General features: G+C 42.5%; 5 non-coding genes across 5 annotated transcripts; 1 reads left to right on the forward strand and 4 right to left on the reverse strand.

Annotated features, from left to right (window-relative positions):
- Positions 1 to 23,614: 23,614 nt before the first annotated feature.
- On the reverse strand, positions 23,615 to 23,686 carry trnag-ucc (transfer RNA glycine (anticodon UCC)). Its single transcript has one exon. It is a non-coding gene; the product is annotated as a tRNA-Gly (tRNA).
- Positions 23,687 to 31,700: 8,014 nt separating this feature from the next.
- On the forward strand, positions 31,701 to 31,773 carry trnak-cuu (transfer RNA lysine (anticodon CUU)). Its single transcript has one exon. It is a non-coding gene; the product is annotated as a tRNA-Lys (tRNA).
- A 2,660-nt stretch (positions 31,774 to 34,433) lies between these two features.
- On the reverse strand, positions 34,434 to 34,506 carry trnav-aac (transfer RNA valine (anticodon AAC)). The gene has a single exon. It is a non-coding gene; the product is annotated as a tRNA-Val (tRNA).
- A 441-nt stretch (positions 34,507 to 34,947) lies between these two features.
- On the reverse strand, positions 34,948 to 35,021 carry trnan-guu (transfer RNA asparagine (anticodon GUU)). Its single transcript has one exon. It is a non-coding gene; the product is annotated as a tRNA-Asn (tRNA).
- A 6,412-nt stretch (positions 35,022 to 41,433) lies between these two features.
- Positions 41,434 to 41,506, reverse strand: trnav-cac (transfer RNA valine (anticodon CAC)). The gene has a single exon. It is a non-coding gene; the product is annotated as a tRNA-Val (tRNA).
- Between the last annotated feature and the right edge of the window lie 30,583 nt (positions 41,507 to 72,089).

Raw genomic sequence — 72,089 nt, forward strand, 5'->3', positions numbered from 1 at the left:
GATATCAATGTAACATTTGAAGGGCGCCAGGTAATGAAGAGTGAAACCCCTTCAGATTATCTCAGCCCACTCGTTCTATCCAGTGCCTAATAGTGCCTGCTCTTCAGAGGGAGACAGATTCACACTACACTAGAGCTTGTTTTAGACTTTAACTGCCAAACAAATTGATGAAACAATAAGAGAACAAACAAAATAGTAGCAGTAAGACAACAGTTTTACTGTAAAGCTCAACCAGATCCTTAATGGAAAAGAAAATAATAAATAATTCACAAATACTATACGAAACTGTGACCGAACTTTCGAACATCCTGGTTCTTTGTTGTCTTTTTATCACAAACTAAGGAAGCTGTCGACTTGATTAACATTCTCAGAGATTCCAAACAGACTCACCAGTTTGAAAAAGACAAGGTGAAAAATGGCTTCAAAACAGTGACTGGGAGCCAGTCATTTTAAGCAATGGTTTGTTTAATTCAAAAGAAGCTGCCAATCAAAACTGTACGAGAGGAAATGACCCCGGAGGTTTGAATCTGAATCAAATGTTTGACTTTGTGAGATCCAGCCTGACTTTAATCGGTGCAACCTGCCTTTAAGAGGTGCAGCCTGCCTTTCAGAGTTTCAGCCTGCCTTTAAGAGGTGTAGCCTGCCTTTCAGATGTTCAGCCTGCCTTTGAGAGGTCTGGGCTGTCTTTGAGAGGTGCGGGCTGCCTTTCAGAGGTTCAGTCTGCCTTTAAGAGGTACGGGCTGCCTTTCAGAGGTTCAACCTGCCTTTAAGAGGTGCAGCCTGACTTTAATCGGTGCAGCCTGCCTTTAATCGGTGCAGCCTGCCTTTAAGAGGTGCAACCTGCCTTTATGAGGTGCAGCCTGCCTTTCAGAGGTGCGGGCTGCCTTTAAGAGGTGCAGCCTGCCTTTCAGAGGTGCGGCCTGCCTTTCAGAGGTGCGGCCTGCCTTGAAGAGGTGCGGGCTGCCTTTTCGAGGCGCTCACCACTCACGCAATATCAGGGCCCCCCTGCTGGTGAGAAGCCGCTCAACAGCACAGCCAGGCCTGACTGCTCGCAGGAATCAGGTAAATCACCAGGCAGCACCAATCTCACGGACTGTCTGCATCTCAACGACCGGGTGCAGGTTAATCACTCGGGGGTTAATCGCCCCCCGCGCCCGGATTCGGGGGTTATCGAATTTAACCCCGTACATTTCTTTATATATATTTTACATAGAATACAGCACGGCACAGAAACAGGCCATTCAGCCCATCTGGGTAAAGAAATTCCCCTGAATTTCTTATTTGACAACAACAACAAATTGTTGAATATATGGTATAATATAATATATAATAGAATTATACAGTTACATATATTTTACATTGAATGTACAGTACAACAGAGTATAGTACAGAGGCCATTCAGCCCGATTTCTATTTCTATTTTACAACATTTGCTTGTATATATAAAATATTTATCTTTTGAGATATATATATATATATATATAGCATTGAATACTGCACGGCACAGAAAGAGGCCATTCGGCCCATCTGTGTAAGGAAGTCTCTCCGGGATTCCCTGTTTTCCCACAACATCATAACAACATTATCTATATTTGTATACTGCATAGAATTACATCGAATGTACAGCAGAGAAACAGAGGTCATTCGGCCCAACTGGGTAAATAAATATCCCATAGAGTCCCCACAGTGATTATTGATCCCACAGTGCACCCAGTGATAGTGCCCCATTGATCCACAGTGTCACAGTGATCCACAGTGCACCCAGTGATCGCAGAGTGACCCAGTGACCCCCACAGTGCACCCAGTGTTACTGCCCCAGTCTTGCACAGCGTCCCAGTGATCCACATTGTCCCAGTAATCCGCAGAGAACCCAGTGATCGCAGAGTGACCCAGTGATCCCACAGTACACCCAGTGATAGTGCCCCATTGATCCACAGTGTCCCAGTGATCCACAGTGCACCCAGTGATCGCACAGTGATCGCAGAGTGACCCAGTGACCCCCACAGTACACCCAGTGTTATGCCACAGTCATGCACAGTATCCCAGTGATCCACATTGTCCCAGTGATCCACATTGAACCCAGTGATCCCACAGTGATCGCAGAGTGACCCAGTGATCCTCCTGCACACCCAGTGATAATGTCACAGTGCTCCCAAAGTGATCCCAGTGATCCCACAGTGCACCCAGAGGTCCCAGTATCCAAACTTAATTTGTGTAAATGTTTGAGAGACTTTCATGTGTATATAAAATAAGATATATATATATGTATATATATATATATATATATGTATATAATATTTCTATATTACATAGAATGGGTAAAGTAGTTTCTCCTGTCACCCCATGAAGCTGAAACAAAATGGCCGCCAGTGCCCCAGTGAACCTGCAGTATCCCAGTGATCCCACAGCAACCCGTGATCCCACAGTGCTCCCACCGATCCCACAGTGACCCAGGCAAAACTCACGTGAGCCACATTGAGTGCAGCCTGGGATGAAGGCCTCGGTCAGTTCCCTGTGGAGAGAAAGCTTCTTGTCCAAAGAATCCTCCTCCTCCCAAAAATTCTCTTTCCACATCTTCATGTTACAGCATTTCCACACAAAAAAATCCTCTGTAGGGAGAGAGAGGTGCTGAAAAGGAATTGATTAAAAACAAAGCAAGTGATTGAAAGGGCACAGCAAGAGCCCAGAGCTCCCTCACACTCACTCACTCACACACATTCACACTCACTCACTCACTCACTCGCTCCATTACATAGGCAGGCAATCTCTCACCAAACACCACTGACAAAGAAACTCCCCAGTTACAAATCAGAGAATCTAAAGAAAAGAGATAAAAGTTGGGAGAGAGAGAGAGACAGAAAGACACTCAGGGCAGGCTGAAGAGCACAAGTTGCTTCTCTCTCTCTCTCTAATACAAGTTTGCAGGGTTTTCTCTACTGCTTTGAAATTCACTCCCTCACTCACCCACTCCCTCTCACCTCTCCCCTAAAAGGTTCTGGTCTGTCTGTCTGCCCTGGTTAGTGTTTTCTGCATGGTCCACATTACCCCTGTGCTCATTTTCTCTTCTGTTCCTGGAGCAGGCGACAAAACCCTGGTCATTTTTTGCTAATTCACACTTTATGTTGCAGTTTGCAAAGGTGAACGAACTTTACCTTTGTTCTTTTCTCTTGTTTTAATTAGCAATAGACGAAAAGCCTGTAGTTTGTGGTCAACTTACAGTTAGTGGCTTTTTCCAATCTGCCAAAGAGTTCAAACAAATTCATGACGTATAAAAGAGCCAAAGCAAAAAAGTGTTTTTAAAAAAAACTAATACAGCATGATCCCTCACTCAGTTACAGGGACAATCTCTCAGCAACATTCATGTACGCACAAGCAAAGCCCAGTTTATAAAGGAGAAGAATCTAAAGAGTAAAAGATTGAGAGACAATCATTTGCAACTAAATTTGCACATACACATATATATGTATTTCCATTATACACCTACTATTACAAAGCCTCCAAAAGGGCTGTGGGGGAAAAGCAGAGCGGGAAATGGGACTAATTGGATAGCGCTTTCAAAGAGCTGGCACAAGCATGGTGGGCTGAATGGACTCCCTCTTGCATTGTACCCATAATGAAACCATGAATCGATGAACAATAATTTCAACGCCGTGAACGTGAAACAAAATGGACATGATTAAGGCGGCAATCTTACTGAGGGGTAAGGCGGCCAACTTACTGGGGGTGCAAGATGGTCATATTGAACAAATTCGCCGCCATGAAGCTTAAAGAAAATGGCCGCGCTGATCCTGAAACTGAATGGCCATCAATAAGGCAGCCATCTGACTGAGGGGCAAGGCGGCGATGAATTTTAATCAAAATGGCCGTTCTAAACCTGAAGCTAAATGGCCACCAGTAAGGCATCCATCTTACTGAGGGGCAAGGTGGAGCTTGTTCTGGTGAGAGATACGGAAAGGGTTTATTTCGTGTTCTTGTTAAATCACAGTTGCACTATAGTTAAAGATACAAACTGAGTGAGACTGGTACTAGCTGGTGTTTAACACAAAGATAGCGTGCAGTGAGGGAATTAAACACAAAAATGTGAACTTCTGCAAAAAAGTGGATTAACATTTGGTTATTTGGACGTAATGGTGACAGAGAAGGAGAGGCCAGACATATGGAGGAAAGGACCAATTAGCCATTTCGTGTAGAGAATGTAATTCTAGCTTCTGTTAAATAATTCAGAGTAAAATTGGACTAAATCTGAATGTGGTTCTCATCTGGGATTTAATTCATTTCTCCATTCTTCATATTTTTCTTTAATCTGAAACAATAACAGTATTTGTAACAGTAACAGAACAGGAGAGTGCTGAGGGACCCTGTCTAGTTTAGTAACACAGCAGAAGGGGTAAGAGTACATTGTGATTTATTACAGAATCCAGCAGCTCACTGGGAAAGTTACACATGGTCCAGATGGAGGAGCAAAAAGGTGCAAAGTGATTTTACACTTTAATTTGGGGCAATGACTTTTTGTCTCCACGATGTTTAATTTTATTTGAAATAATGGGCTCTTTATCCTAAAGAAACTTTAGGCACAAACCATGGCTTTATGAACAAGACAATCATTTATTATTATTATTAATTTACAAGAAAAATTGAGATTACAATTTAATCAACATCTTTGGTTTACGCCAGATTTAGAATTGCTTCAACAACAATAAAACAACACACTCTGAATTCCCAAAATACGTAACTGTTTGGAAATCAAATATCTATCTTAGACTGATCCCATAACAACAGTTATATCCTCATGGTTGGTTCAATCTTGCCGGGAAAATTCCAGGTATTTTGATGGATACCGTTGTAGTGTAGTGTGACTTTCTCTTGTATCCAGGTCATCTGCTTCACAGGCAATCTGTAAACCTGCATCGAGGCATCAAGCTGGGAGTTAGCGAGCAGTCATGAAGATTCCAGGTGAGGTGGTGCTGCCAGGAAGTGAAAGGTGAGGTTGGAGCAGTCGTGGTGGATCTGTGTCTCTCTCCAATCAACGTCTGCCCAGATTTTAAAGACCTTTTTAACAAAGAATCACACCTCTGGGACGGTGGGTTATCAACAATTGGTTCAGACAAATATAACCCACGATTGATTGACACTTCACTTGTTGTCTCTCAGTGTCCACAACGTAACCAAGTTAAGTCGGCAGGTGTTCAAACGACCTCGAGCCCTCCTTGAATCGTTCTTGTTGCTATGGTGATCTATCCTCTGCTGTGTGATCTTTTACAATGTGTCATTAACAATCCTTTTAACAGTCCTTCCTCCTTTTAATCGTCCTTTTCCTTCAGACATGCTGAAGCTGATTTAATTTCAGCCTTTCGTTTATCAGATGATTTTTTACTGCACAGAGCAGCTGGGAAACTCCTGCAGTAAGTAATGGTCAGGGTCAGGTACACAAGGCTGAGTGACTTTATTGTGGGGCATCCCGGCATCACCTCTTTCTTTGTTTATCTCTGTGGATCTACTTTTCCCTTTTCACCTGTCTTTGTTCTATTCTGTTTGTTTTTCACTCTCTCCAGCTCTACTTCTGTCTCCTTCTTTCTCTCCGGTTCCATTTGACTTCTCGATCTCTTCTTTCCATCTGTTTCAGTATTTCATTCCATCTCTCTCAGTCTCCATTTTAATCTTTGTATTTCTCCCATCTCTCCTGTTTTCTATTATTCTCCTTGCTTTCTGTTCCTATTTCTCTCTTTCTCTTACTGTCTTTTTATGTCTGACACTCTCCTGCTCTGCCTCACTCTCAGTCTCTAGTTATTTTGAATTGCTTTCTTCCATCTAATTACCTCTCCGCTCCGATCACTTTATAATCATTTGTCAGTGTTTCACTCTCGTTCCATCCATATTTGTGTTGTCTCTCTCTCATTATAATATATGCTTTTTTTCTCTCTTTATTTTTATCTCCAATCTAAATAACCTACTCCTTGTTTCTCTTCGTCTCCGAGTAACTCTATCTCTGCCCCTCTTTGTTTCTGCACTTTTGTAATTGGTATATTTATTTTGTCCTTGTGTTCTCTCTCCCTCCGTCTCCCTCTCTCTGTCTCTCTCTCTCTCTGCCCTCCCTGTCTCTCCCTCTCTCTTTCTCTCTGTCTCTCTCTCTCTGCCCTCCCTCTCTCTTTCTCTCTGTCTCTCTCTCCCTGCCTCTCTCTTTGTGTCTCTCTCTGTCACATTCTCTGTCTCTCTCTCCCTCTGTCTCTCTTTCTCTGTTTTCCTCTCTCTGTCTCTCTCTAATTGCCTATCCCTCTCTTTCCCTCTTTCGAGCACCCTCTCTCCATCTTTCACTCTTTCTCTCTCTCCCTCTCTCTGTCCCTCTCTAATTGCCTCTCCCTTTCTCTCCCTCCTTCTAGCTCCTTCTCTCTTTCTTTCACTCTCTCTCTCTCTCTCCCGCTCTCCCCCTCCACACTATCTCTGTCCCTCTTTCTCTGTCTCTCACGCTCTCTCTCTCTGTCTCCCGTCTCTCTCTCCGTCTCTCCCTCTCTCACACAATTTATGTGAAGTACACACATTCTGAACAGGGCCACAGAAGTGACTTTGATTTCCAGCTTTGCCCATTTTGCCTTGCGGTCAGTTAATTAAAGTCCAGCTGAGCTCTTTGGTGCCGCTATTTTGAGCAACAATTCACGTGTTGTCTGCAAAGCAAATGCTGCCTCAATAGGTCAGATTATCAATAAAATATAATCTTCGAATCAGATTTAAGATCATTTAATGGCTCTGTGCTGCTAATATAAAATGTACTTTCCATCCCCTGGGAAGTGTAGGGGATGGAGAATGAAATGGAATTTAGTTCTAGTGCTTGAAACCCTTCAGTTCTTTCTATGATTTCACTAATTTAATAATTAGATTGAGTGGGTATTTCACCGCGTTCTTCAGCTCCTCTCTGAATTTAGTCTGGGTCAGGACATAAATACACGTGTTTGTGCAGGAACTGAGAAGCTGCAGCATCTTTGCTGTCTGTTGTGTGAGATAAACAGGGTCAGTGTAGGAGTAAAAATTCCGAATGTCTGCAATTCGCACATAAATGAAAAATACAACCCATGTCAGCCACAACAGTATAAAACTGCCCGATATACTGAAGAGTAAAATGATGGATTTCTTTCGGTTCTCCATCTCTGGATCACTCTGATTCTCTCCATTGCTGCGGCCCCGGAGTCCCATGCGGACTCGACTGGACACTAAAATACGCCTGACAGTCAGAACATTGAACAGCAAAATCAGACAGAACGGGACACAAGGGGTTAAAATGAGGTGAAACATGTCAAATGCGGACCATGCGGGGGAAGTACGGAAGCTCGGTTTAACCACACAAAACCAGGGAACATTATCAATTATATATAAAGTTTCATATATAAAGTACCAGGGGACACTCTCCAAACAGCCCAGCACACTCACTGTTCCCAGAACCACAGCCGCCGTTCTCTCGGTGCAATATTTAGTTTTCAGCTTCTCACAACAAATGGCCACAAATCGATCAAAGGTGAAAGCGACTGTGAACCAGACAGAAACATTCGCGGTTACATAACACAAGAATATAACAAAACTACACACGGGAGTGATGTGCAGGAATGACCATGAGAGATACAGCTCATTAATCCATCTCAATATCGGATCAGCGATAACGACCATGAGATCGGCCACTGCCATTCCCACCAGGTAGACACTGATACATTTGGAGAGACCGCACTTTCCTCGGGACAGGATCACAATCGCCACCAAGTTAACTGGAAGAGAGAGAAAAGGAAGCAGAGAAATTACTGATCAGACCTGGAGTCAAAGCAGCAGATTGAGATGATCTGGGGTGAAATTTCCAGCTTTGTTGCTGCATCGAAGGGTGGAAAGTGATTGATTGACCTGGGCAGTGCTTTCGGGCAGAGATATGTTTTTAAACACAATGATCAATAATGAATTGGGAGATGGATACAGAAAGTGAATAAAGTGAGCACCGGATCTAGTGGAAGGGCTGTGTGAGGGCACAGTGCCTTGGGGAAGGGAGAAGGGGTTTTACACACCGGGAATACAGTGGATTAAACCGGGTTTGGGCTCCAGACGGACGAGGAAAGAGAGGGGAAAGGCCGTGAATGTGAGGGGACAGGGGGAGGTGCAGCTGCTTTGTTGTTCTGGGTTAAGTGAGCCGACAGGGGCAGGCACTAAATGGGAAAGGCAGTTGGAGACCGAGCCAGTGAGTGAGATTGGGAGGGAGGCAAGGAAAAGGATATGTAAGAGCTGGAGGGGAGTCAGGAGCAGATGGTTTGGGAAAGTGGACAAACTGAAGTAAGGGATGAGGAGACAGAGGATAAAATGCAGTGGGAGGAGAGGCTGGGATTCGGAGAGAGAGAGACTGCAGCAGAGTGCTAGAGGCAATCAAATATATAGCTCCAACTTACACAATCCAACTAATACATTCAACAGTTCATTTCTGTGGTTATTGATGTCAGAGAACCTGTGTTGGGTGTAAAATATGTTCATTAAATTTACTTTGTACCTTCAATTGAAATTAAATAGATATTTATTAATTAAATCAACCCAGTTGTTTATTGAATTCAGCCGAGCTTTAAAAACAGAGTATCCGAATAATTCATTACGATCAAGAAATTACTGATTGTGTTCTTGAAGTAAGTTTTCATTATGTTTAATTTTAAGTTGGAAAACAAGGAACATTCACAAAAACAGACTGAGGACCTGACAGGGATATAAACATGAGGAGCGAGTCCCACAATAAAAACTCACCCAATCTGACCACTTCATAATAACACCTTCAAATCACATTTTCGATGTTTAATTGTACTGGAAGTTTCAGCAGTTCATTCTGATGAATTATTCACACCACAGCCTCTCGCTTTCCCTCTCAGTCACCCTCTCTATCACTCACTCTACTCCCTATCTCAAGTCCATTTTCATATCCGATTAAATCCTATCATCCTGTGCCTGCATTCTGTTCACCAGCCCCGTGTTCCACCGATCCTATTCTCAGTGTTAGTTTGTTCAATAGTGAAGCCTTTGTGGAATAGTTTAATATTTCCACAGATCATCCAATTCTCCACCTGTTCACCAACACTGTTCACTTCATCCACAAATCATGGAATAAACAGAATCGAATCCCTCTCCCAGGCAGATCTCACAATAATTGGGATTCCTTCTCCAGTAATTATAGGGTACAGGGACAGATGGCGGGATTGTTCAATTTACAAAACACCAACATCACACTTATAACCTACAGGTACATAGAAGGGCTGCTGATTCCAACAGGGACAGTGCAAATTGAGACCACAAAACATCAAAACATTTCATTTTACAGTGCAGTCCAGTGACAGTCAGTGAATTCATCCACAGTGAAGCAGAGAAGGAGATGTGAAAGAGTCAGCAGCAAACTCAGTTCAGTAACCAGACATCTGAAGCGGCGTCAGATACACACATAATGAAATCATATTTCATAACAGTGATCACCAATAAATACATTGAAATCCCAGTTAAACTGAAGCATGTTATTGGGGAGGGAGGACATTGCGCTGCCTCCTTGTAACACTGAGACCTTGAGTTATCTCATTATCAATCACTGAAAACACATTGATGAAAACATATTCCAGAACAGGTTAGTTCCACAACAAGAAACTGTTATCAGCTCCTGATGGTCTGATACCAACTCTTAGCCCAATACATTCAGTACAGAGAATAATGCAGTACCAATGCCAGGGTTGGATAGACAAATTCATGACAGATATAATGCAGCGCCTCAATACCGAAAGAGCAGAGACTTAACACATTCCATCATTCAACCAATACAACAGAACAAGTGACTGTGTAAAATATTTAGGGACAAAAAACAATTTGCCAAGTACAGCAGCAGAGTTAACACCGATTTACACCTTTAACAGATGAGATAACGGCTTACCCGGAACTCCAAATGCTGCAAGAACTGGATAATAAATGCGTATTATCTGATGGATTACTGGATATCCCATTTCTGTGAGAAGCACTGACTTCTGTTACCCTGGAAACCACAGCTCCAGCAGGCACTCTGTGCTGATCCATTCCAACAAGCCCTGATTTATACAGGGGATAAGTCTCCACTGACACGGTTATACTCCTGATCATTGCTATTAGTTACAGTCAGTTTAACAAACACATTATATCAGCAGCTTTGACTCCGCTGTAAATAATGTGGTGAATAAAACACAAACATCTCAAAGTCCAGGTTATTACTTAATCAGACCTCTCTCAGGAATAAAGTTTAAACCTGTTCTCATTCAGGACTGATCCAACAATAATAAACGGCTTCATTTACAGCTTTTATATAACTATATTGACCATGTTCACTCCTGGTGTTTCATTTATAATTTAGACAGATGTCTCCGCAGTGTCGACTGAATCCAGGGACACAAGCAGACCCGTTTCACTCTGTTCCTGCAGTTTCCCAGTTAAAATATGAATTGTGAGTCTCTGACACGAGGACAGTTAAAGGGCAGGTTGAGGATTGCAGCCGAGAAATGACTGTGGGTGATATTAGGGGACGGACACTGAACGTATCCCATTGACATTCCTCTCTCCGCTATTTTACTGCAGATGTTTACCCGTTTATTCTACATTGGTTAACGGCTCCAGTAAAATTGGCCCCGTGTAAAACCGAGCTGAGCTCATGACCCTTTTTCACCTCCATCACAAGGCCCGGTGATTCCCTCACCGCCTCCATCCCTTCCTCAGCCCATTGCCATTGAAACCCTCATCAATGTCTCTGTCCCCTCCAGACTCCATTCCTCCAATACACTCCTGACCGGCCACCCAATCCCCACCTTCTATAAACGTGAGCTCGTCCAAAACTCTTGTCCGTGTCCAACCAGCACCAGGCACTGCTCGGACTCACTGACCCTCACTGGCTCCCAGTTACATATCCATTAAATTTAAAATTCTCATCCTTGGGTTTAAAACACTCCCCATTTCCAGACCTGCAGACAACCAACCCGTCAGCATCTCATTCATCGGACACTGGCCTCTTTTGCTGGGAGTCCCCTCACTTGGTTCCACTCACCTATCTGATCAGAGCCAGGAGAAGCTTCTCTTCCCACCCTATCACCGTTGTCTCTGATGTTTCGAAAGGTTCAATCCTTGGCTCCCTCCTCTTCCTCATCCACATGCTGCCCTTTGGTGACACAGTCTACAGACATGGACCAGCTTTCAGATGGACGCTGACAAAACCACCGCCTCTCTTGACCCTTCCAATATCTTTGTGTTGTCAGGTCCACATTCTGTTTCAGATGAGCCACCAGTTCCTCCAGTTAAAAATTGGAAGTCATGATCTTTGACCCCAAAATCTCCACATCCTGGCCAGGGATTCCATCCACACCACTGGTTTTTTGATTGGTGAGTCACTCACCAATCACTCAAGCTCTTACTGACTTGTGTTTATAATATAGATATATTACCTGTATATTTATGATGTATTTGTATATTTGGAAGTGTATTTGCACAGGGGCAGCACGGCAGCAGGTGCGGCAGCCGGGCTTGGACCTAATGGAGGCCAGCGGGGAGTCCGTCCCGGACACAATGGGGGCGAGCGCGACCAACATTTTAAAAAAAGTCGCCGCTCACGCGGCTCCCATGCCGTACAAAATGAGGCCCGCGTCGCCACCACCTTGGACAAAATGGAGGCCAGCTTGGCTTCCTCATTGGACCAAATGGAGGACAGACAGGCCAACATTTTGGAAAAATGCCGGCTGCGCCAGCCGCCATCTTGGTCAGATGGCGGCATGTAGCCAACCGAGTGTCCCCAGTGATCCCGCAGTCAACCCAGAATGATGCCAGGGTGCAGCCAGGGTTCCCAGCTTGCACCCAGTCATGCCAGAGTGATGCCAGAGTGGCGGTCTTGATGTTCAGACCACCACCACAACAATAAGAACTACCACAACAATGTCCCAGTGACCCCCCCCCCAGTGTCCCCTGAATGTCCCAGTGACCACCCCAAGTGTCCCCTGAATGTCCCAGTGACCCCCCCCCCAGTGTCCCCAGAATATCCCAGTGATTCCAGTGTGCACCCAGTGACCCCAGAGTAACCCAGACATTACTCACGTGCTCCCCATCGGGTCCAGGCTGTGGTGAAGGTCTCAGTCAGTCAGTCCCCAGCGGAGAGAACGATGCTTGGCCCAGGATTTCTCCCACTCCTCCTCCTCCTCACAAAATGTCTCTTTCTGGATCATCTCCTTGCAGCATTTCATCAAAAAGATTCCTGAGGGGAGAGAGAGGGAATTGATTAAAATACAAAAGCAAGGGATTAAAAAGGCAAAGCAAGAGGCCAGAACTCCCTCCCTCCCACTCCCTCTCTCACTCTCTCTTTTTCTCCCCCTCTCTCTCTCTCTCCCACTCCCTCTCTCACTCTCTCTCACTCTCCCTCCCTCCCACTCTCCCTCTCTCTCTCCCTCTCCCTCTCTCTACCCCTCTCCCTCTCCCTCTCTCACACTCCCCCAGTTGCACAGAATCTCTCCCTAATCCAAGTCTGCAGCTTGTTTCTCCCCTGCCTTTCCTCTGAATCCCTCTAACCGGTGCCGCACTGCCTGTCTGAGCTGCTCAGTGTTTGCTGCAGGGTCCAACCCTCCCCCTGGGTGTGTTTTCTCTTCTGTCCCTGGGCCTCGCCCACACCTGCTCTGGACATTGTTGCAACTTTAATTCTGGCAGTTGCTGTCAGCGAAAGGTCAACAGCTTTTCCCTCAACTGTTTTCTCCTGTTTGAATTAGAAACTCGCCCCTCCCTGTTCAATCTCGACCTCTACCTCACCTTGTATTGTCCAGAATGTAATATAAGATATGGACTGAGTCCACCTCACCTTGTAATATACAGAATGTAATATAAGATATTTACTGGGTCCACCCAACCTTGTAATGTGCAGAATGTAATATAAGATATGGACTGAGTCCAACCCACTGTGTAATGTGCAGAATGTAATATGAGATATGGACTGAGTACAACCTATTGTGTATTGTACAGAATGTAATATAAGATATGGACTGAGTACAACCCATCTTGTATTGTCCAGAATGTAATATAAGATATGGACTGAGTACAACCCATCTTGTATTGTCCAGAATGTAATATAAGATATGGGCTGAGTCCAACCCACTGTGTATTGTCCAGAATGTAATATAAGATATGGACTGAGTCCAACCCACTGTGTAATGTGCAGAATGTAATATAAGATATGGACTGAGTCCACCCCACTGTGTATTGTACAGAATGTAATATAAGATATGGACTGAGTCCAACCCACTGTGTAATGTGCAGAATGTAATATGAGATATGGACTGAGTGCAACCCATTGTGTATTGTACAGAATGTAATATAAGATATGGACTGAGTCCAACCCACTGTGTAATGTACAGAATGTAATATAACATATGGACTGAGTCCAACCCACTGTGTAATGTGCAGAATGTAATGTATGATATGGACTGAGTCCACCCCACTGTGTATTGCACAGAATGTAATATAAGATATGGACTGAGTCCACCCCACTGTGTATTGTACAGAATGCAATATAAGATATGTACTGAGTCGACCCCACTGTGTATTGTACAGAATGTAATATAAGATATGGACTGAGTCCACCCCACTGTGCATTGTACAGAATGTAATATAAGATATGTACTGGGTCCACCCAACCTTGTAATGTGCAGAATGTAATATAAGATATGGACTGAGTCCAACCCACTGTGTAATGTGCAGAATGTAATATGAGATATGGACTGAGTACAACCTATTGTGTAATGTGCAGAATGTAATATGAGATATGGACTGAGTACAACCTATTGTGTATTGTTCAGAATGTAATATAAGATATGGACTGAGTACAACCCATCTTGTATTGTCCAGAATGTAATATAAGATATGGACTGAGTACAACCCATCTTGTATTGTCCAGAATGTAATATAAGATATGGGCTGAGTCCAACCCACTGTGTATTGTCCAGAATGTAATATAAGATATGGACTGAGTCCAACCCACTGTGTAATGTGCAGAATGTAATATAAGATATGGACTGAGTCCACCCCACTGTGTATTGTACAGAATGTAATATAAGATATGGACTGAGTCCAACCCACTGTGTAATGTGCAGAATGTAATATGAGATATGGACTGAGTGCAACCCATTGTGTATTGTACAGAATGTAATATAAGATATGGACTGAGTCCAACCCACTGTGTAATGTACAGAATGTAATATAACATATGGACTGAGTCCAACCCACTGTGTAATGTGCAGAATGTAATGTATGATATGGACTGAGTCCACCCCACTGTGTATTGCACAGAATGTAATATAAGATATGGACTGAGTCCACCCCACTGTGTATTGTACAGAATGCAATATAAGATATGTACTGAGTCGACCCCACTGTGTATTGTACAGAATGTAATATAAGATATGGACTGAGTCCACCCCACTGTGCATTGTACAGAATGTAATATAAGATATGTACTGGGTCCACCCAACCTTGTAAGGTGCAGAATGTAATATAAGATATGGAGTGAGTCCAACCCATCTTGTATTGTACAGACTGTAATATAAGATATGGACTGAGTCCAACCCACTGTATATTGTACAGAATGTAATATAAGATATGGACTGAGTCCACCCCACCTTGTAATATACAGTATGTAATATAAAATACGTACTGGGTCCACCCAACCTTGTAAGGTGCAGAATGTAATATAAGATATGGAGTGAGTCCAACCCAGTGTGTATTGTACAGAATGTAATATAAGATATGGACTGAGTCCAACCCACTGTGTATTGTAGAGAATGTAATATAAGATATGGGCTGAGTCCAACCCACTGTGTATTGTACAGAATGTAATATAAGATATGGGCTGAGTCCACCCCACTGTGTATTGTACAGAATGTAATATAAGATATGGACTGAGTCCAACCCACTGTGCATTGTACAGAATATGACATAAGATATGGACTGAGTCCAACCCACTGTGTAATGTACAGAATGTAATATAAGATATGGGCTGAGTCCACCCCACTGTGTATTGTACAGAATGTAATATAAGATATGGACTGAGTCCAACCCACTGTGTATTGTACAGAATGTAATATAAGATATGGGCTGAGTCCACCCCACTGTGTATTGTACAGAATGTAATATAAGATATGGACTGAGTCCAACCCACTGTGCATTGTACAGAATATGACATAAGATATGGACTGAGTCCAACCCACTGTGTATTGTACAGAATGTAATATAAGATATGGACTGAGTCCACCCCACTGTGTGATGTGCAGAATGTAATATAAGATATGGACTGAGTCCAACCCACTGTGTAATGTGCAGAATGTAATATAAGATATGGACTGAGTCCAACCCCCCTTGTAATGTGCAGAATGTAATATAAGATATGGACTGAGTCCACCCCACTGTGTATTGTACAGAATGTAATATAAAATATGGACTGAGTCCAACCCACTGTGCATTGTACAGAATATGACATAAGATATGGACTGAGTCCAACCCACTGTGTATTGTACAGAATGTAATATAAGATATGGACTGAGCCCACCCCACTGTGTGATGTGCAGAATGTAATATAAGATATGGACTGAGTCCAACCCACTGTGTAATGTGCAGAATGTAATATAAGATATGGACTGAGTCCAACCCCCCTTGTAATGTGCAGAATGTAATATAAGATATGGACTGAGTCCAACTCACCTTGCAATGTGCAGAATGTAATATGAGATATGGACTGAGTCCACCTCACCTTGTAATATACAGAATGTAATATAAGATATTTACTGGGTCCACCCAACCTTGTAATGTGCAGAATGTAATATAAGATGCACGGTGCTCTCACTGTTTAAAATACAAGGTGCTCTCACCGTTTAAAATGCACGGTGCTCTCACTGTTTAAAATATAAGGTGCTCTCACTGTTTAAAATACAAGGTGCTCTCACAGTTTAAAATACAAGGTGCTCTCACAGTTTAAAATACAAGGTGCTCTCACAGTTTAAAATACAAGGTGCTCTCACTGTTTAAAATACAAGGTGCTCTCTCCCCCTATCCCTCCTCTCTCTCTCCCTCCCTCTCTCCCTCTCCCCTCTCCCCTCTCTCTCACTCTCTCCCTCACACTCCCCCAGTTGCACAGAATCTCGCCCGAATCCAAGTCTGCAGCTTGTTTCTCCCCTGCCTTTCCTCTGAATGCCTCCAACCGGTTCCGCTCTGCCTGTCTGAGCTGCTCAGTGTTTGCTGCAGGGTCCAACCCTCCCCCTGGGTGTGTTTTCTCTTCTCTCCCTGGGCTTCACACACACCTGCTCTGGACATTGTTGCAACTTTATAATGCACGGTGCACTCACTGTTTAAAATACAAGGTGCACTCACTGTTTAAAATACAAGGTGCTCTCACTGTTTCAAATACAAGGGGCTCTCACTGTTTAAAATACAAGGTGCTCTCACTGTTTAAAATGCACGGTGCACTCAATGTTTATAATGAACGGTGCTCTCACTGTTTAAAATGCACGGTGCACTTACTGAAAAAAATGCACGTTGCTCTCACTGTTTATAATGCACGGTGCTCTCAGTTTAAAATACAAGGTGCTCTCATTGTTTACAATGCATGGTGCTCTCACTGTTTAAAATGCACGGTGCTCTCACTGATCAAAATACAAGGTGCAATTGCTGTTTAAAATACAAGGTGCTCTCATTGTTTAAAATGCACGGCGCTCTCACTGTTTATCATGTACGGCGCTCTCACTGTTTATAATGCACGGTGTTCTGACAGTTTAAAATGCACGGTGCTCTCACAGTTTAAAATACAAGGCGCACTCACAGTTTAAAATGCACGGTGCACTCACTGTTTAAAATACAAGGCGCACTCACAGTTTAAAATATAAGGTGCACCCACAGTTTAAAATACAAGGTGCACTCACAGTTTAAAATGCACGGTGCACTCACTGTTTAAAATACAAGGCGCACTCACAGTTTAAAATATAAGGTGCACTCACAGTTTAAAATACAAGGCGCACTCACAGTTTAAAATGCACGGTGCACTCACTGTTTAAAATACAAGGCGCACTCACTGTTTAAAATACAAGGCGCACTCACAGTTTAAAATATAAGGTGCACTCACAGTTTAAAATACAAGGTGCACTCACAGTTTAAAATGCACGGTGCTCTCACAGTTTAAAATGCACGGTGCTCTCACAGTTTAAAATGCACGGTGCTCTCACAGTTTAAAATACAAGGTGCTCTCACTGTTTAAAATGCACGGTGCATTAATGTTTATAATGAACGGTGCTCTCACTGTTTAAAATACAAGGTGCTCTCACAGTTTAAAATGCATGGTGCTCTCACAGTTTCAAATACAAGGTGCTCTCACTGTTTAAAATGAACGGTGCACTCACAGTTTAAAATACAAGGTGCTCTCACAGTTTAAAATGCACGGTGCTCTCACAGTTTAAAATACAAGGTGCTCTCACTGTTTAAAATGTATGGTGCTCTCATTGTTTAAAATGCACGGTGCTCTCATTGTTTAAAATGCACGGTGCTCTCACTGTTTAAAATGCACGGTGCTCTCATTGTTTAAAATGCACGGTGCATTAATGTTTATAATGAACGGTGCTCTCACTGTTTAAAATACAAGGTGCTCTCACTGTTTGAAATACAAGGTGCTCTCACAGTTTGAAATACAAGGTGCTCTCACTGTTTAAAATGCACGTTGCTCTCACTGTTTAAAATGCACGGTGCTCTCACTGTTTAAAATGCACGGTGCTCTCACTGTTTAAAATGCACGGTGCGCTCATTGTTTAAAATGCACGGTGCTCTCACTGTTTAAAATGCACGGTGCTCTCACTGTTTAAAATGTATGGTGCTCTCATTGTTTAAAATGCACGGTGCATTAATGTTTATAATGAACGGTGCTCTCACTGTTTAAAATACAAGGTGCTCTCACAGTTTAAAATACAAGGTGCTCTCACTGTTTAAAATGAACGGTGCACTCACAGTTTAAAATACAAGGTGCTCTCACTGTTTAAAATGCACGGTGCACTTACTTATAAAAATGCACGTTGCTCTCACTGTTTAAAATGCACGGTGCTCTCACTGTTTAAAATGCACGGTGCTCTCACTGTTTAAAATGTATGGTGCTCTCATTGTTTAAAATGCACGGTGCTCTCATTGTTTAAAATGCACGGTGCTCTCACTGTTTAAAATGCACGGTGCTCTCACTGTTTAAAATGCACGGTGCTCTCACTGTTTAAAATGCATTGTGCTCTCACAGTTTAAAATGCACGTTGCTCTCACAGTTTAAAATACAAGGTGCACTCACAGTTTAAAATGCACGGTGCACTCACAGTTTGAAATACAAGGTGCTCTCACTGTTTAAAATACAAGGTGCTCTCACTGTTTAAAATGCACGGTGCACTTACTGATAAAAATGCACGTTGCTCTCACTGTTTAAAATGCACGGTGCTCTCACTGTTTAAAATACAAGGTGCACTCACAGTTTAAAATACAAGGTGCTCTCACTGTTTAAAATGCACGGTGCACTCAATGTTTATAATGAACGGTGCTCTCACTGTTTAAAATGCACGGTGCTCTCACTGTTTAAAATGCACGGTGCTCTCATTGTTTAAAATGCACGGTGCTCTCCTTGTTTAAAATGCACGGTGCTCTCACAGTTTAAAATAGAAGGTGCTCTCACAGTTTAAAATACAAGGTGCTCTCACTGTTTAAAATGCACGGTGCACTCAATGTTTATAATGCACGGTGCTCTCATTGTTTAAAATGCACGGTCCTCTCACTGTTAAAAATGCACGGTGCTCTCACAGTTTAAAATGCACGGTGCTCTCCAGTTTAAAATACAAGGTGCACTCACTGTTTAAAATGCACGGTGCTCTCACTGTTTAAAGTACAAGGTGCTCTCACTGTTTAAAATGCACGGTGCTCTCATTGTTTAAAATGCACGGTGCTCTCACTGTTTAAAATGCACGGTGCTCTCACTGTTTAAAATGCACGGTGCTCTCACTGTTCAAAATACAAGGTGCAATTGCTGTTTAAAATGCTCGGTGCTCTCACTGTTTTAAATGCACGGTGCTCTCACTGTTCATAATGCATGGTGCTCTCACTGTTTAAAATGCACGGTGCTCTCACTGTTTAAAATGCACGGTGCACTTCCTGATAAAAATGCACGTTGCTCTCACTGTTTAAAATACAAGGTGCTCTCACTGTTTAAAATGCACGGTGCTCTCACTGTTTTAAATGCACGGTGCTCTCACTGTTTATAATGCACGGTGCTCTCACTGTTTAAAATGCATGGTGCTCTCACTGTTTAAAATGCATGGTGCTCTCTCTGCCCATAATGCATGGTGCTCTCACTGTTTAAAATGCATGGTGCTCTCACTGTTTTAAATGCATGGTGCTCTCACGGTTTATAATGCATGGTGCTCTCACTGCTTATAAAGCATGGTGCTCCCACAGTTTGTCATGCAGTGTGCTCTCATTGTTTAAAATGCATGGTGCTCTCACTGTATATAATGCTTGGTATCTCACTGTTTACAATGCATGGTGCTCTCACTGTTTTTAATGCATGGTGCTCTCACAATTTATAATGCATGGTGCTCTCACAGTTTAAAATAAAAGGTGCACTGTTTAAAATGCACGGTGCTCTCACAGTTCAAAATACAAGGTGCACTCACAGTTTAAAATACAAGGTGCACTCACAGTTTAAAATACAAGGTGCTCTCACTGTTTAAAATGCACGGTGCTCTCACTGTTTATAATGCACGGTGCTCTCACTGTTTAAAATGCACGGTGCTCTCACTGTTTAAAATGCATGGGGCTCTCACTCTTTATAATGCATGGTGCTCACACTGTTTTAAATGCATGGTGTTCTCACTGCTTACAATGCATGGTGCTCTCAATGTTTATAATGCATGTTGCTCTCACTCTTTATAATGCATGGTGCTCCCACTGTTTCTAATGCAAGGTGCTCTCACTGTTTATAATGCATATTGGTCTCACTGTTCATAATCAATGCTCCTCTCACTGTTTGTAATGCATGGTGCTCTCACTGTTTAAAATGCATTGGTCTCTCACTGTTGATAATGCATGGTCCTCTCACTGTTTAAAATGCATGGTGCTCTCACTGCTTATAATGCATGGCGCTCTCACTGTTTATAATGCATGGCGCTCTCACTGTTTATAATGCATGGCGCTCTCACTGTTTATAATGCATGGCGCTCTCACTGTTTATAATGCATGGTGCTCTCACTGTTTTAAATGCATGGTGCTCTCACGGTTTATAATGCATGGTGCTCTCACTGCTTATAAAGCATGGTGCTCCCACAGTTTGTCATGCAGTGTGCTCTCATTGTTTAAAATGCATGGTGCTCTCACTGTATATAATGCTTGGTATCTCACTGTTTACAATGCATGGTGCTCTCACTGTTTTTAATGCATGGTGCTCTCACAATTTATAATGCATGGTGCTCTCACAGTTTAAAATAAAAGGTGCACTGTTTAAAATGCTCGGTGCTCTCACAGTTCAAAATACAAGGTGCACTCACAGTTTAAAATACAAGGTGCACTCACAGTTTAAAATACAAGGTGCTCTCACTGTTTAAAATGCACGGTGCTCTCACTGTTTATAATGCACGGTGCTCTCACTGTTTAAAATGCACGGTGCTCTCACTGTTTAAAATGCATGGGGCTCTCACTCTTTATAATGCATGGTGCTCACACTGTTTTAAATGCATGGTGTTCTCACTGCTTACAATGCATGGTGCTCTCAATGTTTATAATGCATGTTGCTCTCACTCTTTATAATGCATGGTGCTCCCACTGTTTCTAATGCAAGGTGCTCTCACTATTTATAATGCATATTGGTCTCACTGTTCATAATCAATGCTCCTCTCACTGTTTGTAATGCATGGTGCTCTCACTGTTTAAAATGCATTGGTCTCTCACTGTTGATAATGCATGGTCCTCTCACTGTTTAAAATGCATGGTGCTCTCACTGCTTATAATGCATGGCGCTCTCACTGTTTATAATGCATGGCGCTCTCACTGTTTATAATGCATGGCGCTCTCACTGTTTATAATGCATGGCGCTCTCACTGTTTATAATGCATGGTGCTCTCACTGGTTGAAATGCATGGTCCTCTCACTGTTTAAAATGCATCGTGCTCTCACTGTCTATAATGCTTGGTATCTCACTGTTTATAATGCATGGTGCTCTCACTGTTTAATGTGCATAGTGCTCTCACTGCTTATAAGGCATGGTGCACTCACTGTATATAATGCATGGTGCTCTCACTGTTTATAATGCATGGTGCTCTCACTGTTTATAATGCACGTTGCTCTCACTGTTTATAATGCATGGTGCTCTCACTGTTTATAATACACGTTGCTCTCACTGTTTATCATGCATGTTGCTCTCACAGCATTCAATGCATTGTGCTCTCACTGTTTATCATGCATGTTGCTCTCACTGCTTATAATGCATGGTGCTCTCACTGTTTATAATGCATTGTGCTCCTACTGTTTATAATGCATGGTGTTCTGACAGTTTATAATGCATGGTGCTCTCACTGTTTAATGTGCATAGTGCTCTCACTGCTTGTAATGCATGGTGCACTCACTGTATATAATGCATCGTGCTCTCACTGTTTATAATGCATGGTGCGCTCACTGTTTATCATGCATGGTGCTTTCACTGTTTATAATGCATCGTGCTCTCACTGTATATAATGCTTGGTATCTCTCTGTGTATAATGCATGGTTCTCTCACTGTTTATAATGCATGGTGCTCTTACTGTTTATAATGCATGGTGCTCTCACTGTTTATAATGCATATTGGTCTCACTGTTCATAATCAATGCTGCTCTCACTGAATATAATGCATGGTGCTCTCACTGGTTATAATGCATGGTGCTCTCACTGTTTATAATGCATGTTGCTCTCACTGTTTATAATGCATGGTGCTCTCACTGTTTATAATGCATGGTGCTCTCACTGTTTATAATGCACGTTGCTCTCATTGTTTATAATGCATGGTGCTCTCACTGCATTCAATGCATTGTGCTATCACTGTTTATAATGCTTTGTGCTCTCACTGCTTATAATGCACAGTGCTCTCACTGTTTATAATGCATGGTGCTCTCACTGTTGATAATGCATTGTGCTCCTACTGTTTATAATGCATGGTGTTCTGACAGTTTATAATGCATGGTGCTCTCACTGTTTAATGTGCATGGTGCTCTCACTGTTTATAATGCACGTTGCTCTCATTGTTTATAATGCATGGTGCTCTCACTGTTTATCGTGCACGGTGCTCTCACTGCTTATCGTGCACGGTGCTCTCACTGTTTATCATGCGTGGTGCTCTCACTGTTTAAAATGCATGGTGCTCTCACTGTTTACAATGCATGGTGCTCTCTCTGCTTATAATGCACGGTGCTCTCACTGTTTATAATGCATGGTGCTCTCACTGTTTATAATGCATTGTGCTCCTACTGTTTATAATGCATGGTGTTCTGACAGTTTATAATGCATGGTGCTCTCACTGTTTAATGTGCATAGTGCTCTCACTGCTTGTAATGCATGGTGCACTCACTGTATATAATGCATGGTGCTCTCACTGTTTATCGTGCACGGTGCTCTCACTGTTTATCGTGCACGGTGCTCTCACTGTTTATCATGCGTGGTGCTCTCACTGTTTAAAATGCATGGTGCTCTCACTGTTTACAATGCATGGTGCTCTCTCTGCTTATAATGCACGGTGCTCTCACTGTTTTAAATGCATCGTGGTCTCACTGTTCATAATCAATGCTGCTCTCACTGTTTGCACTGCATGGTTCTCTCACTGTTTATAGTGCATGGTGCTCTCACTTTTTATAATGCACGGTGCTCTCACTGTTTGTCATGCATGGTGCTCTCACTTTTATAATGCATGGTGCTCTCACTGTTTATAATGCATGGTCGTCCAACTCTTTATAATGCATGTTGCTCTCTTAAAATCTATCGATCTCAGCTTTGAATATAACTCAACGACTGAGCATCCACAGCCCTCTGGGTTGTAGAGAATTCCAAAGATTCACAATCCTTTGAGTGAAGAAATGTTTCCTCATGTCGGTCCTCAATGGCCGACCCCTTATCTTGAGACGATGAGCTCCAGTTCTTGACTCTCCAGCCAGGGGAATCAGACTCTCAGCATCTACCCTGTCAAGCCGTCTAAGAATTTTATACATTTCAATGCGATCACCTCTCATTCTTCTAAACTCCACCGAATATTGGCCAATTTTACACAATATTTCCTCATACTACAATTGCAGCAAGACCTCCTTACTCTTATATTCCAACACCCTTACAATAAAGGCGAACAGATCATTTCCCTTCCTCACTCTCATTAGACCCTTGGTCACTCAGTATTTCCAGTATGTTTTTCCTCTTTTCCTTCTGTAGGGAAAAGAAATGAAGGTTGAAAACATTTTACTATAATTACACCGATTATATTTTGGAAACAATATCCAACTGAGCTGCATCAAATTCGATTGAAAACTTAAGAGTTTCTGATGGAAATAAACTAATAAGAACACTTAATTGCGATGGCCGGGAATCGAACCCGGGTCAACTGCTTGGAAGGCAGCTATGCTCACCACTATACCACCATCGCTGAAAATAATCGATAATAAAATATTTCCCAAACATCAGATCCTGACCAGACACTGCAGGCTGTTGGATTTTGTTCTTCATTTTCACTGGTTTCTGACGGATCCTTTCTCGCTGTGTTGCAGTTCCTGTTTCCGCCCAGTAGATTTCACCAACCCCCAATCAATGGAAATTCCACACCAGCCAGTAATTCTTCACCTGATATCGGACTGAAGAGACAGTCGATACCTGCAATACTTGACCAGCTGGAAATACATTTTACCACAGCTCACATCAGCCATTGAGTAAAGTTAAATAATTACATTAAATCATTACAGAGACCGGACTACCAACTGGACAGGATTGGCAGCTTAATATTCAAGTCTATAAGATCTTGAGAAAGGACAGGGAAATAGGGAAAGGAGGAGGAGCAGCAATATTACTAAAGGACAATATTACAGCAGTTCAAAGATAGAATATCAGTGAGGGTGAGCGGGCAGTGTAAACACTCTGAGAGAGACCCATCACAAGTGCCCCCACTGTAATCCTCCAGAAGGTATAAGAAGGGCGAGTGCGGGAGGATTTCTTCATTCTTTGTGAAAGTGTTTGTGAGATTGTGGAAATGTCTGGAAGAGGAAAAACCGGCGGTAAAGCTCTGTCCAAGGCCAAGTCTCGCTCATCCCGGGGCGGACTGCAGTTCCCTGTTACCCGTGTTCACAGGCTCCTGCGAAAGGGGAACTATGCTGAACGTGTGGGTGCCGGAGCCCCGGTCTATCTGGCTGCTGTGCATCGAGTATCTGACGGCTGAAATCCTCGAGGTGACCGGCAACGCGGCCCGGGACAAACAAGAAGACCCGCCTCATCCCCAGACACCTGCAGCTGGCCATCCGCAACGACGAGGAGCTCAACAAGCTGCTGGGACGGGTGACCATCGCTCAGGGTGTTGTCTGATATCCAGGCCGTGCTGCTGCCGAAGAAAAGCAGCATTGTGAGCTCCAAGAGCAAGTAAACCGGCCAAGGCTTAATCTGATAACCCAAAGGACAGGACCAACCTGATTGAAATCTTTGAAGAAGGAACAGAAAGTGCAGACACGTTTAATGCAGTAGATGTGATATATTTGGATTTTCCGAAGGCCTTCTATAATGTACCACATTGTAGACTCATGGCTAAGTTCAGAGCACGTGGAGTCAGGATCAGGTGGCAGAATGGATAGCAAGTTGGCTACAAAACTGAAAGCCGAGAATAGAGGTTAAGGGTCGCTACTCAGACTGGCAAAAGGTGGGAAGTGGAGTTCCAGTTGCTGGGACCACTGCTCTTCACAATTTACATTAACGATTTGGATTCGGGAATCGGAAGGACAATTCCAAAATTTGTGGACGACACCAAATTGGGGGATTTAATTAATACAAAGGAAGAATGCATCAAAATGCAAGAGGGCATTAATAAACTTGCAGAATGAAGAATCAGGAGGTCACACACTGCTTGGATAATAAGAGTCTAAACGGGATAGAGGAGCAAAGGGATCTAGTGGTACAGATACACCAATTACTAAAAGTAGCGACCCAGGTTAATCAGGTCACAAAAAGACAAATCAAACACTGGGATTAATTTCTGGAGCGATACAGTTGAAAAGCAAAGAAGTTATGTTAAACTTGTATAGAACCTTGTTTAGACCAGACTTGGAATACTGCGAACAGGTCTTGTCTCCATATTATAGACATTGGGACACTGGAGAAGGTGCAGACAAGATTCACAAGGATGATACCAGAAATGAGAGGATATTCTTATCAGGAAAGACTGAACAGACTGGGTCTCGTTTCACTGGAAAAGAGAAGACTGAGGGTTGATCTGATCGAGGTTTTTAAGATAATGATAGGGTTTGTTAGGACAGATGTAGAGAAAATTTTTCCACTTGTGGGGAGTCCAAAACTTCAGGTAATAAATATAAAATAGTCGCTCATAAACCAAATAGGGAATTCAGGAGAAATTGCTTTACCCAGAGAGTGGTTAGAATGTGGAACTTGCAAATACGAGGAGTGACTGAGGCAAATAACAGAGGGACATTTAAGGGGAAGATAGATCAGCACATGAGGGAGAAAGGAATAGAAGGATATGCCGATAGGGTTAGATGAAGTAAGGAAGGAGGAGGCTCATGAGCAGCATAAACGCCGGCATAGACTAGTTGGGCCGAATGGCCTGTTTCTGTGCTGTCGTTTCAATGTAACTCGATGTAAAGGCTCTTTTCAGAGCCACCCTCTGTATCTGTGAAAGGGCTGGTTACTGTCTGAAGGGAGACCCTGATATCATGCTACCAGTGTGGCTTTGAGCTGCTTTTGTCTCGTTGTGGACGAGATGAGGAATTAATGGGACTGGAGTCGGGGCAGTGACCACAGTCCGGTACTTTAAACGGTGACTTATAGACCCCAGCCCACACATCACCAGATTTCTTGTATTTATTTAAACTACTTGCCATGCTGGGCTCGTAAAGAATCACCATAACTGCTCGACTAACCTTTCTACATCTGTGGAATTCAGCGCTTCGCTCCGTTTCTGTTCTATTTTGTTGGATTATTTACATAACGCATCAAAATCACTGGGGAATCACTGAAATGTAACTCTGTACAGAAACAAATAACAGTGAATTGCCTGGTGCCCAGGAGATCAGGAACATTACTCGCCTTTCGTCCTGTTAACGAGTAAACCGTGTTTAGAGTCCACCGACCCGCTTTGGTTCCATATGGGGGATTAAACAGAGAAATCGGGAGGGGAGGAGACAGTCAGAGTGACAGAGCGGAGAGCGGCCTCTGATCTTCCAGCTCTACCTCCAGTTCTCTCTATCCGACAGTTTCAAACCGTTTATCGATAATAGAACCGAACCTCAGCGCTCCGCACAAACCCTGACAGACCCGGGCTTCATATTCAAGGATTCCCAAAACCCGAAGCTTTCAAATAAGCCCCGTTACAATGAGAAATCGTTAATATTCCTGCCTAAATTCAGTCCATTCTATAACAATCAACTCGGCTCCTCCATTTCAGTCTGTTTCCCTGTTCTATCTCCCCACACATCCCCTCCCAGACGGGTTCAGCGTTTTACAAACACCTTATTCCAGCTTATTTGGAGAATCTCATGTGTTGGGGTTTGAGTTATGACGCGGAGTTTCTCCACCAGTGTTCCCGTCTCACAGAGACTCTCGCCCTGAATCTGTGAAAAGATTATGACCATGAACTGGGACTGGAGCCGAAACATCCCCATTTACAGTGAGGCCCGGCCCGGACATCTCATTCTCTCTATTTTATATCAGACAGTGTCCAACTTTCATGTCCAGCAATAGAGAGAGAGAGAGACAGTATCAGTCTTACACTTCCGATCTGTGTCCAAATCACGCTCAATAGCAGTATCCACCTTCATGTACAGCACCAGAGAGAGAGAGAGGGAGGCAGACACGGTGATAGAGACAGAGAGAGCGGTGAGACACAGTGACAGACAGACGTTAACAGTATTAGTTCCAGACTGACCGGGAAAGTGCCGTTTTATCCAGAAAGATCGCGTTGGAGAGACAGAAGATGCAATCTCATCTCTCACTGATATTGTACAAGGGTCAGAAACACTATTAATCCCACACTCAGGGACAGTACAGAGAGGGACAGAAACAATGGGTCACATTTAACCCTCTAATGCCTGTTGTACTATCTGCAGTTTTACAGCTCAGGGCTGTTCGATATTACTCTCAGTGACCTACAGTTTCACTCCGGTTAAATTAATCTGCGACTGTTGCTGCCTGATATTAACCCTACACGGTCCCAGCAAATACACCGACTCCCACTTTCCTCCCATGTTTCTCCAGGATTGGTTTGAGAAATCCTCTCTCAGTCACACATTATAGGGGCCATTAATGAAGAGAATCCATTGGCTGATTTCACAGCCGCTCACTTTATCTCTGAAAGGCTCTTTACCATCAAAAGACCCCGAGAGAAACAGCAGGGATGGAAACATCTAGTTTAATAGTTGGAGATTGTAAAGTCAGTCTGGATTCCAGCGTTAGGCACTGGTGGAATCCCATCTGTTTCCCATTCTGGTGCCTGTTCCTGCACTGCCTGTGGACCCCATTCCCTCTGACCTTTCCCCCAGTCCCACTTCCTTTGCTCAGACTCGGAAAAATTCCAATTGGGGAAAGTTTCCATCGATTTTTGGATTGGGAATTGTGGGCGCCATTCCCTCAGTGAGCGGAAGAAGATGGTTTAAAACAGCCGGGAATGGAGAGATCACGGCCCCCGGTGGAAGGGAGCAAAGAGCAGCCTCGTTACAGCAGATCATCGCTTCGGGACCGTGTCCGCAGATGGGCTCAGACATCGGCATTGAGTCCGGGGGAAGGTCAGGGGGAGTCCGGGGGCTGTTTGTAAGAGGCGGAGTGGATCAGGAACTGGTCCCGGAACATGGAGTGAGAGGGGGGAAGGGAGAGGTCATTCTCGGACTGTGTGTGTACAGGGTGTGTCCAGGGGAAGGGAGAGAGAATGGGAAGAACCTGCTATTAAAATCATTGCTGCTTTCTCTCCCCAAACCAGGAGTGAATGGTCCTGGTTTAGTTCCAGCCTCACCCTGTTTATTGTTATTGGATAGTGAAGAGTGGAAACAGAGCCGGACAGTAAGGATGTGGGGAGTTATACAAAGAGCATCTATTGCAGGCATCAGGTGAGAAGTGTCAAGGACACATTTTAAACAGCGGCTGTTTGGTTTCCGTTGAACGGTTAGTCCCATGGGAGAGGGGATTAGAAACCTGACCTGTACAAAGGTCCCTGCTCCATCGGGTAGTCCCATTCATGGATCGGTGCAGGGGTTGGGCCGTGTCTGGATGTTATTAAATTGTTGTAAAACAGCCCAACACACCTGGTATGCAGAAGCTGAGTGCTGCAGTACTGCAGTGGAGTCAGACACTGACACTGTTTGTATCACTGGATTTCATTTGTGGATATTCAAAATGATCATTAACAGAGATATTAAACTGATCACTTCTGTCTTTTCTACCTCACCTGTTCCTGAGTAACAAGAGATCATTTTCTTTCTCCAGGCAAACCCTTGAACGATCCAGAATAAATGTGATGCTTCCTCCACCCGAGGCAGAAGGAACAGTACAGCCAGCTCCTTCTCACACACAGTAAGTATATTATCACTCACAGAGCACAGAGACACAGACAGGTCATCAGTTCCACAGTCTCAGACAGCAGGAGTAGTCAGTCCCACAATGATCACAATTTCCAGAGACACATTTTCAATCCAACAGTCAAGCAGAGTAGGTGAGGCAGACACTGTTCCATTTCCCCCTAACTCAGTCCCGCTGACAGGTAGATACAAAAATCCCAGTCCAAAATCACACTCTCAGAGTGAAAGGCACTGTGTCAATCTCACAATAGAGCAACATTAGCTACGAATTAAATACCAGATAGAAATCACACATGGTACCCGATTCAAAGGTACAGAATGAATCCCAATAATGTACCCCGAGATTCAAATTGAATACTGGCCCAGAACTCTCACACACATGACTTTAATCCATGGAATATCCATTCGAAAAGTGTATCATATGATACAAATTGCACACAAGTCCAAAACTCAGGCAGAGTATCAGATTGAGAAATATTGAAAGATAGTAAACCTGAGAGACAAATTAGATACCTGTTCAGAATGAACTCGTAGAATGAGATTTAAAGATAGAGTATCAATTCTATTAGTGCAGACTGAGATACACATTACATACCAGTCCAAAAATCTCATACAATATTAGACTGAAAGATACGGTATCAATTCCATTTCTACAGACTGATCTACACATTACATACCAATTCAAAAATGTCACCTTATCAGTTTTAAAGATACATTATCATCCACAACAGTACTCACAGAGATAGAGATTTAATAGTACTCCAAAAAGCGCACAAATAATCTGGTTAAAACCTCCAGCATCAAATCCGAAAGTATGTCCATATTTACCAATTAAACAAGGAGTAAAACTATTTAAACATTGAGATATAAAAGCTGCAATATTGAACACCATAATTTAATCTGAGAGAATAATTACGTACAGATACAGAATGAATCTCACATTCAGAGACAGTACCAGAGACACACAGACACAGAATGACTCCAACTCTCACAGATGCAGAACGAATCCCAAACTCACATACAGTACAAGAGACTGACAGACACACAGTTAATCCCACACTCACACACAGTGCCAGAGACTGACAGGTACAGTATGAATCCCACACTAACATGCAGTATGAGTAACTGCATATATAGGATGAATTCAACTCCCACATACAGTACTGGAGACTGTATATACAGAATGAATCCCACAATCACATGCAGTATGAGTAACTGCATATATAGGATGAATTCAACTCACACATACAGTACTTGAGACTGTATATACAGAATGAGTCCCACAGTCACATGGAGTACCAGAGACTGACAGATACCGAAAGAATCCCACACTAACACACAGTTTTATATAAAGAATTAATCACAAACTCTCACACACACTGCTGACAAGATACAGAATCAATTCCAAACTCACACACAGTATCAGAGAGTGACAAGATACAGAATGAATCCCACATTCACACACAGTACCAGAGACTGACATATACAGAATAAATCCCACACTCACACACAGTACCAGAGACTGACAGATACAGAATGAATCCCACACTCATACACAGTACCAGAGACTGACAGATACAGAATGAATCCCACACTCACACACAGTACCAGAGACTGACAGATACAGAATAAATCCCACACTCACACACAGTACTAGAGACTGACAGATACAGAATGAATCCCACACTCACACACAGTACCAGAGACTGACAGATACAGAATGAATCCCACACTCACACACAGTACCAGAGACTGACAAATACAGAATGAATCCCACACTCACACACAGCACCAGAGTCTGACAGATACAGAATGAATCCCACATTCACACACAGTACCAGAGAATGACAGATACAGAATGACTCCCACACTCACACAGTACCAGAGACTGACAGATACAGAATGAATCCCACACTCACACACAGTACCAGAGACTGACAGATACAGAATAAATCCCACACTCACACAGTACCAGAGACTGACAGATACAGAATGAATCCCACACTCACACACAGTACCAGAGACTGACAGATACAGAATGAATCCCACACTCACACACAGTGCCAGAGACTGTCGCAGCATGAAATGGTCCTTATCAAAGTCACAAATGATACCCTATGTGACTACCACCATGATAAACTATCCCTCCTTATCCTTCCCAAATACAATATCTCAACGTGCTGTTATGCTGTTAGTCTAGTTTCCTCTCTCTGCTCTTATTTGGAATATGTTGCTTTTCTGTCTGACAACACTTGGTATCATCGTATTCTGTTAGTCCACAAGATCAGATCATTCGGCCCATCGTGCCTGTGCTGGGTCAAACACACGTATTCGTTCAAAATTCATTCAGAGATAGATTGAGTGCTTTGTTATCAGAAAATTGCCTGAACCCCCACAGTCTACAGTTTTCCTCCTCGCTATCAACGACACGGTCAATTTTTGTGTCACCGGCAAATTTCTTAATCATGCCCCCGACGTTTAAGTCCAAATTGTTAATGTATACCACAAAAAGCATAGGACCAAGTACGGAGCCCTGCAGCACCCAACTGGAAACAGTCTTCCAGCCACAAAAAACACCCGTCGACCATTACCCTTTGCTTCCTGCCACTGAGCCAATTTTGGCTCCAATAAGCCACATTCCCTTGGATCCTATGGGCCTTTACTTTTTTGACCAATCTGCCATGTGGGAATTTTTCAAAAGCCTTGCGAAAATCCATGTCGACTGCATCAATTGCGCTACCCTCATCTGACTGTCCTTGATTCGTCCGTGCCTTTCGGAGTGACAGTTGATCCTGTCACTCAGAATTGATTCCAATAATTTGAAATGGAGTCTTTCTCCTGCTTGCTGCAATAATAGATAAGGCGGTGATGTACCATCAGGCCCGGCTAGCTCAGTCGGTAGAGCATGAGACTCTTAATCTCAGGGTCGTGGGTTCGAGCCCCACGTTGGGCGAGTATCATTTAAAACTTTTATGTTGCGTTCACTGGCCAACGGTGCAGAATTGATGCATAATGAAACGTTAAATTTGTAGTCAGGATGGCCGAGCGGTCTAAGGCGCTGCGTTCATGTCGCAATCTCTTCCGGTAGGCGTGGGTTCGAATCACTCTTCTGACATTGCTTATTTTTACGAAGTCGTGAAAATATTTTATTTGTGGATTGGGCTGCAGCTGATTTTTAGACCAAGTTGATTTGCTCCTCCCACAAAAGCAACTGGCTTTTTCATGGAAATGTGACTTGAGAAGTTTCAAACGGTGATATGTTTGACATATTAATGACCTGGACAAAGAAATAGAACAGCAGTGGGAAACATTTAAAACGGTGATAAATAGAGTCCAGGAGAAATATATCCCACTAAAAAGCAAGAACAAACTAGCGAGAAATGACACACCAGGGATGAATAAAGAAACAAGGGCAAAATTTAAACTGAAGAAAAGGGCACACACTAGCCAATAAAGGAGAGAGGGGAATGTGATAAGACTGGGAAAGAAGTCTGAAGATCTATTGGAAAGGCAAAAAAGGAATATCAAAAAAAGCAAAGTATTCGAGACACATCAACAGCCAAAGAAAATTTAGGATAGGAATATTTGCACGAAGTGATTTTTAGGTAGTCGCCTTTAAATGTTTCAAAGGCGACTGCGAATTTATGATCGTCTGGCCATTTCACCAGCCGTGTTGAAAACAAAACATGTCTCTTAAGGGGAGTCTATAACGAGGGGGCATAGATTTAAGGTGAGAGGGGAGAGATACAAAAGGGTCCAGAGGGGCAATTTTTTCACTCAAAGGGTGGTGAGTGTCTGGAACGAGCTGCCAGAGGCAGTAGTAGAGGCGGGTACAATTTTGTCTTTTAAAAAGCATTTGGACAGTTACATGGGTAAGATGGGTATAGAGGGATATGGGCCAAGTGCAGGCAATTGGGACTAGCTTAGTGGTATAAACTGGGCGACATGGACATGTTGGGCCGAAGGGCCTGTTTCCATGTTGTAACTTCTATGATTCTATGATTCTATGATAATAGGGCCACTAAGGGAGACACACGACAAACTCACAGGCAATGACAGCGAAATGGCAGAAATATTAAATAATCACTTTGCTTCAGTATTTACCAGGGAGACTCGTATTGTGGGCATGACAGTAGAAGAAGAGATCAAAAAGATATGTAAAGACATTTAAGATCGAAAGGGGGGAGATAATTGATAAACTAATCAATCTTAGAGAGGAAATTTCCTGTTAGGTGCCTAACCAGAGTTTCAAACCGCTCAGCCACGCTAATTTCCGTATTACTGTTCAGGAGCTCATTTCACAGGGACACGATTACTGCGCTCCATTTAGGGAGGCTCAGTGAAAGGCGGAAATTGATCTATTAATAGAATCATAGAATAAGATAGCGCCATTCAGCCCATCGTGCCAGTGCCAGCTCTCTGAAAGAGCTGTCCAGTTCGTCCCACTCGCCTGCTGTTTCCCCATAACCCTGAAAAAGTTTGATCCAAGCGTTTATCCAATTCCCTTTTGAAAACTGTGAGTTGAGAAAAACAATATTGAAAGGGGTGCTGGGGCCTCTGCAGCGTCGATGTAGAGTGTGTGATGATTGAAGTTATCAAGATGGTTGCTTTTCACATGGTATGTTGTGCAATCATCCTGAAATATCTTCAATATCCAATACAAATTGAATTGCAAACCTGACGGACAAACACTGGAAAACAAGTCACGAGTGAACGCAAATCATCTCGGACCCGTTTTTAGCCTCACGGCACTTCAAATAAAGTGAAATAACTTTGCATTGAAAAGATTTGGAACTTGCATCTATGCCTTTATCTGTTCCATTTCTTAAAGTTGCTGGCGTCTGATGATGGACACGCCTCTGCTCCCTCTATTGAACAAGAAAGGAGGTGTTTGACATTGACGGGACCTGTTGGTTATGAGCTCATCCTTTACATTGAGTGGGTTCGCGTCCTTTAAACGGCGTCAACTTTAGCCCAGCGGTGAACTTCGCAACAAACAAGTTCATCACCGTCTCACCGCGGGCACTGACTGACACGTTTATCGTTATTTCTTTCAGACCGAAATAAATAGGAACCGTGATTTTAAATTTGCACGAAGTGATTTTTAGGTAGTCGCCTTTAAATGTTTCAAAGGCGACTGCGAATTTATGATCGTCTGGCCATTTCACCAGCCGTGTTGAAAACAAAACATGTCTCTAACTTTCGCGTCTTTTTTCGAAAGGCAAAAAACATATTTCCCATGACCTCTGAAGGATGGACAAGTACATTTCAGAAAGCAGAAGCAAGTTCACCAGCCTTTTAATCCGGAGTCAGATCTTTGCGCCGCGCACTCTGAAGACAGGCTCCTGGATGTTATTATATTTTTTGAATGTTTCTCAAACACCGTTTCATATATTGGTTGAATGGATGAGGCTTATCAAATCTCCGCCAGATCCCACCGGGAATGAGACAGCATTGGAAGCAGCCTTCACCCCCAATATCACGCTGGCATTCATCGCCTGCTCTCAGCGGACTGCATTAACAGGGCTTGGAGATATGGACTTTGTTCACATTTCATCACCAATGTGAATCGTTAAATATTTCATCCTTTTTAATGGGGACAACGTTTCAAAATATTTCCGCCCGGTTTCGAACCGGGGACTTTTCGCGTGTTAGGCGAACGTGATAACCACTACACTACGGAAACCTGACACCTCCAACCTCGTGATAGGGATATAACCCCTCAGCCAAACTAATTTCCCGTATTACTGTCCAGGAGCTCATTTCACAGGGATACATTTACTGTGCTGTATTTCGGAAGGCTGCAGAGAAGGATCGGTGGCGCTGGTCAGGCAGGGAATCCCAGAGCATCGCGCCCACACAAACATTTCACTGTTTTTTTTTCATGTGCCTGATATCCGACCGCAGTGTAAATTATGGCGAATCAGGCATGCTCAGATGACATTGTTCACAGAGTGTTTTCTTGCAGCCAAATCACACATTAGAAAACTTGAAATAAGATGAAGAGATCGGAGCCATTTAAAGTGCTCCCAGTTGCTGCTGATCAGGAATTGAAACATGGCACCGGCTTCAGTGCGATCAGAATGAGGCAATGAATCCAAAAGTGGGACGAAAAAGGTGCAATTTTCGTCCCTGGGTGGGCTCGAACCACCAACCTTTCGGTTAACAGCCGAACGCGCTAACCGATTGCGCCACAGAGACCGTCTGGTCCTTTGCTTGCAAGATACACTAAAGCACCGTGTCACCGAGCCAAAGTTACATGTTGCAGCCACAGAAATGCAATTGTCCACTATCAGTGTTACTTTTCCAGAAATAAAAGATGGGACATTGCTTGTGGAAACATGGAAACGGTCTGGTCTCGCTCAAAGCATCGATATCACCGACAACCAGCTCTCCTGCAACCGGCGCGCCCACCGGTGCTTTGTCTGTTAGTTAGTTGCACTGTGGGAGATCCTTCGCCACACTGACTGCAGCGGTTTAAAAAGCCGGCTCACCACCACCTTCTCAAGGGCTTTTTGGGATGGGCAATAAATGCCGGCCTCGCCAGCGACGCCCACATCCCATGAACGAATAAAAAGAAAATATTCTGAGCGTCCTGATGCTGATGTCAGGTTTTGATCCCTGATCTGCAGTAACTGGGAGCTGAAATATTAATTGTACCGAATGCAAACACTCCCTGATATATTTAACACTCTTACATGCCTTCCCTGCTGGCCTCGTCGTTCGGCTTCGGTGATTTCATCACGGCGGCCTGGGTTGGGAATATGCTGTTACAAAAAAGAATTGCCAATTTTGTCGAATCACAGCAAACTTACGGCACAAAAGCAAGCCATTCGGCCCATCCTGTCCGCACCGGCCGGAAATGAGCTACCCAGCCGAATGCCACTTTCCAGCACTCGGTCTTTAACCTTGTAGGTTACGCCACTTCAAGTGCATATCCAAGTATTTTTTTAAATGTCACGAGGGATTCTGCCTCGACCACCCAGTCAGGCAGTGAATTCCAGACCCCTACCAGCCTCTGGGTGAAAAAAATTCTCCTCAGCTCCCCTTAAATCCTTCCACCAATCATTTAAAATCTCTGCCTCCAAGTTATTAACCTCCCTGCTAAGGTAAATAGGTCCTTCGCCTCCACTCTGTCTGGGCCCTTCATAATTAAATCACCACTCAGCCTCCTCTGTTCCAAAGAAAACAACCCCTGACTATCCAATCTTTCCTCACAGCCAAAATTCTCCAGCCATGGCAACCTCCTCGTAAATCTCGTCTGTACCCTCTCTGGTCAAAAAATCGCAGCTTTTTTGACCAGTCTGTCATTTGGGACCTTGTAAAAGCCTTGCTAAAATCCATGTAGACGACATCAAAGTACTCAAGGTGTGTTCTCACCAAAGCCCTATTTAATTGCAGCAAGACTTCCTTACTCTTATACTCCGACCTCCTTTCAAAAAGGCCAACATACCATTTTTCTTCCTAATTGCTTGCTGTTCCTGCATGTTAACTTTCTGTGATTTGTTTACAAGTTCACCAAACTCCCTCTGAATACCGACATTTATTGGACTCTCACCTTTTAAAAAATATTCTGCTTTTCTATTCTTCCTACCAAAGTGGACAATTTCACATTTTCCCACTTTATCCTCCAACTGCCACCTTCTTACCCAATCACTTAACCTGTCCACCTCCCTTTGCGTCCTCCTCACGGCTTACTTTCCAACCGACCTTTGTATCATCAGCAAACTTAGATACATTGCACTCGGTCCCCTCATCTCAGTCATTAATATAGATTGTAAACAGCAATTGCAACTTAAATTGTCCGCCCAGGATCGAAAGCAGGGCCGTTCGCGTGTAAAGCGAACTGGTAACCGCTGCTGACTTATACTGGGCAGAGGAGAACTGACCAGTCACCTCTCTCTGCTCTGATTGGGACATTTTTACTTCTCTTTAAACAACATCTCTCCTGTCCCACACTAAAATCATGGACCAGAATCATAGAATATTACAGCACAGAAGGAGGCCATTCGGCCGTGTTGCCGTGCCTACTCTTTGAAAGAGCTGTCCAATTTAGTCCAAAAAACCCAGCCTTTTCCCCGTAACCTTGCAAATCAGTTCTCTTCAAGTACCTGTCCAATTGCCTTTTGAAAGTTCCTATGAAAGCTGCTTCCACCACCCTTTCAGGGAGTGGCTACCAGATCGGAACAACCCTCTGTGTGAAAAAAAAAATCTCCTCATTTACCCTCTAGTCCTAAAAGCTCACAATCCTTCTCCACGGATGCCTTTTTACAAACATTTCATTCATCAAAACCAAACAAGATACTCTGGAAAATGTCTTCATTTTCAAGTAATTAATGTTCCGAAGGAGCTCCCTAATTTCCCTCCCCTTTATGAATCAGATCATTCTCATCCGGATCTTTTTCCACATGAACCGGCCTCCCCTCCCAGGGGCTGAGTTCAGAATCTTCGAAGGATACAGCTCAGAAGCAGGCCATTCGGGCCATCGCGCCCGTGCCTTATCCAACAAACCATGTACCAGATTCTCCTGAATTCCAGGGTGTGGAACGAAAGCGAACAACAAAAGCCATGACATTCGACCGTGGAGGTACAGGCAATTCTGTGACAAACCGGTTTGTCTTTTCCCCGGTTTTTCCCTGTCTATCTGACTGCGTTTATCTCTGTGCGTGTGGAGCTGCAGGCTGATTTTGAATTCATAAGTGTGTTTGTGTATGTTTCGTGCAATAAATAAATGAGTGAATCAGACGCTTCTCTCCCTGACACTGGGGAACTAGTGAGGCAGAATTCAGAGCAGGGTTCTGTTTATTGTGAAAAAGGGAATGCAATATGAATTCCCAAATTATTCAGAATTCTACCAGCGCTAAAACCAAATGCGACCCCCGCCGTGATTTAAATACGCAGCTTTCTGATTTAGATTCAGACGCGCTAACGTTGCGCTACGAGGTCTGATGGTAGCGATCGGGTTATTTACCTTTATGAAAGTTTCTCATGCACCATTTCATTTATTTCAGATTTCCAAATCCCGCCCACTCCCACCGGGTATCAGGCAGCCACAGAAGCAGCCTTCACCTGTCCGCGGCAGCATGACTGCAGCAAATCCAATGACACACACCCGGAACCCAGAATCATCACATCACAGGAAAGGAACTGCTCAAAATACATAACAGGACGGGCAGCATCTGAAAAAACGCTGAGACTTTCGGTGTTTGGACTTTGTTCAGGACTGCTAACAGGACGGTGTGAAAATTTAAACTATGGATGTGTATAAATGGATGTCATGCTTCTTTATAAATTGAGTGTTTAAGTTATGTGTGCCATTTATACATTTATTTTGATTATTTTTACAATATGATATATCTTGTTATAAATATATATGATTGCACCTGTGACACTTATAAATACATTTGGGTGTAACTGCTTGGTGGTTATCATTATATCTCTGTGTATCTGTGTTATGTATTTGTGTGTAATGAAAAGTAAGACATAGAGAAATAAATATCCAGAAAATACATTTACAATATATACCCCACAAAAAAGGAATAACTAAAAGATATATCTAAATAGATTTGTAAGCAGCAGTCATGAAATGCATTTACATCTTACAAATCAGAAATATATTTTCAATCTAACACGGCTGCAGCCCAATATATTTATAACCATCTGTTGACAATGTATAAGTCGGGTTTATGGTTATCGAGTGGTTAGAATTCGGCGCTTTCAGCACTATGGCCCGGGTTTGATTCCCGGTCAGCGCATTTGTTTTTACAAAACAGTTCACTTAATTACGCAAAATTATACAAGTCTCTTAGATGATTCTTTCAATTACCATTAATAAACCCACAACTTTCTGGTTCACACTGAACGAAATGCTAACAAGTTTGCCGAGTAAATGTCGAAACGACGCGAACTTCTCTGACTTTCATCCCTTCTCATTTTACGCACTTTATTTTTGGAGTCTGCTTCAAAGTGTTCAGTGGTGATGAGACGAGGAATCTGGTGCAGCCGTTGTTGAATGTGAAAGGATTGCAGCCCAATTTACACGAGAGAAAGCTCGCGCCTGGAAGTTTGTGAGGAGCAAGTTCCAGCAAATTGTTTCTGTCCCGGGATTAAACCGGGAGTTTTTCGCGTGTGACGCCAACATGATAACCATTACACCACGAAAACACCTATTTAGTCCAGCCCAGGTCAGATGGAAGTGTTAAGGGAGAAAGTGAACTGCTGACTCCCACTTCTGGGGGATGTCCCAAAGCGCTTCATAGAGGTGTAATCAAAAACATGGAATCATGGAATCGCAGGAGTCCATTCGGCCCATCGTGCGTTGGCCAGCTCTTTAAAATAAATGGTGCAATTTTAAAGGGGGTGCAGGAACAGAGAGACCTGAGGGTATACGTACACAAATCTTTGAAGGTGGCAGGACAAGTTGAAGAGATTGTAAACGAAAACGTATTCGGAATCGTTGACTTTATTAATAGAGGCATAGAGTACAAAAGCAAGGAACTTATGCTGAACCTTTATAAATCACTGGTTAGACCCCAGCTGGCCATCACACAATTCTGCCCACCACACTTTAGGAAGGATGTCAAGGCCTTGGAGAGGGTGCAGAGGTGATTTACTAGAATGGTTCCAGGGATGAGGGATTGCAGTGAGGTGGAGAGACTGGAGAAGCTGGGGTTGTTCTCCTTAGAGCAGAGACGGTTAAGGGGAGATTTAACAGGGGTCTTCAAAATCATGAACGGTTTTGATAGAATAAATAAGGAGAAACTATTTCCAGTGCCAGAAAGAATGGTAACCAGAGGACACAGGTTTAAGGTAATTGGCAACAGAGGTGAGATGAGGAGAATGTTATTACGCAGCGAATTGTCATGATCTGGAATGCACTGCCTGAAAGGTTGGTGGAAACAGATTCAATAATAACATTCAAAGGGGAACTGGATAAATACTTGAAGGGGAAAATTTTGCAGGGCTATGGGGAAAGGGAAGGGGAGCGGGTCTAATTGGATAGCTCTTTCAAAGAGTTGGCGCAGGCACGATGGGCCGAATGGCCTCCTTCTATGATGTTTCCATGCTGAGATTCGATGTTATGGAGGATTTTCTGATGCAGTGGATATTCGGGGCAGAGGACCAAGTGGGGATTGAGCTCGACGGCAAGTGTATACAGTTCGTTCAAAGGACTGAAGCCGATGGTTTCATTCTTCCCGTCGTTCAGCAGCAGGAAATTACTCGGCCATGCAGGCGACTTTTTTTGTCTTCATTCATGGGATGTGGGTGTCAATGGCAAGGTCAGCATTTATTGCCCATCCCTAATTGCTCTTGAGAAGGTGCTGGTGAGCCGCCTTCGTGAACTGCACCTTTCATTGACTGTGTCATTGACATTTTCTGGATAGAGAGAAACTATTTCCGCTGGTTGGGGATTCTAGGACTTGGAGGCACAGTCTAAAAATTAGAGCTACATCTTTCAGGAGTGAGATTTGAAAACATTTCCACACACAAAGGATGGAACAAGTTTGGAACTCTCTTTTCCTAACGGCAATTGATGTTTGCTTAATTGCAAATTTTAAATCTGAGATCGATAGCTTTTTGCCAAAAGAACGTATGAAGGGATAAGGGCCAAAGGCAGGTATATGGAGTTCGATCACAGTTCAGCCATGATCTTATCAAATGGCGGAGCGGACTCGAGGGGCTGAATGGCCTACTCTAATTCCGATGGTACATTTCCCCAAGTGTCTGCTCTCTCCATAGTTGCGACCTTGTGTTTAAAGCATATTTTCGTTTAAAGGTTGGTTTAGGGATGAGCCGGTGGGCGTCAAAACGTGCCGTGGATCGAGACCGGGTTGGTTATTGCGGGAAGAGCAAATCAACTGGGCCGAAAAATCAACTGCAGCTCAAGCAAGAAATAAAATAGGAGTCAAAGTAACCAATGTCGGAAGTGGGAAGGAGACTGCGACCTGAAAGCAGTGCCTTAGACCGCTCGGCCATCCTGACGGATAAATAGCACTTTGCCTCGCCACCCTTTCCACATTGAGACCCCCCCGGAGAAAGGTTCATTCACTCGAGTGCTTGGTGATATAAATGATGCTGGAAAGGCTCGGTGAGCGGGATGCCACCTCCCCGGGTTTTCCTGAGCCTATTGTACTTTATTCCTATTTAATGACGGGAATATTCGCAATCAGTAGCCAAAAAGGATTAAAAGCTGAATCACAGAGAAATGGAAATCCTCGTTAAATCTGATAATGCTGTAAGTAAAACTCGCTGGTGGTCCAGTGGTTAAGATTCGCCGCTTTTACCACTGCGGCCGGGGTGCGATTTCCAGCCAGAAGAGCAACTTTTGAACACTTGTTATATTAATCGCATGGAAGAAAAAAAAAACAATATTTTTGTTATTCACCATTAATTAACCGATAACGTTATTTTGCAGAATGAAAGGCCACTGAGGGATGTTGGAAAAGTTTAATAATGTCTTTTGTGCGATGAACTTTTTATTCCTTCTCATTTTACACACTGTATTTTGAAGGGCTCCGTTTAAAATGTTCAGTGCTCGTGAGACCACGAACTTGTGTCGAACTGAACAAAACAGGCTCTTTCACAGAGGACAGAAAAATCTGCCCCAAAATAATGTTCCCGCCCGGGATCGAACCGGGGACTTTTCGCGTGTGAGGCGAACGTGATAACCACTACACTACGGAAACCTCTGATCTGGTTACCAGCCAGAAGTTAGAATGACGGCATTGATTCTCATTCATAACTATTCACTTGATCGAAGTTGCACAAGTCACAAAAGAAAAATGTTCATTTCAAAATTATTAAACTCCCAAATGTGGCCTGCCTTGTTTGGACAGGGGTTGACCCTGACGTCACAGCCTCAACAAAGCATTTTCTCAACATTTCCATTGGGAACAGGAGGAGGCCATTCAGCCCATTGAACCTGTTCCGCCCTTCAATTAGATCAGAGATGATCTGAACCTCAAATCAATTTATCCGCCTTTGCTCGCTATCCCTCGATACCCTTACCCAACAAAAATCTATCGATCTCAGTCTTGAAAGCTTCAATTGACCCCCAGCATTCACAGCCTTTTGGGGGACAGAGTTCCAGACTTCTACTGCCCTTTGTGTAAAAAAGTGCTTCCTGATTTCGAACCTGAATAGCATGGTTCTAATTTTAAGATTATGTCCCCCTCGTTCTTGATTCCCCAGAGGAAATTGATTCTCTCTCTCTATTCTATCGAATAATTTGAACATATTAAACACCTCGCTCAGACCGCCCCTCAATCTTCGATACTCGAGGGAAGACGAGCCCAATCTATGCAGCCTGTCCTCATAATTCAACCTTTTTAGCCCCGGTAACATTCTGGTGAATCTGCTCTGCAACCCCTCCAAGGCCAATCTATCCTTCCTGAGGTGCAGTGTCCAAAACTGAACGCAGTTACTCCAGACGCAGTCCAACCAGAGCTTTATATAACTGGAACATAACTTCCACTTCTTGATATTCCAGCCCCCTGAGATAAAGGCTAACGCTCCGTTAGCCTTTTAAATTATTTTTGGACCCGTCCGTTAGCTTTTACTGATTTATGTAAATGAACCTTTAATTCTCTCTGCTTCTCCACAGTTCCTAGCTTCTTAACATTTGGTAAATACCCTGACCATAGGTCCAAAGTGGATTACCCCGCATTGAACTCCATCTGCCATAGTTTCTCCCACTCACTTAATCTATCAATGTCCCTTTGCAACTTTTCACTCGCATCCACACTAGTTACTGTACCACCCAACTTAGTGTCATCAGCAAACTTGGATATACGACTCTCTGTTCCTTCATCTAAGTCATTGATAAATATGGTGACAAGCTGAGACCCCAGTTACAGATCCCTGGGGGACACCACTAGTCGCATCCTGCCAATTGGAGTATGTACCCATTATCCCTACTCTCTGTCTCCCATCTCCGAACCAATTCTCTACCCATGTCAATACATTGCCTCAAGATCCATGTGTTTTCATTTTTGCCAATAGTCTCATGTGTGGAACCTTATCAAATGCCTGCCGGAATTCCATATAAATAATATCATAGGAACATGGGGACAGGAGTAGGCCATTCAGCCCCTCGTTCCTGCTCCGCCGTTTGAGAAGATCATGGCTGATCTGTGATCTAACTCCATATACCCGTCTTTGGCCCATATCCCTTAATACCTTTCATTGCCAAAAAGCTGTCTATCTCAGATTTAAATTTAGCAACTGAGCTAGTATCAATTGCCGTTTGTAGAAGAGAGTTTCAAACTTCTACCACCCTTTGTGTGTAGAAATGTTTTCTAATCTTGCTCCTGAATGGTCCGGCTCTAATTTTTAGACAAAATGGTGGCAAGTTCGCGGGACATTTTGGACAAAATGGCTGTCAGTACGGCGGCCATCTTGGACAAAATGGCGGCAAGTCCTTCACGGCTGCTGCACAGGGAAAGGAGGAGGCCATACAGCCCATCAAGCCCGTTTCATCGTTACTGGAGGCCGATCATCCCCTCAAGCCTGTTACATAGAATCAAGAAGAGGCCATTCAGCCCATCGAGCCTGTTATACAGGAACTGAAGGCCATTCAGCCCTTCGAGCCTGTTATACAAGAACTAGACACCAATCAACCGTTCAACCCTGTCAGGTAGCAAAAGGAGGAGGCCATTCAGCCCCTGGAGCACCTTGCACCAGATCTGGTGGCCAATCAGCCCCTCAATCCTGTTACATAGGAACAGGAGGAGGCCACTCTGCCCCTCGAGCGTGTTAACGGGAACTGAAGGCCATCCAGCCCCTCGAGCCCATTACAACGGAACTGGAGGCCAGACAGACCCTCAAGCCTATGACATAGGGACAGGAGGAGGCTATTCAGCCCTTCGAGCCTGTTATACAGGAACTAGACGCCAACCAACCATTCAGGCCTGTCAGATATCAACAGGAGGAGGCCATTCAGCCCCGAGCCCATTACACCAGACCTGGAGGCCAATCAGCCCCTCAAGCCTGTTGCATAGGAACAGCAGCAGGCCATTCAGCCCCTCGAGCATGTTATACGGGAACTGAAGGCCATTCAGCACCTCGAGCCTATTACACTGGAATAGGACTCGGCCATTAAGCCCCTCGAGCTTGTTGCAATGGAACAGAAGGAGGACATTCAGTCCTTCTAGACTGTTATACAGGATCTGGACGCCTTTCAGCCCCTCACGCATGTTACATAGGAACAAGATGAGTCCATTCAGCCCCTCGAGCATGTTACATAGGAACAAGAGGAGTCCATTCAGCCACACGAGCCTGTTACACAGGAACAGGAGTGGACAATTCAGCTCCTCAACCTGTTCTGCCATTCAATTAGATCATGGCTGATCTGTATCTTAACTCCAACTACCCGCCTTGGTTCCTTAATCCTCAATAACCTTGCGGAACAAAAGTCTATCAATCTCCGTTTTGAAATTTCGGATTGACCCCAGCCTCAACAGACTTTTGTGGGAGAGAATTCCAGATTTCCACTACCCTTTTGTGAAGAAGAACTTCCTACCATCACCCCTGGGCGGCCGAGCTCTAATTTTAAGGTTATGCCCCTTTGTTCTAGACTCCCCCAACAGAGGAAGTAGTTTCTCTCTATCTACCCTATCAACTCCTTTCATCATCTTAAACACCTCAATTCAATCACACCTTAATCTTCTATATTCAGGGGAATACTAGCCTTGATAATTCAACCTGTCCTCATAATTTAACGCTTTTAGACCCATTATCATTCTGTTGCATCTGTGCTGCAGCACTTCCAAGGCCAATATATCCTTCCTGAGGGTCAGTGCCCAGAACTGAATGCAGCCCTCCAGATGGGGTCTAACCAGAGCTCTGTACAGCTGGAACATAACTTCCACCCCTTTATATTCCAGCCCTCTTGAAATAAAGGCCGACATTCTATTAGCCTTGTTAATTATTTTTGCAAATGTCCACTAGCTTTTAATCATCTCTGCACTTGGACACCTAAATTTCTCTGCTCCCCCACAGTTTCGAGCTCCTCACCATTTAGAAAACACTCTGATCTATCTTTCTTAGATCCGAAGTGGATGACCTCACATTTCCCGACATTGAACTCCATTTGCCACAGTTTTGCCCACTCATATAATCTCTCATTGTCCTTGGAATGCTTGGTGCTTTTGTTTGGTTGGAGAATGCTTTAAATCAGTTCATTATTTTAAAAAGATCACAATTGATTTTTATTTTGTACAGTTTGAACAAGACCATTATTACCCGATCAGTAAAATATCCGTGTTTTTCAGATAATGGAGACAGTTCAGATATATTTGCCTTTTTGTCTACTTTAATGAAGTGAAATTTTGCTGATTTAAAATCAGCAGTATTTCTTAGCTTGAAAAAGCATCTCCTCTGTGAGGTGAGGCTTCACTCTCAATGTCTCAGTGTTTCCGCTTGTCCTGATATCAATGTAACACTTGAAGGGCTCCAGGTAATGAACAGTGAAACCCCTTCAGATTATCTCAGCCCACTCGTTCTATCCAGTGCCGAATAGTTCCTGCTCTTCAGAGCGTGACAGATTCACACTACACTGGAGCTTGTTTTAGACTTTAACTGCCAAACAAATTGATGAAACAGTAAGAGAATAAACAGAATAGTAGCAGTAAGACAACAGTTTTACTGTAAAGCTCAACCAGATCATTATTGGAAAATAAAAAATAATAAATAATTCAAAATACTATACGAAACTGTGCCCGAACTTTCGAACATCCTGGTTCTTTGTTGTCTTTTTCGCACAAACTATGGAAGCTGTCGATTTGATTAACATTCTCAGAGATTCCAAACAGACTCACCAGTTTGAAAAAGACAGGCTGATAAATGCCTTCAAAACAGTGACTGGGAGCCAGTCATTTTAATCAATGGTCTGTTTAATTCAAAAGAAGCTGCCAATCAAAACTGTACGAGGAGAAATGACCCCGGAGGTTTGTATCTGAATCAAATGTTTGACTTTGTGAGTTCAGGCTGCCGTTGAGAGGTGCAGCCTGCCTTTCAGAGGTGCAAACCACTCACGCAATATCGGGGGCCCCCCTGCTGGTGAGAAGCCGCTGAACAGCGCAGCCAGGCCTGACTGCTCGCAGGAATCAGGTAAATCACCAGGCAGCACCAATCTCACGGACTGTCTGCATCTCAACGACCGGGTGCAGGTTAATCACTCGGGGGTTAATCGACCCCCGCGCCCGGATTCGGGGGTTATCCAATTTAACCCCGTACATATCTTTATACATATATATTACATGGAATACAGCACGGCACAGAAACAGGCCATTCGGCCCATCTGGGTAAATAAGTATCCCATCGAGTCCCCACAGTGTGACTAAGTGATTCCACACTGCACCCAGTGATAGTGCCCCATTGATCCACAGTGTCCCAGCGATCTAGTGCACCCAGTGATCCCAAAGTGAACACAGAGTGACCCGGTGATCCAGCTGCACACCCACTGATAATGCCACAATGCTCCCTAATTGATCCCAGTGATTCCACAGTGCACCCAGAGGTCCCAGTATCCCAGTTCACTGCATTTGTGTAAACGTTGGAGACTGTCTTTATATACAACAACTTGCGTGTATGAAATAACATGTCTATATATATATATATAATATTTCTACATGTCTATATATATATATATATATATATGTACATATATAATATTTCTATATTACATAGAATGGGTAAAGTAGTTTCTCCTGTCACCCCATGAAGCTGAAACAAAATGGTGGCCATTAAGGCGGCCATCTTAAACAACATGGCCGCCAGTGTCCCAGTGATGCCACAGGAAGCCAATGATCCCACAATGTCCCACTGATCCCACAATGTCCCACTGATCCCACAATGTCCCACTGATCCCACAATGTCCCACTGATCCCACAATGTCCCACTGATCCCACAATGTCCCACTGATCCCACAATGTCCCACTGATCCCACAATGTCCCACTGATCCCACAATGTCCCACTGATCCCACAATGTCCCACTGATCCCAGAGTGGCCCAATGATCCCACAATGTCCCAATGATCCCACAGTAAGCCAATGATCCCACAATGTCCCACTGATCCCACAGTGTCGCATTCATCCCACAATGTCCCAGTGAACCTGCAGTATCCCAGTGATCCCATAGCAACCCGTGATCCCACAGTGCTCCCAGTGATCCCACAGTGACCCAGACACAATTCACGTGAGCCTGTGGTGAAGGCCTCGATCAGTCCCCTGTGGAGAGAAAGCTTCTTGTCCAAGGAATCCAATTCCTCCCAAAAATTCTCTTTCCACAACTTCATGTTACAGCATTTCCACAAAAAAATCTTTTAATTGATTTTTAAAAATGGATTAAAAACAAAGCAAGCGAATAAAAAAGCACAGCAAGAGCTCAGAGCTCCCTCACACTCACTCACACACACACATTCACACTCAGTCATTCACTCATTCCATTACACAGGCAGGCCATCTCTCAGCAAACACCACTGACAAAAAAAAATCCCAAGTTACAAAGCAGAGAATCTGAAGAAAAGAGTGAAAAGCTGGGACAGAGAGAAACAGAAAGACACTCGGGCAGACTGAAGAGCACATGTTGCTTCTCTCTCTCTCTAATACAAGTTTGCAGGGTTTTCTCTCCTGCTTTGCCACTCAATCCCTCACCCACCCCCTCCCCTAAAAGGTGCTGGTCTGTCTGCCTGTCCTTGGTTAATGTTCGCTGCAAGATTCAAATTGCCCCTGTGCTCATTTTCACTTCTGTTCCTGGAGCAGGGGACAAAAACCCTGGGCATTTTTTGCTACTTCGCCCTTTATGTTGCAGTTTGCAAAGGTGAACGAACTTTACCTTTGCTCTTTTCTCTTGTTTTAATTTGCAGTGGACAAAATTCCAGCAGTTTGTGATCAACTTACAGTTTGTGGCTTTTTTCCAATCAGCCAAAGATTTCAAATAAATTCATGACATATAAAAGAGCCAAAGCAATTTTTAAAAAACCCAATACACAGCAAGATCCCTCACTCAGTTACAGGGACAATCTCTCAGCAACATTCATTTACACAGAAACAAAGCCCAATTTATAAAGGAGAAGAATCTAAAGAGTAAAAGGTTGAGAAACAGCTTTATCCACAACAACAACTTATATATATATATATATATATATATATACATATATATATATATATGTATATATATATATATATATATAAGAACATATGAAATAGAAGCAGGAGTAGGCGAATCGGCCCCTCGAGCCTGCTCCACCATTCAATAAGATCATGACTGATCTGATCCTAACCTCAAATCTAAATTCATGTCCAATTTCCTGACCGCTCCCCATAACCCCTAATTCCCTTTACTTCTAGGAAACTGTCTATTTATGTTTTAAATTTATTTAATGATGTAGCTTCCACAGCTTCCTGGGGCAGCAAATTCCACAGACCTACCACCCTCTGAGTGAAGAAGTTTCTCCTTATCTCAGTTTTGAACGAGCAGCCCCTTATTCTAAGATTATGCCCCCTAGTTCTAGTTTCACCCATCCTTGGGAACATCCTTACCGCATCCACCCGATCAAGCCCCTTCACAATCTTATATGTTTCAATAAGATGGCCTCTCATTCTTCTGAACTCCAATGAGTAGAGTCCCAATCGACTCAACCTCTCCTCATATGTCCACTCCCTACAACAGCAAATTGTATACATATGTATATATATATATATATATATATATATGTGTGTGTGTATTATCAAAACTACTATTACAAGCATCCATGAGGGCTGTGGGGGGAAAGCAGAAAGGGAAATGGGAATAATTGGATCATGCTTTCAAGGAGCTGGCACAGGCAGGGTGGGCTGAATGGACTCCTCTTGCACCGTGCCTGCTATCAAAATATGAATCGATGAACAACAACTTCAACGCCATGAACCTGAAACAAAATGGCACCCGAAAGGCGGACATCTTCCTGAGGGGCAAGGTGAAGCTTGTGATGAGAGACACAGAGAGGGATAATTTGCTTTTCCTGTAAAATCACTGTTGCACTCTAGTTAAAGATACAAACTGAGTGAGACTAACACTAGCTGGTGTTTAACATAAAGACAGCGGTGCAGTGAGGGAATTAAACATCAAAATGTGAACTTCTGCAAAAAAATGGATTAACATTTGGTTATTTGGACCTAATGGTTACAGAAAAGGAGAGACCAGACATTCGGAGGAAAGGTCCAATTAGCCATTTTTTGTAGAGAATGTAATTCTAGCTTCTATTCAACAAATCAGAGTAAAATTGGACTCAATCTGAATGTAGTTCTGATCTGGGATTTAATTCATTTCTCCATTATTCATATTTTTTCTTTAATCTGAAAGAATAACTGCATGTGTAACAGTAACAGAGCAAGAGAGTGCTGCGGGAGCCTGTCCAGTTTATTAACACTGCAGAAGGGGTAAAATACATATTATTTGTCACAGAATTCAGCAGCTCACTGGGAAAGTTACACATGGTACAGATGGAGGAGCAAAAAGATGGAAAGTGATTTTACACTTTAATTTGGAGCAATGCCTTTTTATCTCCACAAGGTTTAGTTTTACATTTAACTTAATGAGCTCTTTATCCTAAACAAACTTCAGGCACAAACCATGGCTTTACAGAGAAAACAAGTATTTATTATTCATTCAATAGAAAAAAATGACATTAGAATTTAAACTTCATCTTGGTTTTATGCCCGATTTAGAATTGCTTTCGCAAAAATTAAACAACACATTCTCAATTCTCAAAATGCATAACCGTTTGGAAATCAAATGTTTATCTTAGACTAAGCCCATAACGAAAGTTTTAGACTTGCCGGGAAGATTCCAGGTATTTTGATGGATACCGTTGTAATGTAGCGTGACTTTCTCTAGTAGACAGGTCATCTGCTTCACAGGCAATCTGTAAACCTGCATCGAGGCATCAAGCTGGGAGGTAGCGAGCAGTCAGGAAGATTCCAGGTGAGGTGGTGCTGTCAGGAAGCGAAAGGTGAGCTTGGAGCAGTTATGGTGGATCTGCGTCTCTCCCCACTCAACAACTGCCCAGCTTTTTAAGACAGTTTTTACAGAGAATCACACCTCTGGGACAATGGCTTCTCAACAATAGGTTCCTCCAAATACAACCCACGATTGATTGACACTTCACTTGTTTTCTCTCAGTGTCCACAACGTAACCAAGTTAATTCGGCAGTAGTTCAAACGACCTCTCGCCCCCCTGGAATCGTTCTTGTTGCTATGGTGATCTATCCTCTGCTGTGTGATCTTTTTACAATGTGTCATTAACAATCTTTCAACAGTCCTTCCACCTTTTAATCGTCCCTTTCCTTCAGACATACTGAAGCGGATTTAATCTCAGGTTTTCGTTCATCAGATGAATGTTTACTGCACAGAGCAGCTGGGAAACTCCTGCAGTAAGTAATGGTCAGGGTCAGGTACACAAGACTGAGTGATTTTATTGTGCAGCCTCCAGGCATCACCTTTAGAAATGTCAAAATTAAATCCACACGAGTGTTACCCCAGAACAAACATGAACTGTCTGGCCTGCTACATCTGCTGCTGTTCTGCTGGTCAGCACTCTCACACACTCCAGGCTGATGACACAGTTTGTTTTTGTCCGTCTTTCAATATGTCTGTTATCTGTTTATGTCGTTTGTCTCTATTTATTTTCTGTGTGCTGTTCTATCTTGTTATTTCCACTTCTACTTCCATCAATTTGTAATTCGTTGTCAGTCTCTCTCTCTCGTTCCATCCATGTCTGCTTGCTCTCATTATATACATATATATATATATATATGCTTTCTTTCACTTTCTTTCTCTCTTTATTTTTTCTCTCCTGTCAAACAAACTCACTTTATTTATCTCCAGCTCTGTGTACCTCTGTCTCTACCCCTCTTTGTTTCCATCTCTCTCTCTTTGTCACAGACTCTTTCGCCTTTATGTGAACCTGTTGTAATTTTCTGCGCCATTTAATCATTATATTTATTTTGCCTTGTGTTCTCTGTCTCTGTCCACTCCTCTCTCCATCTCTCTCTCCTTCTGTCTTTCTCTGTCTCTCTCCCTGTCTTTCTGTATTTCTTACTCTCTCTGTCCCACTATCTCCCTGTCTTTCTCTCTGATCTCTCTCACGCTCTCCCTGTGTCGCTCTCTGCCTCTCTCTCTCTCTTTCTTGCTCTCACTTTCTATCTCTCCCTAGCTCTTTATATCACTATCTCGCTCTCTCTCACTCTTTATCGCTTTATGTTCCTCTCTGTCTCTATGTCAGTCACTCTCCCCTCTCTCACTCCCTCTGTGTATATCTGCCTGTCTCAGTCTTTCTCCAACTCTCTGACTTTCTCTCTCTCGCTCCTTCTCCCCCTCTCCACCTCGCTCTCTCTCTCTCTCTCCCTCTCCATTTATTTGGAGTGCACCCATTATGATCTGGCCCAAAGCAGCTACTTTGAATCCCAGCTTTGCACATTTTGCTGGATGACCATTTAGTTGAAGTCCAGCTCGGCTCTTTAGTGCCGCCATTTCGAGTAAAATGCATGTGTCGTCTGCAGAGTAAATCCTGCCTTAATAGGTCAGAGTTTCAATAACATATAACATCAGAACCATATTTCAGATCATTTCAGGGCTCTGTGCTGCTAATATAAAATGTACTTTCCATCCCCCGGGAAGTGTAGGGATGGAGTATGAAATGGGATTTAGTTCTCGTGCTTGAAACCCTTCAGCTCTTTCTATGATTTCACTGATTTAACAATTAGATTGAGCGGGTATTTCACCGCGTTCTTCAGCTCCTCTCTGAATTTAGTCTGGGTCAGGACATAAATACTCGTGTTTGTGCAGGAACTGAGAAGCTGCAGCATTGTTGCTGTGTGTTGTGTGATATAATTAGGGTCAGTGAAGGAGTAAAAAGACCGAATGTCTGCAATTCGCATATAAATGGTAAATACAACATATGTCATCCACAACAGTATAAAACTGCCCGATATACTGAAGAGTAAAATGATGGATTTCTTTCGGTTCTCCATCTCTGGATCACTCTGATTCTCTCCATTGCTGCGGCCCCGGAGTCCCCTGCGGACTCGACTGGACACTAAAATACGCCTGACCGTCAGAACATTGAACAGTAAAATCAGACAGATCGGGACACAAGGGGTTAAAATGAGGTAAAACATGTCAAATGCGGACCATGCGGGGGAAGTACTGAACCTCGGTTTAGTCACACAACCCCAGGGAACATTATCAATTATATAGTCAGGTTCATATGTAAAGTACCAGGGGACACTCTCCAAACAGCCCAGCACACTCACTGTTCCCAGAACCACAGCCGCCGTTCTCTCGGTGCAATATTTAGTTTTCAGCTTCTCACAACAAATGGCCACAAATCGATCAAAGGTGAAAGCGACTGTGAACCAGACAGAAACCACAGTGACTGCACCACCCAAGAATATAATAAAACTACACACGGGAGTAATGTCCAGGAATGACCATGGGAAATACATCAGATTAATCACCCTCAATATCGGATCAGTGATAACGACCAGGAGATCGGCCACTGCCATTCCCACCAGGTAGACACTGATACATTTGGAGAGACCGCACTTTCCTCGGGACAGGATCACAATCGCCACCAAGTTAACTGTAAGAGAGAGAAAAGGAATCAGAGAAATTACTGATCAGACCTGGAGACAAAGCAGCAGTTTGAGAGGATCTGGGGTGAAATTTCCAGCTTCGTTGTTGCATCGAAGGGTGGAAAGTGATTGATTGACCTGGGCAGCGCTTTGGGCAGAGAGATGTTTTTAAACACAATGATCAATAATGAATTGGGAGATCGACACAGAAAGTGAATAAAGTGAGCACCGGATCCACTGGAAGGGCTGAGTGAGAGCTCAGTGCCGGTGGGGAAGGGAGAAGGGGTTTTACACACCGGGAATCCAGCGGATTAAAGCCGGGTTTGGGCTCCAGACGGATGGGAAAGAGAGGGAAGTGTCGGAAGGTGGGGGACAGGGGGAGGTGCAAATTGTGTGTTGCTCTGGGTTAAGAGAGTCGATAGTGAGTCAGATTGGGAGGGAGTCAAGGAAAAGCGTAGTGTACATGAACGTGTCGGAGATGGAGAGGAGTCAGGAGTAGATGGTTTGGGAGAATTGACAAACTGAAGGAACCGACGAGACAGAGGATTCATTGTAGTGAGAGCAGAGGCTGGGATTCACAGGGAGAGACTGTACACAATCCAACTATTACATTTAACAGTTCATTTCTGTCGTTATTGGTGTCAGGGAACCTGTGTTTGGTACAAAATGTGTTTAATAACTTTAATTTGCAAATTCAATGAAACTTAAAATGAAAAGTATTAATAAAATTAATCACGTTGTTATTGAACTGATCCGAGCTTGAAAAAAACAGTTTCCGAATAATTGATTACAATCAAGAAATTTCTGATTCTATTCTTGAAGTAAATTTTAATTATGTTTAGTGTTAAGTTGGAAAACAAGGAACATTCACAAAAACAGACTGAGGACCTGACAGGGATAAAAACATGAGGAGCGAGTCCCACAATAAAAACTCACCCAATCTGACCACATCATAATAACACCTTCAAATCACATTTTCTATATTTAATTGTACTGGAAGTTTCAGCAGTTCATTCTGATGAATTATTCACACCACAGCCTCTCGCTTTCCCTCTCAGTCGCCCTCTCTATCACTCACTCTACTCTCTTTCTCAAGTCCATTTTCATATCCGATTAAATCCTATCATCCTGTTCCTGCATTCTGTTCACCAGCCCCGTGTTCCACCAATCCTATTCTCAGTGTCAGTTTGTTAAATAATGAAGCCTCTGTGGAATAGTTTAATATTTCCACAGATCACCCAATCCTCCACCTGTTCACCAACACTGTTCACTTCATCTACAAATCATGGAATAAACAGAATCAAATGCCTCTTCCAGGCAGATCTCACAATAATTGAGATTCCTTCTCCAGTAATTATAGGGTACAGGGATAGATGGCGGGACTGTTCAATTATCAAAACGCCAACATCACACTTATAACCTACAGGTACAGAGAAGGGCTGCTGATTCCAACAGGGACAGTGCAAATTGAGACCACAAAACATCAAAACATTTCATTTAACAGTGAAGTCCAGTGACAGTCAGTGAATTCATCCACAGTGAAGCAGAGAAGGAGATGTGAAAGAGTCAGCAGCAAACCCAGTTCAGTAACCAGACATCTGAAGCGGCGTCAGATACACACATAATGAAATAATATTTCATAACAGTGATCACCAATAAATACATTGAAATCCAAGTTAAACTGAAGCATCTTATTGGAGAGGGAGGACATTCCGCTGCCTCCTTGTAACACTGAGACCTTGAGCTGTCTCATTATCAATCACTGAAAACACATTGATGAAAACATATTCCAGGACAGGTTAGTTCCACAACAAGAAACTGTTATCATCTCCTGATGGTCTGATACCAACTCTTAGCCCAATACATTCAGTGCAGAGAATAATGCAGTAACAATGCCAGGGTTGGATAGACAAATTCATGACAAATATAATGCAGCGCCTCAATACCGAAAGAGCAGAGACTTAACACATTCCATCATTCAACCAATAGAACAGAACAAGTCACTGTGTAAAATATGTAGGGACACAAAACAATTTTCCAAGTACAGCAGCAGAGTTAACACCGATTTACACCATTAACAGCTGAGATAACGGCTTACCTGAAACTCCAAAGGCTGCAAGAACTGGATAATAAATACGTTGTATCCGAATCATTACTGGATATCCCATTTCTGTGAGAAGCACTGACTTCTGTTACCCTGGAAACCACAGCTCCAACAGGCACTCTGAGCTGATCCATTCCAACAAGCCCTGATTTATACAGGGGATAATTCTCCACTGACACGGTTATACTCCTGACCATTGCTATTAGTTACAGTCAGTTTAACAAACACATTATATCAGCAGCTTTGACTCCGCTGTAAATAATGTGGTGAATAAAACACAAACATCTCAAAGTCCAGGTTATTACTTAATCAGACCTCTCTCAGGAATAAAGTTTAAACCTGATCTCATACAGGACTGATCCAATAATAATAAACGGCTTCATTTACAGCTTTTATATAACTATATTGACCATGTTCACTCCTGGTGTTTCATTTATAATTTAGACAGATGTCTCCGCAGTGTGCACTGAATCCAGGGACACGAGCAGACCCGTTTCACTCTGTTCCTGCAGTTTCCAGTTAAAATATGAATTGTGAGTCTCTGACACGAGGACAGTTAAAGGGCAGGTTGAGGATTGCAGCTTAGAAATGACTGTGGGTGATATTAGGGGACGGACACTGACCGTGTCCCATTGACATTCCTCTCTCCGCTATTTTACTGCAGATATTTACCCGTTTATTCTACATTGGTTAACTGTTCCAGTAAAATTGGTCCCGTGTAAAACCGAGCTGAGCTCATGACCCTTTTTCACCTCCATCACAAGGCCCGGTGATTCCCTCACCCGCCTCCATTCCTTCCTCAGCCCATTGCCATTGAAACCCTCATCAATGCCTCTGTCCCCTCCAGACTCCATTCCTCCAATACACTCCTGACCGGCCACCCAATCCCCACCTTCTATAAAAGTGAGCTCGTCCAAAACTCTTGTCCGTGTCCAACCAGCACCAGGTCCTGCTCGGACTCACTGACCCTCACTGGCTCCCAGTTACATATCCATTAAATTTAAAATTCTCATCCTTGGGTTTAAAACACTCCCCATTTCCATACCTACAGACAACCCACCGGTCACCATCTCATTCATCGGACACTGGCCTCTTTTGCTGGGACTACCCTCTCTTGATTCCACTCACCGATCTGATCAGAGCCAGGAGAAGCTTCTCTTCCCACCCCATCACCGTTGTCTCTGATGTTTCTAAAGGTTCAATCCTTGACTCCCTCCTCTTCCTCATCCACATGCTGCCCTTTGGTGAAATAGTCCACAGACACGGACCAGCTTTCAGATGGACGCTGACAAAACCACCGCCTCTCTTGACCCTTCCAATATCTTTGTGTTGTCAGGTCCACATTCTGTTTTAGATGAGCCACCAGTTCCTCCAGTTAAAAATTGGGAAGTCATGATCTTTGGCCCCAAAATCTCCACATCCTGGCCAGGGATTCCATCCTCACCACTGGTTTTTTGATTGGTGAGTCACTCACCAATCACTCAAGCTCTGACTGACTTGTGTTTATAATATATATATATTACCTGTATATTTATGATGTATTTGTATATTTGGAAGTGTATTTGCACAGGGGCAGCACGGCAGCAGGTACGGCAGCCGGGCTTGGACCGAATGGAGGCCAGCGGGGAGTCCGTCCCGGACAAAATGGGGGCGAGCGCGACCAACATTTTTTAAAAAGTCGCCGCTGGCGCGTCTCCCATGCCGTTCAAAATGAGGCCCGCGTCGCCACCACCTTGGACAAAATGGAGGCCAGCTTGGCTTCCTCATTGGACCAAATGGAGGACAGACAGGCCAACATTTTGGAAAAATGGCGGCTGCGCCAGCCGGCATCTTGGTCAGATGGCGGCAAGTAGCCAACCGAGTGTCCCCAGTGATCCCGCAGTCAACCCACAATGATGCCAGGGTGCAGCCAGGGTTCCCAGCTTGCACCCAGTCATGCCAGAGTGATGCCAGAGTGGCGGTCTTGATGTTCAGACCACCACCACAACAATAAGAACTACCACAACAATGTCCCAGTGACCCCCCCCAGTGTCCCCTGAATGTCCCAATGACCCCCCCACAGTGTCCCCTGAATATCCCAGTGATTCCAGTGTGCACCCAGTGACCCCAGAGTAACCCAGACATTACTCACGTGCTCCCCATCGGGTCCAGGCTGTGGTGAAGGTCTCAGTCAGTCCGTCCCCAGCGGAGAGAACGATGCTTGGCCCAGGATTTCTCCCACTCCTCCTCCTCCTCACAAAATGTCTCTTTCTGGATCATCTCCTTGCAGCATTTCATCAAAAAGATTCCTGAGGGGAGAGAGAGGGAATTGATTAAAATAAAAAAGCAAGGGATTAAAAAGGCACAGCAAGAGGCCAGAACTCCCTCCCTCCCACTCCCTCTCTCACTCTCTCTTTTTCTCCCCCCTCTTTCTCTCTCCCACTCCCTCTCTCACTCTCTCTCACTCTCCCTCCCTCCCTCCCACTCTCCCTCACTCTCTCCCTCCCTCTCCCTCTCATTCTCTCTCTCTCTCTACCCATCTCCCTCTCCCTCTCCCTCTCTCACACTCCCCCAGTTGCACAGAATCTCTCCCTAATCCAAGTCTGCAGCTTGTTTCTCCCCTGCCTTTCCTCTGAATGCCTCTAACCGGTGCCGCACTGCCTGTCTGAGCTGCTCAGTGTTTGCTGCAGGGTCCAACCCTCCCCCTGGGTGTGTTTTCTCTTCTGTCCCTGGGCCTCGCCCACACCTGCTCTGGACATTGTTGCAACTTTAATTCTGTCAGTTGCTGTCAGCGAAAGGTCAACAGCTTTTCCCTCAACTGTTATCTCCTGTTTGAATTAGAAACTCGCCCCTCCCTGTTCCATCTCTACCTTGTATTGTCCAGAATGTAATATAAGATATGGACTGAGTCCACCTCACCTTGTAATATACAGAATGTAATGTAAGATATTTACTGGGTCCGCCCAACCTTGTAATGTGCAGAATGTAATATAAGATATGGAGTGAGTCCAACCCATCTTTTATTGTACAGACTGTAATATAAGATAGGGACTGAGTCCAACCCACTGTGTATTGTACAGAATGTAATATAAGATATGGACTGAGTCCACCCCACTGTGTATTGTACAGAATGTAATGTAAGATATGGACTGAGTCCAACCCACTGTGTATTGTACAGAATATGACATAAGATATGGACTGAGTCCAACCCACTGTGCATTGTACAGAATATGACATAGGATATGGGCTGAGTCCACCCCACTGTGTAATGTGCAGAATGTTATATAAGATATGGACTGAGTCCAACCCACTGTGTATTGCACAGAATGTAATATAAGATATGGACTGAGTCCAACCCACTGAGTAATGTGCAGAATGCAATATAAGATATGGACTGAGTCCAACCCACTGTGTAATGTACAGAATGCAATATAAGATATGGAATGAGTCCAACCCACTGTGTATTGTGCAGAATGTAATATAAGATATGGACTGAGTCCAACCCACTGTTTAATGTACAGAATGTAATATAAGATATGGACTGAGTCCAACCCACTGTGTATTGTACAGAATGTAATATAAGATATGGACTGAGTCCAACCCACTGTGTGTTGTACAGAATGTAATATAAGATATGGACTGAGTACAACCCATGGTGTATTGTACAGAATGTAATATAAGATATGGACTGAGTACAACCCATTGCGTATTGTACAGAATGTAATATAAGATATGGACTGAGTCCACCCCACTCTGTATTGTCCAGAATGTAATATCAGATATGGACTGAGTCCACCCCACTGTGTATTGTACAGAATGTAATATAAGATATGTACTGGGTCCACCCAAGCTTGTAATGTGCAGAATGTAATATAAGATATGGAGTGAGTCCAACCCATCTTGTATTGTACATATTGTAATGTAAGATATGGACTGAGTCCAACCCACTGTATATTGTACAGAATGTAATGTAAGATATGGACTGAGTCCACCCCACTGTGTATTGTACAGAATGTAATATACGATATGGGCTGAGTCCACCCCACTGTGTATTGTACAGAATGTAATATAAGATATGAACTGAGTCCAACCCACTGTGTAATGTACAGAATATGACATAAGATATGGACTGAGTCCAACCCACTGTGTATTGTACAGAATGTAATATAAGATATGGACTGAGTCCAAACCACTGTGTATTGCACAGAATGTAATATATGATATGGGCTGAGTCCACCCCACTGTGTGATGTGCAGAATGTAATATAAGATATGGACTGAGTCCAACCCACTGTGTATTGTACAGAATATGACATAAGATATGGACTGAGTCCAACCCACTGTGCATTGTACAGAATATGACATAAGATATGGGCTGAGTCCACCCCACTGTGTAATGTGCAGAATGTAATATAAGACATGGACTGAGTCCAACCCACTGTGTATTGCACAGAATGTAATATAAGATATGGACTGAGTCCAACCCACTGTGTAATGTGCAGAATGCAATATAAGATATGGACTGAGTCCAACCCACTGTGTAATGTACAGAATGCAATATAAGATGTGGACTGAGTCCAACCCACTGTGTAATGTACAGAATGCAATATAAGATATGGACTGAGTCCAACCCACCTTGTATTGTACAGAATGTAATATAAGATATGGACTGAGTCCAACCCACTGTGTATTGTACAGAATGTAATATAAGATATGGACTAAGTCCAACCCACTGTGTATTGTACAGAATGTAATATAAGATATGGACTGAGTCCAACCCACTGTGTAATGTGCAGAATGCAATATAAGATATGGACTGAGTCCAACCCACTGTGTAATGTACAGAATGCAATATAAGATATGGACTGAGTCCAACCCACTGTGTATTGTACAGAATGTAATATAAGATATGGACTGAGTCCAACCCACTGTGTAATGTACAGAATGTAATATAAGATATGGACTGTGTCCAACCCACTGTGTATTGTACAGAATGTAATATAAGATATGGACTGAGTCCAACCCACTGTGTGTTGTACAGAATGTAATATAAGATATGGACTGAGTACAACCCATGGTGTATTGTACAGAATGTAATACAACATATGGGCTGAGTCCAACCCACTGTGTAATGCACAGAATGTAATATAAGATATGGACTGAGTCCAACCCAATGTGTAATGTGCAGAATGCAATATAAGATATGGACTGAGTCCAACCCACTGTGTAATGTACAGAATGTAATATAAGATATGGACTGAGTCCAACCCACTGTGTATTGTACAGAATGTAATATAAGATATGGACTGAGTACAACCCATTGTGTATTGTACAGAATGTAATATAAGATATGGACTGAGTCCAACCCACTCTGTATTGTCCAGAATGTAATATCAGATATGGACTGAGTCCACCCCACTGTGTATTGTACAGAATGTAATATAAGATATGTACTGGGTCCACCCAAGCTTGTAATGTGCAGAATGTAATATAAGATATGGAGTGAGTCCAACCCATCTTGTATTGTACATATAGTAATGTAAGATATGGACTGAGTCCAACCCACTGTATATTGTACAGAATGTAATATAAGATATGGGCTGAGTCCACCCCACTGTGTATTGTACAGAATGTAATATAAGATATGGACTGAGTCCAACCCACTGTGTAATGTACAGAATATGACATAAGATATGGACTGAGTCCAACCCCCTGTGTATTGTACAGAATGTAATATAAGATATGGACTGTGTCCAACCCACTGTGTATTGTACAGAATGTAATATAAGATATGGACTGAGTCCACCCCACTGTGTAATGTACAGAATGTAATATAAGATATGTACTGGGTCCACCCAACCTTGTAATGTGCAGAATGTAATATAAGATATGGACTGAGTCCAACCCATCTTGTATTGTACAGACTGTAATATAAGATAGGGACTGAGTCCAACCCACTGTGTATTGTACAGAATGTAATATAAGATATGGGCTGAGTCCACCCCACTGTGTATTGTACAGAATGCAATGTAAGATATGGGCTGAGTCCACCCCACTGTGTATTGTACAGAATGTAATATATGATATGGACTGAGTCCAACCCACTGTGTATTGTACAGAATGTAATATAAGATATGGGCTGAGTCCACCCACTGTGTAATGCACAGAATGTAATATAAGATATGGACTGAGTCCAACCCACTGTGTAATGTGCAGAATGCAATATAAGATATGGACTGAGTCCAACCCACTGTGTAATGTACAGAATGTAATATAAGATATGGACTGAGTCCAACCCACTGTGTATTGTACAGAATGTAATATAAGATTTGGGCTGAGTCCATCTTATTTCTGTATTGTTCCAACTGCAATATAAGATATGGACTGAGTCCAACCCACTGTGTAATGTACAGAATGCAATGTAAGATATGGGCTGAGTCCACCCCACTGTGTATTGTCCAGAATGTAATATATGATATGGACTGAGTCCAACCCACTGTGTATTGTACAGAATGTAATATAAGATATGGGCTGAGTCCACCCCACTGTGTATTGTACAGAATGTAATATAAGATATGGACTGAGTCCAACCCACTGTGTATTGTACAGAATATGACATAAGATATGGACTGAGTCCAACCCACTGTGCATTGTACAGAATATGACATAAGATATGGACTGAGTCCAACCCACTGTGTATTGTACAGAATGTAATATAAGATATGGGCTGAGTCCACCCCACTGTGTAATGTGCAGAATGTAATATAAGATATGGACTGAGTCCAACCCACTGTGTATTGCACAGAATGTAATATAAGATATGGAATGAGTCCAACCCACTGTGTAATGTGCAGAATGCAATATAAGATATGGACTGAGTCCAACCCACTGTGTAATGTACAGAATGCAATATAAGATATGGACTGAGTCCAACCCACTGTGTAATGTACAGAATGTAATATAAGATATGGACTGAGTCCAACCCACTGTGTATTGTACAGAATGTAATATAAGATATGGACTGAGTCCAACCCACTGTGTAATGTACAGAATGTAATATAAGATATGGACTGAGTCCAACCCACTGTGTATTGTACAGCATGTCATATAAGATATGGAGGGAGTCCAACCCACTGTGTGTTGTACAGAATGTAATATAAGATATGGACTGAGTACAACCCATGGTGTATTGTACAGAATGTAATATAACATATGGGCTGAGTCCAACCCACTGTGTAATGCACAGAATGTAATATAAGATATGGACTGAGTCCAACCCACTGTGTAATGTGCAGAATGCAATATAAGATATGGACTGAGTCCAACCCACTGTGTAATGTACAGAATGTAATATAAGATATGGACTGAGTCCAACCCACTGTGTATTGTACAGAATGTAATATAAGATTTGGGCTGAGTCCAACCCATTGTGTATTGTACCAACTGCAATATAAGATATGGACTGAGTCCAACCCACTGTGAAATGTACAGAATGTAATATAAGATATGGACTGAGTCCAACCCACTCTGTATTGTCCAGAATGTAATATCAGATATGGACTGAGTCCACCCCACTGTGTATTGTACAGAATGTAATATAAGATATGTACTGGGTCCACCCAGCTTGTAATGTGCAGAATGTAATATAAGATATGGAGTGAGTCCAACCCATCTTGTATTGTACATACTGTAATGTAAGATATGGACTGAGTCCAACCCACTGTATATTGTACAGAATATAATGTAAGATATGGACTGAGTCCACCCCACTGTGTATTGTACAGAATGTAATATAAGATATGGGCTGAGTCCACCCCACTGTGTATTGTACAGAATGTAATATAAGAGATGGACTGAGTCCAACCCACTGTGTAATGTACAGAATATGACATAAGATATGGACTGAGTCCAACCCACTGTGTAATATACAGAATGTAATATAAGATATGGACTCAGTCAAAACCACTGTGTATTGCACAGAATGTAATATATAATATGGGCTGAGTCCACCCCACTGTGTGATGTGCAGAATGTAATATAAGATATGGACTGAGTCCAACCCACTGTGTATTGTACAGAATATGACATAAGATATGGACTGAGTCCAACCCACTGTATATTGTACAGAATATGACATAAGATATGGACTGAGTCCAACCCACTGTGTAATGTACAGAATGTGATATAAGATATGGACCGAGTCCAACCCACTGTGTAATGTACAGAATGTAATATAAGATATGGGCTGAGTCCACCCCACTGTGTATTGTACAGAATGTAATATAAGATATGGACTGAGTCCAACCCACTGTGTAATGCACAGAATGTAATATAAGATATGTACTGAGTCCAACCCAATGTGTAATGTGCAGAATGCAATATAAGATATGGACTGAGTCCAACCCACTGTGCAATGTACAGAATGTAATATAAGATATGGACTGAGTCCAACCCACTGTGTATTGTACAGAATGTAATATAAGATTTGGGCTGAGTCCAAACCATTGTGTATTGTACCAACTGCAATATAAGATATGGACTGGGTCCACCCCACTGTGTATTGTACAGAATGTAATATTAGATATGGACTGAGTCCAACCCACTGTGTAATGTGCAGAATGTAATATAAGATATGGACTGAGTACAACCCATTGTGTATTGTACAGAATGTAATATAAGATATGGACTGAGTCCAACCCACTCTGTATTGTCCAGAATGTAATATCAGATATGGACTGAGTCCACCCCACTGTGTATTGTACAGAATGTAATATAAGATATGTACTGGGTCCACCCAAGCTTGTAATGTGCAGAATGTAATATAAGATATGGAGTGAGTCCAACCCATCTTGTATTGTACATATTGTAATGTAAGATATGGACTGAGTCCAACCCACTGTATATTGTACAGAATGTAATGTAAAATATGGACTGAGTCCACCCCACTGTGTATTGTACAGAATGTAATATAAGATATGGGCTGAGTCCACCCCACTGTGTATTGTACAGAATGTAATATAAGATATGGACTGAGTCCAACCCACTGTGTAATGTACAGAATATGACATAAGATATGGACTGAGTCCAACCCACTGTGTATTGTACAGAATGTAATATAAGATATGGACTGAGTCCAACCCACTGTGTATTGCACAGAATGTAATATATGATATGGGCTGAGTCCACCACACTGTGTGATGTGCAGAATGTAATATAAGATATGGACTGAGTCCAACCCACTGTGTATTGTACAGAATATAACATAAGATATGGACTGAGTCCAACCCACTGTATATTGTACAGAATGTAATATAAGATATGGACTGAGTCCAACCCACTGTGTATTGTACAGAATGTAATATAAGATATGGACTGAGTCCAACCCACTGTGTGTTGTACAGAATGTAATATAAGATATGGACTGAGTACAACCCATGGTGTATTGTACAGAATGTAATATAACATATGGGCTGAGTCCAACCCACTGTGTAATGCACAGAATGTAATATAAGATATGGACTGAGTCCAACCCACTGTGTAATGTGCAGAATGCAATATAAGATATGGACTGAGTCCAACCCACTGTGTAATGTACAGAATGTAATATAAGATATGGACTGAGTCCAACCCACTGTGTATTGTACAGAATGTAATATAAGATTTGGGCTGAGTCCAACCCATTGTGTATTGTACCAACTGCAATATAAGATATGGACTGAGTCCAACCCACTGTGAAATGTACAGAATGTAATATAAGATATGGACTGAGTCCAACCCACTCTGTATTGTCCAGAATGTAATATCAGATATGGACTGAGTCCACCCCACTGTGTATTGTACAGAATGTAATATAAGATATGTACTGGGTCCACCCAACCTTGTAATGTGCAGAATGTAATATAAGATATGGAGTGAGTCCAACCCATCTTGTATTGTACATACTGTAATGTAAGATATGGACTGAGTCCAACCCACTGTATATTGTAGAGAATGTAATGTAAGATATGGACTGAGTCCACCCCACTGTGTATTGTACAGAATGTAATATAAGATATGGGCTGAGTCCACCCCACTGTGTGTTGTACAGAATGTAATATAAGAGATGGACTGAGTCCAACCCACTGTGTAATGTACAGAATATGACATAAGATATGGACTGAGTCCAACCAACTGTGTATTGTACAGAATGTAATATAAGATATGGACTGAGTCAAAACCACTGTGTATTGCACAGAATGTAATATATGATATGGGCTGAGTCCACCCCACTGTGTGATGTGCAGAATGTAATATCAGATATGGACTGAGTCCAACCCACTGTGTATTGTACAGAATATGACATAAGATATGGACTGAGTCCAACCCACTGTGTAATGTACAGAATGTGATACAAGATATGGACTGAGTCCAACCCACTGTGTAATGTGCAGAATGTAATATAAGATATGGACTGAGTCCAACCCACTCTGTATTGTCCAGAGTGGTGTGTTGTACAGAATGTAATATAAGATATGGGCTGAGTCCACCCCACTGTGTATTGTACAGAATGTAATATAAGAGATGGACTGAGTCCAACCCACTGTGTAATGTACAGAATATGACATAAGATATGGACTGAGTCCAACCAACTGTGTATTGTACAGAATGTAATATAAGATATGGACTGAGTCAAAACCACTGTGTATTGCACAGAATGTAATATATGATATGGGCTGATTCCACCCCACTGTGTGATGTGCAGAATGTAATATCAGATATGGACTGAGTCCAACCCACTGTGTATTGTACAGAATATGACATAAGATATGGACTGAGTCCAACCCACTGTATATTGTACAGAATATGACATAAGATATGGACTGAGTACAACCCATGGTGTATTGTACAGAATGTAATACAACATATGGCCTGAGTCCAACCCACTGTGTAATGCACAGAATGTAATATAAGATATGGACTGAGTCCAACCCAATGTGTAATGTGCAGAATGCAATATAAGATATGGACTGAGTCCAACCCACTGTGTAATGTACAGAATGTAATATAAGATATGGACTGAGTCCAACCCACTGTGTATTGTACAGAATGTAATATAAGATTTGGGCTGAGTCCAACCCATTGTGTATTGTACCAACTGCAATATAAGATATGGACTGGGTCCACCCAAGCTTGTAATGTGCAGAATGTAATATAAGATATGGAGTGAGTCCAACCCATCTTGTATTGTACATATTGTAATGTAAGATATGGACTGAGTCCAACCCACTGTATATTGTACAGAATGTAATGTAAGATATGGACTGAGTCCACCCCACTGTGTATTGTACAGAATGTAATATAAGATATGGGCTGAGTCCACCCCACTGTGTATTGTACAGAATGTAATATAAGATATGGACTGAGTCCAACCCACTGTGTAATGTACAGAATATGACATAAGATATGGACTGAGTCCAACCCACTGTGTATTGTACAGAATGTAATATAAGATATGGACTGAGTCCAACCCACTGTGTATTGCACAGAATGTAATATATGATATGGGCTGAGTCCACCCCACTGTGTGAAGTGCAGAATGTAATATAAGATATGGACTGAGTCCAACCCACTGTGTATTGTACAGAATATAACATAAGATATGGACTGAGTCCAACCCACTGTATATTGTACAGAATATGACATAAGATATGGACTGAGTCCAACCCACTGTGTATTGTACAGAATGTAATATAAGATATGGACTGAGTCCACCCCACTGTGTAATGTACAGAATGTAATATAAGATATGTACTGGGTCCACCCAACCTTGTAATGTGCAGAATGTAATATAAGATATGGAGTGAGTCCAACCCATCTTGTATTGTACAGACTGTAATATAAGATAGGGACTGAGTCCAACCCACTGTGTATTGTACAGAATGTAATATAAGATATGGACTGAGTCCACCCCACTGTGTATTGTACAGAATGTAATATAAGATATGGGCTGAGTCCACCCCACTGTGTATTGTACAGAATGCAATGTAAGATATGGGCTGAGTCCACCCCACTGTGTATTGTACAGAATGTAATATATGATATGGACTGAGTCCAACCCACTGTGTATTGTACAGAATGTAATATAAGATATGGGCTGAGTCCACCCCACTGTGTATTGTACAGAATGTAATATAAGATATGGACTGATTCCAACCCACTGTGTATTGTACCGAATATGACATAAGATATGGACTGAGTCCAACCCACTGTGCATTGTACAGAATATGACATAAGATATGGACTGAGTCCAACCCACTGTGTATTGTACAGAATGTAATATGAGATATGGGCTGAGTCCACCCCACTGTGTAATGTGCAGAATGTAATATAAGATATGGACTGAGTCCAACCCACTGTGTATTGCACAGAATATAATATAAGATATGGAATGAGTCCAACCCACTGTGTAATGTGCAGAATGCAATATAAGATATGGACTGAGTCCAACCCACTGTGTAATGTACAGAATGCAATATAAGATATGGACTGAGTCCAACCCACTGTGTAATGTACAGAATGTAATATAAGATATGGACTGAGTCCAGCCCAATGTGTATTGTACGGAATGTAATATAAGATATGGACTGAGTCCAACCCACTGTGTATTGTACAGAATGCAATATAAGATATGGACTAAGTCCAACTCACTGTGTATTTTACAGAATGTAATATAAGATATGGACTGAGTCCAACCCACTGTGTAATGTGTAGAATGCAATATAAGATATGGATTGAGTCCAACCCACTGTGTAATGTACAGAATGCAATATAAGATATGGACTGAGTCCAACCCACTGTGTATTGTACAGAATGTAATATAAGATATGGACTGAGTCCAACCCACTGTGTATTGTACAGAATGTAATATAAGATATGGGCTGAGTCCAACCCACTGTGTAATGTACAGAATATGACATAAGATATGGACTGAGTCCAACCCACTGTGTATTGTACAGAATGTAATATAAGATTTGGGCTGAGTCCAACCCATTGTGTATTGTACCAACTGCAATATAAGATATGGACTGGGTCCACCCAAGCTTGTAATGTGCAGAATGTAATATAAGATATGGAGTGAGTCCAACCCATCTTGTATTGTACATATTGTAATGTAAGATATGGACTGAGTCCAACCCACTGTATATTGTACAGAATGTAATGTAAGATATGGACTGAGTCCACCCCACTGTGTATTGTACAGAATGTAATATAAGATATGGGCTGAGTCCACCCCACTGTGTATTGTACAGAATGTAATATAAGATATGGACTGAGTCCAACCCACTGTGTAATGTACAGAATATGACATAAGATATGGACTGAGTCCAACCCACTGTGTATTGTACAGAATGTAATATAAGATATGGACTGAGTCCAACCCACTGTGTATTGCACAGAATGTAATATATGATATGGGCTGAGTCCACCCCACTGTGTGAAGTGCAGAATGTAATATAAGATATGGACTGAGTCCAACCCACTGTGTATTGTACAGAATATAACATAAGATATGGACTGAGTCCAACCCACTGTATATTGTACAGAATATTACATAAGATATGGACTGAGTCCAACCCACTGTGTATTGTACAGAATGTAATATAAGATATGGACTGAGTCCACCCCACTGTGTAATGTACAGAATGTAATATAAGATATGTACTGGTTCCACCCAACCTTGTAATGTGCAGAATGTAATATAAGATATGGAGTGAGTCCAACCCATCTTGTATTGTACAGACTGTAATATAAGATAGGGACTGAGTCCAACCCACTGTGTATTGTACAGAATGTAATATAAGATATGGACTGAGTCCACCCCACTGTGTATTGTACAGAATGTAATATAAGATATGGGCTGAGTCCACCCCACTGTGTATTGTACAGAATGCAATGTAAGATATGGGCTGAGTCCACCCCACTGTGTATTGTACAGAATGTAATATATGATATGGACTGAGTCCAACCCACTGTGTATTGTACAGAATGTAATATAAGATATGGGCTGAGTCCACCCCACTGTGTATTGTACAGAATGTAATATAAGATATGGACTGAGTCCAACCCACTGTGTATTGTACCGAATATGACATAAGATATGGACTGAGTCCAACCCACTGTGCATTGTACAGAATATGACATAAGATATGGACTGAGTCCAACCCACTGTGTATTGTACAGAATGTAATATGAGATATGGGCTGAGTCCACCCCACTGTGTAATGTGCAGAATGTAATATAAGATATGGACTGAGTCCAACCCACTGTGTATTGCACAGAATATAATATAAGATATGGAATGAGTCCAACCCACTGTGTAATGTGCAGAATGCAATATAAGATATGGACTGAGTCCAACCCACTGTGTAATGTACAGAATGCAATATAAGATATGGACTGAGTCAAACCCACTGTGTAATGTACAGAATGTAATATAAGATATGGACTGAGTCCAGCCCAATGTGTATTGTACGGAATGTAATATAAGATATGGACTGAGTCCAACCCACTGTGTATTGTACAGAATGTAATATAAGATATGGACTAAGTCCAACTCACTGTGTATTTTACAGAATGTAATATAAGATATGGACTGAGTCCAACCCACTGTGTAATGTGTAGAATGCAATATAAGATATGGATTGAGTCCAACCCACTGTGTAATTTACAGAATGCAATATAAGATATGGACTGAGTCCAACCCACTGTGTATTGTACAGAATGTAATATAAGATATGGACTGAGTCCAACCCACTGTGTATTGTACAGAATGTAATATAAGATATGGGCTGAGTCCAACCCACTGTGTAATGTACAGAATATGACATAAGATATGGACTGAGTCCAACCCACTGTGTATTGTACAGAATGTAATATAAGATATGAACTGAGTCCAAACCACTGTGTATTGCACAGAATGTAATATATGATATGGGCTGAGTCCACCCCACTGTGTGATGCGCAGAATGTAAAAAAGATATGGACTGAGTCCAACCCACTGTGTATTGTACAGAATGTAATATAAGATATGAACTGAGTCCAAACCACTGTGTATTGTACAGAATGTAATATAATATATGGACTGAGTCCACCCCACTGTGTAATGTACAGAATGTAATATAAGATATGTACTGGGTCCACCCAACCTTGTAATGTGCAGAATGTAATATAAGATATGGAGTGAGTCCAACCCATCTTGTATTGTACAGACTGTAATATAAGATAGGGACTGAGTCCAACCCACTGTGTATTGTACAGAATGTAATATAAGATATGGACTGAGTCCACCCCACTGTGTATTGTACAGAATGCAATGTAAGATATGGGCTGAGTCCACCCCACTGTGTATTGTACAGAATGTAATATATGATATGGACTGAGTCCAACCCACTGTGTATTGTACAGAATGTAATATAAGATATGGGCTGAGTCCACCCCACTGTGTATTGTACAGAATGTAATATAAGATATGGACTGAGTCCAACCCACTGTGTATTGTACCGAATATGACATAAGATATGGACTGAGTCCAACCCACTGTGCATTGTACAGAATATGACATAAGATATGGACTGAGTCCAACCCACTGTGTATTGTACAGAATGTAATATGAGATATGGGCTGAGTCCACCCCACTGTGTAATGTGCAGAATGTAATATAAGATATGGACTGAGTCCAACCCACTGTGTATTGCACAGAATATAATATAAGATATGGAATGAGTCCAACCCACTGTGTAATGTGCAGAATGCAATATAAGATATGGACTGAGTCCAACCCACTGTGTAATGTACAGAATGCAATATAAGATATGGACTGAGTCCAACCCACTCTGTAATGGACAGAATGTAATATAAGATATGGACTGAGTCCAACCCACTGTGTATTGTACAGAATGTAATATAAGATATGGACTAAGTCCAACCCACTGTGTATTTTACAGAATGTAATATAAGATATGGACTGAGTCCAACCCACTGTGTAATGTGTAGAATGCAATATAAGATATGGATTGAGTCCAACCCACTGTGTAATGTACAGAATGCAATATAAGATATGGACTGAGTCCAACCCACTGTGTATTGTACAGAATGTAATATAAGATATGGACTGAGTCCAACCCACTGTGTAATGTACAGAATGTAATATAAGATATGGACTGAGTCCAACCCACTGTGTATTGTACAGAATGTAATATAAGATGTGGACTGAGTCCAACCCACTGTGTGTTGTACAGAATGTAATATAAGTTATGGACTGAGTACAACCCATGGTGTATTGTACAGAATGTAACATAACATATGGGCTGAGTCCAACCCACTGTGTAATGCACAGAATGTAATATAAGATATGGACTGAGTCCAACCCACTGTGTAATGTGCAGAATGCAATATAAGATATGGACTGAGTCCAACCCACTGTGTAATGTACAGAATGTAATATAAGATATGGAATGAGTCCAACCCACTGTGTATTGTACAGAATGTAATATAAGATTTGGGCTGAGTCCAACCCATTGTGTATTGTACCAACTGCAATATAAGATATGGACTGAGTCCAACCCACTGTGTAATGTACAGAATGTAATATAAGTTATGGACTGAGTCCAACCCACTCTGTATTGTCCAGAATGTAATATCAGATATGGACTGAGTCCACCCCACTGTGTATTGTACAGAATATAATATAAGATATGTACTGGGTCCACCCAGCTTGTAATGTGCAGAATGTAATCTAAGATATGGAGTGAGTCCAACCCATCTTGTATTGTACATACTGTAATGTAAGATATGGACTGAGTCCAACCCACTGTATATTGTACAGAATGTAATGTAAGATATGGACTGAGTCCACCCCACTGTGTATTGTACAGAATGTAATATAAGATATGGGCTGAGTCCACCCCACTGTGTATTGTACAGAATGTAATATAAGAGATGGACTGAGTCCAACCCACTGTGTATTGTACAGAATGTAATATAAGATATGGACTGAGTCCAAACCACTGTGTATTGCACAGAATGTAATATATGATATGGGCTGAGTCCACCCCACTGTGTGATGTGCAGAATGTAATATAAGATATGGACTGAGTCCAACCCACTGTGTATTGTACAGAATATGACATAAGATATGGACTGAGTCCAACCCACTGTATATTGTACAGAATATGACATAAGATATGGACTGAGTCCAACCCACCGTGTATTGTACAGAATGTAATATAAGATATGGACTGAGTCCAGCCCACTGTGTATTGTACAGAATGTAATATAAGATATGTACGGGATCAAACAACCTTGTAATGTGCACAATGTAATATAAGATATGGAGTGAGTCCAACCCATCTTGTATTGTACAGACTGTAATATAAGATATGGACTGTGTCCAACCCACTGTATATTGTACAGAATGCAATATAAGATATGGACTGAGTCCACCCCACTGTGTATTGTACAGAATGTAATATAAGATATGGGCTGAGTCCACCCCAACGTGTATTGCACAGAATGTAATATAAGATATGGACT

This window comes from Heptranchias perlo, unplaced genomic scaffold (assembly GCF_035084215.1).
Source record: "Heptranchias perlo isolate sHepPer1 unplaced genomic scaffold, sHepPer1.hap1 HAP1_SCAFFOLD_50, whole genome shotgun sequence".
NCBI lineage: Eukaryota > Metazoa > Chordata > Chondrichthyes > Hexanchiformes > Hexanchidae > Heptranchias > Heptranchias perlo.